At 41.9% G+C, this 72,089-nt stretch overlaps 1 protein-coding gene across 1 annotated transcript; it reads right to left on the bottom strand.

The window, feature by feature from the left end:
• Window positions 1-27,389: 27,389 nt before the first annotated feature.
• Window positions 27,390-48,488, bottom strand: LOC145858558 (SH3 and multiple ankyrin repeat domains protein 2). The gene is made up of 8 exons (XM_082956634.1): window positions 48,270-48,488; window positions 45,063-45,269; window positions 42,758-42,829; window positions 32,399-32,507; window positions 31,791-31,942; window positions 31,074-31,241; window positions 27,714-27,717; window positions 27,390-27,397 (listed from the first exon to the last, which is right to left on the bottom strand). The coding sequence occupies exons 1-8, from the start codon at window positions 48,486-48,488 to the stop codon at window positions 27,390-27,392; spliced, it is 939 nt and encodes a 312-aa protein (XP_082812760.1).
• Window positions 48,489-72,089: the final 23,601 nt, after the last annotated feature.

Here is a 72,089-nt window from a genome sequence, read left to right as displayed (position 1 = left end):
CCTGCTAACATGAAATTGTGTCACTTCTCTTGCGTTCATTGCACGCAGTCAAGGTATATGCAACAGTTTGGGCCGCCTGGCTCGTTGTGAACTAATTTGCCAGAATTTTACGTAATTATGACATAACATTGAAGGTTGTGCAATATAACAGGAATATTTAGACTTAGGGATGCCACCCGTTAGATAAAAGACGGAACAGTTCCGTATTTCACTGAAAGAAAAAATGAGATGATAGTTCCGGATTTGACCATATTAATGACCTAAGGCTCGTATTTCTGTGTGTTTATTATATTATAATTAGGTCTATGATTTGATAGAGCAGTCTGACTGAGCGGTGGTAGGCACCATCAGGCTTGTAAGCATTCATTCAAACAGCACTTTCGTGCGTTTTTCCAGCAGCTCTTCGCTGTGCTTCAAGCATTGCGCTGTTTATGACTTCAAGCCTATCAACTATAATTTAATATAATTTTTGGAACGTTCCAACAGGAATCTATTCCAAAAACCTCGTAAATAACAAGGTTGCCAAAAAACAACGCATACAAGTTGTATAGCGGCAGAATAAGATACCGGGTAGGGAGTGGTCTATTTCATTGCGTTTTTCACTCATCACGTTTATTCTGAAAAATGTCTGTCCTCACTCTGGTTGCCTATGGACAAACATTAAGAATAAGCTACGTGGTGAGTTGCTAGTTAGCTAGGTTTGTATGCTTTGCTACTTTGTATGCGTTGTTGGTTGGCAACCTTTTACTTTACGTTTTTTGGAACAGATTCCTGTTGGAACGTTCCACAAATTATACCCACCCCTTCAAGCCTATCAACTCCCAAGATTAGGCTGGTGTAACCGATGTGAAATGGCTAGCTAGTTAGCGGTGTGCGCGCTAATAGCGTTTCAAACGTCACTCGCTCTGAGACTTGGAGTAGTTGTTCCCCTTCCTCTACATGGGTAATGCTGCTTCGAGGGTGGCTGCTGTCGATGGGTTCCTGGTTCGAGCCCAGGTAGGAGCGAGGAGAGGGACGGAAGCTATACTGTTACACTGGCAATACTAAAGTGCCTATAAGAACATCCAATAGTCAAAGGTATATGAAATACAAATCGTATAGAGAGAAATAGTACTATAATAACTACAACCTAAAACTTCTTACCTGGGAATATTGAAGACTCATGTTAAAAGGAACCACCAGCTTTCATATGTTCCCATGTTCTGAGCAAGGCACTTAAACGTTAGCTTTCTTACATGGCACATATTGCACTTTTACTTTCTTCTCCAACACTTTGTTTTGCATTATTTAAACCAAATTGAACGTTTCATTATTTATTTGAGGCTAAATTGATTTTATTGATGTATTATATTAAGTGAAAATAAGTGTTAATTCAGTATTGTTGTAATTGTCATTATTACAAATAAATACATGTGTAAAAAAATCGGCCGATTAATCGGCAGCGGCTTTTGTGGTCCTCCAATAATCAGTATCGGCGGTGAAAAATCATAATCGGTCGACCTCTAGTATACAGTACAGTACAGTACAGTACAGGAGGCTCTTCTCTCATATGTTCTCTGGTATACAGTACAGTAGGCTCTACTCATATGTTTTTTGGAGTACAGTACAGTACAGTACAGTACAGTACAGTACAGTACAGTACAGTACAGTACAGTACAGTACAGTAGGCTCTACTCTCATATGTTCTCTGGTATACAGTACAGTACAGTACAGTACAGTAGGCTCTACTCTCATATTTTCTACAATGTGGGCCAAAATAGTTAACATTCTCTTGAGACTTTTTCAAGTGGTTATGAAAGCAGACATCAATATTTATAGAAACAAAAGGAGTTATGAAATGGTAACTAATACGGATTCAATCATTTACTTTTTAGTTCATTAGCAGTTGTTATTATACCAATAACAACAATCTCATAACCTGTAAGAAACAACAACACTATGATATCAGTGATTAACCTAAAGGTATAAACAATAGAACCCACTCTCTCAGTTTCTATACGCCACACAAAGTATAAGTAACCACTTAAAACACTGGAAGCCTTCAAAACCCATTAAAAAAAACCTCTAGCTCAAGTATCACTGCTTACCTTCTTTCTTCAAGGCATTCAGAAAAGACTTCATTTTCCCCCTTTTCCTTATTGCTTAATTGTTCATGGGAAATGTGGAGATATAAATAAATAGAAAAAGAGAGAATATGAAATGTATCCGAGTTTTGTAGTGGGAAAAAGCAGCAGCGAGTCGTTCCAGTGGTAAAGCGCGTGACAATGGGAGGGAAAGAGATTGGCTGGGAAGGCAGTCAGGCAGAGGGACAAGGAGGGAAGGAAGAAAGGAGGGAGACAGGCAGGCAGGGAGACAGGCAGGGAGGGAGGGAGACACACAGACAGGCAGGGAGGGAAACAGATAGACAGACAGGCAGGGAGACAGTGAGATAGACAGGCAACCAGGGAGACAGACAGGCAGGCAGGGAGACAGGCTGGCAGGGAGACAGGCTGGCAGGGAGTCAGGCAGGCAGGAAGACATTCAGGGAGAAAGGCAGGCAGAGAGACAGGCAGGGAGACAGGGGGACAGGCAGGCAGGGAGAAAGGCAGGAAGGCAGGGGAAAAGGCAGGCAGGGAGACAGGTAGGCAGGGAGACAAGCAGGAAGACAGGAAGGCAGGGTGAAATGCAGGGAGACAGGCAGGGGGGAAAGACAGGCAGGGAGCAGGCAGGGAGAGGGAGACTGGCAGCCAGGGAGAAAGGCGGGGAAAAAGGCAGACAGGCAGGGAGGCAGGGAGAAAGGCAGGCAGGCAGAGAGACAGGGAGACATGCAGGGAGACAGGGACAAAGACAGCCAGACAGGGGGAAAGGCAGGGGGACACACTGCTTGTCACTGACTATGAGAATGGGATCACAACGCACCAGTTCCACGCATCTCCATTTCCCTCTCGTCCTCTCACACTCAGTCTCTATTTCTCTCTCTCTCTCTCTCTCTATATATATATACGTATATATGTCTCCCTCTCTCACTCTCTCTCTCTTGCTCTCTCTCTCTCTCTCTCTCTCTCTATGTCTCTCTCTATATATATCTCTCACACACAAACACACTCTAACAGATAGATGCACTGAAGAAGAAAAAACTCCCTAGATATAGCGTTGCTTCACCCAGGTTCAACATTCCAGAGACAAGCAGCACATGATCTCAGCAAGAATGTGTCAATTATTATAATCATTATGGATTGGGAGAATTCAACTAAACCACAGCCACTTTGATTACTATCATTAACACTGATTATAATATAAACCAGATTGCTAAACACTGTATTATCTAAAACTACTTCAATAATAATCCAAATTATTGATATTGCCATTGATGACAGGGCAGGACACATTCTCAATACGTGGCTGTCAAACACATGGTGGAGAGAGGTGTTGCTTGCAATCACATAACACCCAAATTAAACATGCATAAATCAATGTTCAGTGCAAACAGGTTTGGCGAGAGATTGGATTTTAACCCGTGCTTTCGCAGGAACAGCTGTATCGAAAACAAACCCTTTGTGTTGCTAGGCAACCTTAGCGAGGAAGTCTAAATTCGTTATTAGCAAGTTGCTTGTTGGTTGTGAAATTATGTGGGCGATTCCACGGCAGCATAGGCCGAAAATATTTCTGGTATCTCAGATTGTTCTGGAAATTCTCATAGTAACTTCATTGGGAGGAAAGATGTTTGACATGCCTTTTACATTTGTATCACAAACCATTTTCAAGAAAAGCATGATGAAAGTTTGAGATATTCATATTCATATTTATATTTATTCATTCATATTTAAATTCATATTCATATTATGTTGAATAAATGAATGTGAAAATGTGTATTTCAGAATCTAGATATAGTCCATATTTGAGAAAATACTATAAGGCATTTAATGACACCATGATGTTGTCTGTATCATGTATGTTCACAGATCATAGGGTCTTACAGGAGACATGTTCACGTCTAAATTGGCCACTTTCATGATGATTTAAAAAAAGAGGTTAAAAAAAGTATACATTGTAAAAATACAAGTGTGTCAAACATTCAGTTCAGTTTTTATGTGAGAATTGCCAGAACAATGTGAGATACCAAAGATATTTTTCGGGCTATGCTGGCATGGAATGGTTCATGCGTAATGTTATTACCAAGCATTTGTAACCAAGCACTGACAGAACAACACATTCCTAATCCTATTGGAATTTGATGAGAATTAAGATATGTTCTGATATTATGAAATGTTATTCCCTCTTGGGAATAACTTTAGGACTTTCATTGGGAAAACAACATATTTAATTCATATTGAATTGGCATTTGGAATTACTCCTTCCATCAACATTCCCTTAATTGCTCAGAAATAATCTCAAACCATTGGTATGGTCGTTAGTAGTCTAAATATACAATAACCAGTCCATTGAAAGCAATATGATAATGACCCTATACTAGATCCTGTGTAATGTACTGTCTATGATGAATTACAAAGCATCATGACTTCAAACCAGCCTAACATCTAACATCTAAATGACTGTAGGCTACAGGGGAACTGTGGATGGGGGGAATCTCTACGGACCACCTCTTCTCTTCTTTGGCACACAGATTGTTAGATAGCAACCTGACAAGCACCAACCTCCTCTTTCCTCTCCAAGGAATAGCATTAACATTTTAAACCTGAACCTCCTCGTTATAACACCAGCCACTCAATCAATCAAACACAATGAAAAGAAAGAGCAGCTTGTGGTAGATCAATCTCAAAGAGGTAAAATAGTGACGAACCATCTTGTTTGAGCACCACAAACCCTGAGTGATGGATCCATAGAGATAGAATGATAGAACAACACTTCTGTCACATTGATCCGTGATGCAGTAGATTATACAACGATGCAACAGTGATAATTGATCACAGGACAAGGATACTGAAGAAACAGCACTGATGAGTCTACATTTTCAGTAACAATCATGAAAAAAACAACCACCAATGTATAGATATACGCCATATAAAGAGGCTACCTCCCTACCCATGGGTCTTCCATCGAGGAACCGACCAGATCTGAGATCCCTAAAGCCAATTATCACATGGATATGGGAACCATGGCAACCACGACTGGATTTATATGGGACAAGGATTTACATAGTTGACTGTAGAACAAGGCAGATGCTGTAGGTTTATGTGTCATGACTGCAGCCATGATGTTGAACTATATAATACAAATTCTGTTACACTCTTAGAAAAAAAGGGTTCCCAAAGGGTTCTTCGGCTGTCTCCATGGGAGAATCCTTTTTGGTTCCAGGTAGAACCGTTTCAGGTTCCATGTAGAAGCCTCTGTGGAAAGGGTTCTACCTGGAACCAAAAACGGTTCTTCAAAGGTTTCTCCTATACGGACAGCCGAAGAACCATTTTAGGTTCTAAATAGTACCTTTTTTTTCTAAGCGTGTATAAACCAATGTAATGAGGTTAGCTGTCACAAAAACCTTCACTCTCAGACTGAAGCTAATCAGGACGACTATGACTCAAGGGGCAAATGCAAAACGACAATTAAATAATGAAATAATTGGTTTGCAGCACCCTTTCTATTTACAGAACAATGTGGTCACAAAACAGGACGGAGAAAAGCGACTGTTGGGGGTTGTAAATGCATGACAAAGGAGTTATGTGTCAGTGTCTATTTGGAGAGGAAGAGACAGAAATCCCCTGACACTTGTACGGTAAGATTGCAAGATTGTAAGACTGCTGGCACTAGCATTAAGTTGACTGTATGCCAGAAGGAGAGTTCATAATGTCATAGTCTTGGACCCTTGGCCTCAGGACACGGGAAAAAACGGATTCCATCAGATACAAAGTGGCATCAAGAGAAAGATGACAGAGAAGATTGTAATCCACATCCCATGCACCTTAGAGTCTACTGTACTGTACAGTCGTGGCCAAAAGTTTTGAGAATGACACAAATATTAATTTTCACAAAGTCTACTGCCTCAGTTTGTATGATGGCAATTTGCATATACTCCAGAATGTTATGAAGAGTGATCAGATGAATTGCAATTAATTGCAAAGTCCCTCTTTGCCATGCAAATGAACTGAATCCCACCCAAAAATTCCACTGCATTTCAGCCCTGCCACAAAAGGACCAGATGACATCATGTCAGTGATTCTCTCGTTAACACAGGTGTGAGTGTCGACGAGGACAAGGCTGGAGATCAATCTGTCATGCTGATTGAGTTCGAATAACAGACTGGAAGCTTCAAAAGGAGGGTGGTGCTTGGAATCATTGTTCTTCGTCTATCAACCATGGTTACCTGCAAGGAAACACGTGCCGTCATCATTGCATTGCACAAAAAGGGCTTCACAGGCAAGGATATTGCTGCCAGTAAGATTGCACCTAAATCAACCATTTATCGGATCATCAAGAACTTCAAGGAGAGCGGTTCAATTGTTGTGAAGAAGGCTTCAGGGCGCCCAAGAAAGTCCAGCAAGCGCCAGGACCGTCTCCTAAAGTTGATTCAGCTGCGGGATCGGGGCACCACCAGTACAGAGCTTGCTCAGGAATGGCAGCAGGCAGGCGTGAGTGCATCTGCACGCACAGTGAGGGGAAGACTTTTGGAGGATGGCCTGGTGTCAAGAAGGGCAGTAAAGAAGCCACTTCTCTCCAGGAAAAACATCAGGGACAGACTGATATTCTGCAAAAGGAACAGGGATTGGACTGCTGGGGACTGGGGTAAAGTCATTTTCTCTGATGAAACCCCTTTCCGATTGTTTGGGGCATCCGGAAGAAAGCTTGAAGAACCACTTGAAAAAGTCTCAAGAGAATGTTAACTATTTTGGCCCACATTGTAGATATTTGTATCAGATAACATATGAGAGTAGAGCCTACTGTACTGTACTGTACTGTACTGTACTGTACTGTACTGTACTGTACTGTACTGTACTGTAAACCAGAGAACATATGAGAGTAGAGCCTACTGTACTGTACTGTACTGTACTGTACTGTACTGTATACCAGAGAACATATGAGAGTGACAGAGAACAGTGTAGCAGACAGACAGATGGCATAACACAGCTGATCAATCCATGCCTATTAAAATCATAGTGGTCACCAACCCGGCAACAGTATTGTAAAGTATTTAGAGGATAGAAGAGGATGTGCCCTTTGTGAAGAACAGAGGGAGATTGTCCCATACAAATCACAGATAACTACTTGAATGCTGTCTGTTCTTCTCAAAGGTTTGCTGCTATCTTACTGAATGCATTCTATATATATGCTGCTATCTTAGTGAATGCATTGTTTATATATGCTGCTATCTTAGTGAATGCATTGTTTATATATGCTGCTATCTTAGTGAATGCATTCTATATATATGCTGCTATCTTAGTGAATGCATTGTTTATATATGCTGCTATCTTACTGAATGCATATACAGCACTATAGAGAGTATTCTACTAATTGTATGGGGTGGAATTTCCACTCATAAACAGTAAGCAGTATGTGTGTGTGTGTGTGTGTGCGCGTGTGTGTGTGTGTGTGTGTGTGTGTGTGTGTGTGTGTGTGTGTGTGTGTGTGTGTGTGTGTGTGTGTGTGTGTGTGTGTGTGTGTGTGTGTGTGTGTGTGTGTGTGTGTGTGTGTGTGTGTGTGTGTGTGTGTGTGTGTGTGTGTGTGTGTTCTCATCCCAGTCCCACTGTGTAGGCCAGCTCCATTGTGAACTGTGGCTAAGTGTGGATTGGAGCAGAACTGACTGTCTTTAGATGAGAGAGGAAGCACAGAGCAGGTCCATACACCGGGAAAGCTCTATGGTCTACAACGTACATCATTCATAAAGCAAGTGAATTGCACATGAATTGCACATGACTTAACTCACATTCAATACAACACATTTGCCAGCAACCCTTCCTAGCTTGGTAACCTGCTATGCTCAATGGTTTACCAGTCTTACTGTTTCCTATAATGCAATAGTTTTTTTCTGGTAAATAAACACAGTTTATACTACACAGAAACAAAGAAATGTTGAGTTCAGTAACTTACCAATATCAGTCTCTTTATGGTTCTTGATTAATTCTGCCAATTCAAAGTTTCCTGCGATGATGGCCACCTGGAACAGAATGGTAGATTTATAGTGAGGTATTTATAATAGTCACATTTGTAAATCAATCAAAATGGCTTTTAAAATCTCACCAACTTCAATGGTGGATATGGTATTCATAGCAAATTCCTGACTACCAGCTCTGATGGCCACAACATGCGGTGGCTCAGTTAAATTTGTCAGAAAATAACTTAATTCCCATTGTAAAATGACTCACTTTCATGAAATGCAACTTGAAATCCTTATAGGTACTAATAATAACACAATAAACAGAAGCCTGGTAAGGGTTGTAGTGTAGTGGGTGGAGGGCAGCAGAGCCACAGTCACAGTGGATGAGTCAACACATATCCAGCCAGTAGACCCTGCCAACTGATGCCACCTTTAGCCACTTTTACATAAGACAGGTCAGTGCGGAGTCATATACTGTATATAGAGAGTTTGGCCAATGTGGTTTCTGTCTGAACGTTCCGATAGAGCCACTTCCTCCTCCATAGCCATTGCTAAGTGATAATTGAAGCTTCCGTGTTGTGCTGTTTATTTCTGATGTTTTTGTTTTTTTACTTATGAAGATGTACAATTTGTTGACACCACAAAACTGTAAAGACTTGAATACACATTATTCCAAATTATAATTAATAAAAACTTCTGTAAAATTCCCTGCTCTGTTTTTCTTGTTTACAGTGGGTCATTTCAGAGGGAACTGTCGGAGGCACTCTTGTATTGTTACATCGCTCTGTTAACATGGTTTCCGTTTTAAAATCTGACCGAAACGCTCTCTATATACGGCTCTGGGTCAGTGGAATAGGAGAAGTAATGTGAGGCTCAGGCTGCATCAAAGAAAGGTAGAGTCATAGAGACAGAACAAGTTTTATCTCTATGAGTACGGTATAGCCACTGAAAACTGTATGACTAGACTACCTCTCTCATGGAAATCCTGAATAAACTCAACCCTCCATCTCTATCCCAAATATGAAATTGGTTTCATGTGGAAAAACAAATACATTACCTGAAAATATGGAGCAATTTTCAATTACACTACTAAAATGAGTTAAATGAATTAACCTATTATTGTAATACAGTAATAACCCTACATAAGCTATTGGAATGGAGTAGTAGTGTTGCAGTATAATGCCTGCTAGAGTGGAGAATGAGGCTGTGCAATAAAAACATGAAAACATAACTCTTACTTCCCATCATCGTCTCCTCCCAGAAACAACATTCTGCTACACTGAAAAGCTGAAACGCTCTGCTCTGCTGTCTGTTTACCTTATTACACACCATATGGGGAGGTAGGCTAAGTTATGATGTTACAGTATAGCCATGTGGGTAACCTCTCTTAACCCTGCACAGTTCAACACAGCACACGCTCTGTTCCTCTGCTGTCTGCTCACCTAGTTCCATACCATATGTAGGTAAGTTATGATGGCTAGGCAGAGAGAGGGGGAGAGAGAAAGAGACGGACAGCAAAACTAGGGGACTGAGAAACAAAGAGTAGAGAGATAGTGAGAGAGAGAGAGAGAGAGAGAGAGAGAGAGAGAGAGAGAGATAGAGAGAGCGAGAAAGTCTTCTCATGATTTGTTGACTTCAAAAAAGCTTTTTACTCAATTTGGCATGAGGGTTTGCAATACAAATTGATGGAAAGTGGTGTTGGGGGAAAAGCAGACAACATTATACAATCCATGCTCACAAACAACAAGTGTGTGGTTAAAATTGGCAAAAAACACACATATGTTTTCCACAGGGCCGTGGGATGAGACAGGGATGCAGCTTAAGCCCCACACTCTTCAACATATATATCAACGGATTGGCGAGGGCACTAGAACAGTCTGCAGCACCCGGCTTCACCCTACTAGAATCTGAAGTCAAATATCTACTGTTCGCTGATGATCTGATGCTTCTGTCCCCCCAACCAAGGACGGCCTACAGCAGCACCTAGATCTTCTGCACAGATTCTGCCAGACCTGGGCCCTGACAGTAAATTTCAGTAAGACCAAATAATGGTGTTCCAAAAAAGGTCCAGTTGCCATGACCACACATACAAATTCCATCTAGACACCATTAAAAAATATATATATATATTTCACCTGTCACGTCCTGACCCTAGTAAGTTGTCATTCTCTATTGTAGAGTAGGTCAGGGCGTGACAGGGGGTGTTTTGGGTTTTTCCTATGTTTTCTATTTCTATGTTTAAGTTCTAGTTTTTCTATTTCTATGTTGGGATTGTTTGGGTTGATCTCTAATTGGAGGCAGCTGATCCTCGTTGCCTCTGTTTAGAGTTCATATTTAAGTAGGGGTTTTTCTCTTCCTGTTTGTGGGTTATTATCTTTTGAGTAGTTGTTTTCCTCTCTGCGTCACGGTTTGTTGTTTTTGTATATTCAAGTATTTAAGTGTATTGCATTCAGTTTCACGTTTAATAAATATTTGGAACTACGAACATGCTGCATTTTGGTCCGATCCTTCAAACAGCCGTGATATCACCTTTATTTAACCAGGTAGGCTAGTTGAGAACAAGTTCTCATTTACAACTGCGACCTGGCCAAGATAAAGCAAAGCAGTGCGCAAAAAACAACAGTTACACATGGGATGAACAAACGTACAGTCAATAATACAATAGAAAAAAATCTATATACAGTGTGTGCAAATGTAGTAAGATTAGCGAGGTAAGGCAATAAATAGGTGTGACGCCCTGGCCATAGAAAGGGTTTTTTTGTTCGTTATTTTGGTTAGGCCAGGGTGTTACATTGGGTGGGCGTTCTATGTTCTTTTTTCTAGGTTGGTATGTTTAGTTGATTTTGGCCGTGTGGCTTCCAATCAGGCACAGCTGTAGTTTGTTGTTGCTGATTGGGAGTCACACATAAGTAGCCTGTTTTTTCCTTTGGGGTTTGTGGGTGATTGTTTTCTGTTTCGTTCATTTTTGACCAGACAGGACTGTTTGCTGTCGTTGCTGTTTAGTGTTTTGTTTATAGTGGTTCATTTTATTAAATATTCAAAATGAATACACATCCTCCGCTGCACCTTGGTTTTATTACGACGACAGCCCTTACAATAGGCCATAGTGGCAAAATAATTACAATTTAGCATTAACACTGGAGTGATAGATGTGCAGATGTTGATGTGCAATTAGAGATACTGGGGTGCAAAAAAGCAAAAATAAAAACAGTATGGGGATGAGTGTCACGCCCTGACCATAGAGAGCCCTTGTTTCTCTATGGTGTAGTAGGTCAGGGCGTGACTGGGGGGTATTCTAGTTTATTATTTCTATGTGGGGTTCCAGTTTATTTTTATGTTGGTGATTTGTATGATCCCAATTAGAGGCAGCTGGGAATCGTTGTCAATTATAGTGGATTTATCACTAGTAACAGTGTTTCCTAGCCTCAGTGCAGTGGGCAATTGGGAGGTGCTCTTATTCTCCATGGACTTTACAGTGTCCCAGAACTTTTTTGAGTTTGTGCTACAGGATGCAAATTTCTGCTTGAAAAAGCTAGCCTTGGCTTTCCTAACTGCCTGTGTATATTGGTTCCTAACTTCCCTGAAAAGTTGCATATCACGGGGGCTATTCGATGCTAATACAGAACGCCACAGGATGTTTTTGCGCTGGTCAAGGGCAGTCAGGTCTGGAGAGAACCAAGGGCTATATCTATTCCTGGTTCTACATTATTTGAATGGGGCATGCTTATTTAAGATGGTGAGGAAGGCACTTTTAAAGAATAACCAGGCATGCTCTACTGACGGGATGAGGTCAATATCCTTCCAGGATACCCGGGCCAGGTTGATTAGAAAAGCCTGCTCGCAGAAGTGTTTTAGGGGGCATTTGACAGTGATGAAGGGTGGTCGTTTGACCGCAGACCCATTACGGATGCAGGCAATGAGGCAGTGATCGCTGAGATCTTGGTTGAAAACAGCAGAGGTGTATTTGGAGGGCAAGTTGGTTAGGATGATATTTGTGAGGGTGCCCGTGTTTACGGATTTGGGGTTGTACCTGGTGGATTCATTGATAATTTGTGTGAGATTGAGGTCATCAAGCTTAGATTGTAGGATGGCCGGGGTGTTAAGCATGTCACAGTTTAGGTCACCTAGCAGCACGAGCTCAGAAGATAGATGGGGGGCAATCAATTCACATATGGTGTCCAGGGCACATCTGGGGGCAGAGGGTGGTCTATTGCATGTGGCAATGGTGAGAGACTTGTTTCTGGATAGGTGTATTTTTAAAAGTAGAAGCTCGAATTGTTTGGGTACAGACCTGGATAGTAAGACAAAACTCTGCAGGCTATCTCTGCAGTAGATTGCAACACCGCCCCCTTTGGCAGTTCTATCTTGACGGAAAATTTTATAGTTAGGGATGGATATTTCAGGGCTTTTGGTGGTCTTCCTAAGCCAGGATTCAGACACGGCTAAGACATCCAGGTTGGCAGAGTGTGCTAAAGCAGTGAATAAAACAAACTTAGGGAGGAGGCTTCTAACATGCATGAAAACAAGGCTTTTACGATTACAGAAGTCAACAAATGAGAGCACCTGGGGAGTAGGAGTGGAGCTAGGCACTGCAGGGCCTGGATTAACCTCTACATCACCAAAGGAACAGAGGAGGAGTAGGATAAGGGTACGGATAAATGCTATCAGGACTGGTCGTCTAGTGCGTTCGGAGCAGAGAGTAAAAGGAGCAGGTTTCTGGGCGCGATAGAATAGATTCAATGTACAGTCAGATGTATGGTAGGATGTGAGTACATTGGAGGTAAACCTAGGCATTGAGTATGATGAGCGAGATATTGTCTCTAGAGACGTTTAAACCATGTGATGTAACTGCATTTGTGGGTGGTGGAACAAAATGGTAGGTTAAGGCATATTGAGCAGGGCTAGAGACTCTACAGTGAAATAAGACAGTAATCAATAACCAGGACAGTAATGGACAAGGCATATTGATATTAGGGAGATCAATAGGGGTCCAGTGAGTGGTTGGGCTGGCTGGGGACACAGCGATTCAGGCAGCTAACAGGGCGGGGATAGCAAGCTAGCAGAAGGGCCTTAGAGGGACGTCTCAATGGAGGAAAGTCTGTTTTAGCTTCCGCGTGTGGTGACGTCGATAGACCAGTCGTGATGGATTAGTAGGGTTCCGAGTAGCAGAGGGGTCCAAGTCTAATTGGCAAAATATGTATAGTGGCCCAAGAAATTGGCCGATGGATCTATACAGCTAACAGTCCAATATGCTCTAGACAGCTAGCGGGCTGCAGCAAGCAGCTAGCGGGCCGCGGCTAGCAGATGGGCATTCAGGGGATGTCGCGATGTAGAGGGCAGTTGAGTACCCCCTCGAGCAGATTACGTCGTAGTCCAGTCGTGAAGGATCGGCGGGGTTCCGTGCCCCGTACCGGCAGTAGAAGGGGTCCGGGTATTGTAGCCCAGGAGTGGCTGATGGGCCTCTTTAGCTAGCCGGGAGAATGGGCCTAGCATGGGCTAGCCCCATATACTACCCACCACTGCGACCTGTACGCTCTCGTTGGCTGGCCCTCGCTTCGTAATCATCACCAAACCCACTGGCTCCAGGTCATCTACAAGTCTCTGCTAGGTAAAGCCCCGCCTTATCTCAGCTCATTGATCACAATAGCAGCACCCACCCGTAGCACGCGCTCCAGCAGGTATATCTCACTGGTCACCCCCAAAGCCAATTCTTCCTTTGGCCGCCTCTCCGTCCAGTTCTCTGCTGCCAATGACTGGAACGAACTGCAAAAATCACTAAAGCTGGAGACTTATATCTCCCTCACTAGCTTTAAGCACCAGCTGTCAGAGCAGCTCACAGATCACTGCACCTGTACATAGCCCATCTGTAAATAGCCCATCTGTAAATAGCCCATCCAACTACCTCATCCCCATACTGTATTTATTTATTTATCTTGCTCCTTTGCACCCCAGTGTCTCTACTTGCACATTCATCTGCTGCACATGCTACCATTCCAGTGTTTAATTGCTATATTGTAATTACTTCGCCACCATGGCCTATTTATTGCCTTAACTCCCTTATCCTACCTCATTTGCACATGCTGTATTTAGACTTTTTCTACTGTATTATTGATTGTATGTTTGTTTATTCCATGTGTAACTCTGTGTTGTTGTATGTGTCGAACTGCTTTACTTTATCTTGGCCAGGTCGCTGTTGCAAATGAGAACTTGTTCTCAACTAGCCTACCTGGTTAAATAAAGGTGGAAAAGAAAAGAAAAAATCCACAAAGCCATGAATGACCTAAGAGACAAGGCAAGAAGGGCCTTCTATGCCATTAAAGGGAACATACAATTTGACATACCAATTAGGATCTGGCTAAAAATACTTGAATCTGTTATAGAACCCATTGCCCTTTATGGTTGTGAGGTCTGCGGTCCGATCACCAACCAAAATGGGACAAACACCAAATCATGAGAAAACAAAATGATAATTACTTGACACATTGGAAAGAGTAAACAAAAAAACTGAGCAAACTAGAATTATATTTGGCCCTAAACAGAGAATACACAGTAGCAGAATACCTGACCACTGTGACTGACCCAAAATTAACATAAGCTTTGACAGTGAGCATAGCCTTGCTATTGAGAAAGGTCACCTTAGGCAGACCTGGCTCTCAAGAGAAGACAGGCTATTTGCACAATGCCCACAAAATGAGATGGAAACTGAGCTGCACTTCCTAACCTCATGCTAACCATATTGGAGACACATATTTCCCTCAGATTACACAGACCCACAAAGAATTTGAAAACAAATACAAATCCGATTTTGATAAACTCACATATCTATTGGGTGAAATACCACAGTGTGCAATCACAGCAGCAATATTTGTGACCTGTTGCCACAAGAAAAGGGCAACCAGTGAAGAACAAACACCATTGTAAATACAACCCATATTTATGTTAATGTAAGAATATTCAAAGATAAATACCCAACGCGGGGAATTAACGATCAATGGAAATAGTTGTTTTATGAGTAATGGGGAACTGAAGATTAATGGGTCAGGGACATGGGTTGTTTTTCAGTTCAACATCTGTTTAGAATCTGTGTAGTTCCAGTCCTGGACTCACAGCTACATGTGGCAAGTTCTCATTGGACCAAATTGTCTATACACTGAGCCTGAAACAGGATACTTGGTATTCAACCATTGGCCTAATTTTGCTGCAAGGAATTCTAATTGGTCAACCACAGGCTAAGCTTGGGTATAAACTACATCCTTTCTCTTTGTTCAGCACAGAAAACACTGAGAACAGGGAAGAATAAACATCTACCATCTGCTTTCCAGCTCAACAACTATGATTTGTTTTCTATGAATTAATATATTTTTCTCCCCCTAATTTGCTTTGGGGTCTGTGTTATTGAAGAATAACATCAACTGCTTACATTTTATTTATTTTCCCTTTTTTACTTTACAACACTGTATATAGACATAATATGACATTTGAAATGTCTTTATTCTTTTTATTGTTTATTTCATTTTTGTTTATCCATTTCACTTGCTTTGGCAATGTAAACATATGTGACCCGTTTCAGGAAACTAGGCGTATGTCGCAAGTCACGACCTCACAGGAGAGCCATTTTAAAGTTTTTAAAGTTTTTAAAGTTTTTTAAATTATTTATTTTTTAAATTGTTTTTTGGCAGAAATGCCTTCTGGAACATGTGAACTTTCATGTGCCTTAATAACAAACTTGTATGCAATAAAATTGTTAAATTACAAGCCTTGTTCATTAAGCCACAGAAAAAGTCAGCAACCTTCCCACTGGCCATGATTGGCTGAGATAATGAGTGGGTTGGACATGCCGAGAGAGGAGTTCAGATTGATCTGCCATATAGAAGGCTTCTGTCTATTTCAGCTGGTCAATCCGTGTTGGTAATCCTGTCGAACGCGACTTTAAAAAAAATGCATTGTGTAGTGGAGCAGCATTAGTGTTACTCTCCACTTTCTGGAAGATCGAGTTTGGAAATCAGTGTAATTAGAGTATGATAGCTGAAGAGATGGAGAAAACTCCTGTCTCTGGATTACATCGTCAAACTAAGGGCAATCGTGGCAAGGCATCCATGACAGGGTGACGCGTCCATCATGCATGATGATGTATAAGGGTAAGATAGTCTAGCGTAAGCTAGCTACATTTTCAGATATTACACATTTCTAATTTTGACAGAAAGTGGATTTGATTTCAAGCTAAAATGTACTGTTAGCTAGCTAGCTAACGTTATGTGTATGAAGTTATTATTCGTATCCCAGAACCATTTGCTTTGCTAGTTAGAGCCTAATGTTAACTAACTAACATTGAACCTGGTTGGTTAGCGCGCAGCAGATTCATGCAGGGTAGTAATGACATGATTTGGTAATATGTTCATTGTTGTTTAACAAGCTAATGGTAGCTGGCTGGCTCATTAGCTAACGTTACATGACATGTGTGATCTTACACGTTGTTTACCTAGCTAGGTTCACTGTTTACCTAGCTAGCTAGCTACGTGTTTTAAGCTAAAGTGTACAACACCCGTTGAATATGGCTGGTGTCAATAAACGTTGGCAAAAAAGCGTAATGAAATTGTTGCCAGCAGAGCTGGTTAGGCTGTTTTCATGTTATCCAGAGGTAAACAAATCATTGGCCAGAGTGTCAAGTGTACCCTCTAAACGCTCAGAGAGCGAAACGAGATTGGTGGGGCTAAGGCTTAAGAGGGTGTGAACAATGCTGAATGGGTATAGACAAAGAAAAGCTCTTCACTAGATACCAACACATTCAAAGGCCTTTTTCTCAAAAGTGAGTTTACAAGTTTATCAACTTTCAAAGCAGAATTACTTTCCCATTGTTCCTCAAAAATGCAGTGTATACAATATCATTTTGCAGCTCTGAGTCTCTACTTTTATCCAACGTAAAAAACACAATTTCAAATTTTGCTACTTAAGACCGAATCCAGGTGGTGAGTCACAAATGTTTCCCATGCCAATAAAGCCCCTTGAATTGAAATTGAATTGAAAGAGAGGGAGAGAGCGAGAGAGAGAGGTAGAGAGTGGTATGAGGAAGGAAGGATTTGAGCGAGGGAAGGTTTACCTGGTCCCTAACCATACTGAGGTAAGGTGAAGTATGATGTCTGGGTGTACTAGAAGTGAGACAGGATGTGATGTTGGGATGAAAGTGGGTCAGGAAAGAGGAGCACGAAGTGAAGTGCTCCAATTTCCTCTGAATCAGTGTGTATATCCCAAATGGCACTCTATTCCCTCTATAGTGCACTACTTGTGACCAGGGCCCATAGTGCACTATATAGGGAATAGGGTGACATTTAGGGCGCAGTCTGAGTCTCAGCACTTAATTTTGCCACCATCAGTCAGCAGATGCCTGCCTAACTGGGAAAACTTAATCAGAATTTGATTGGACGAGGTGAATGCGGTTTATGGCCCACTTCAAATGAGCTGTAATTAAGGAGTCATTGAGGCAGGAAACATCATTTTATTTTAAGTATTTTAAGTGTGAAGGGATGGATGAATAATAGAGAGAATTAGAGGATGCATCAGCACTCAGCGGAAGTGTACATTATATAAACAGCATCACTCCACTGACTCCTACATAATGCAAGAGAAGACAGTTGGCTCAGCTGGGGATCAGACTAAAGCAAAGGAGTTTAGAGTAACTGAGGAGTTCAGACTAAAGCAGAGGAGTTTAGAGTAACTGAGGAGTTCAGACTAAAGCAGAGGAGTTTAGAGTAACTGAGGAGTTCAGACTAAAGCAGAGGAGTTTAGAGTAACTGAGGAGTTCAGACTAAAGCAGAGGAGTTTAGAGTAACTAAGGAGTTCAGACTAAAGCAGAGGAGTTTAGAGTAACTGAGGAGTTCAGACTAAAGCAGAGGAGTTTAGAGTAACTGAGGAGTTCAGACTAAAGCAGATGTGTTTAGAGTAACTGAGGAGTTAGACTAAAGCAGTGGAGTTTAGAGTAACTGAGGAGTTCAGACTAAAGCAGAGGAGTTTAGAGTAACTGAGGAGTTAGACTAAAGCAGAGGAGTTTAGAGTAACTGAGGAGTTCAGACTAAAGCAGAGGAGTTTAGAGTAACTGAGGAGTTCAGATTAAAGCAGAGGAGTTTAGAGTTCACACTGCTAAGGGAGCATGAGGAGGTAAAGAGGAGATTTGTTGGAAGATGTTCAACTTTGAACCATAAACATGTCACAAAGGGAGACTCTTTCACAGAATAAAAATGATTTATGTGCTTGATAATAATGAACCTCGTGCAGTAGTTGTTATTTTGCCATGTTATTTAAATGGCAGCTGTGTAGGCCTGCTGCCAATAAAAAATGGGTCAAAACAATTTGTGTGTGAATTCACAGTTTAATTATTTGTGGGATATGGAATTGTCTGCATTAAAAGATGATGGTAAACAGGGTAGGGATGATGAATAGGAAAAGGAGAAAATATAGTCAACAACAGCTAGGAAGCTATTCAGTATCCATATCCCTTTTTGACTTCAACCCCCTAAATGCATCACACCTACATTATGACTAATTGGTAGTTGGAGTTCAGAACACTGTGGAATGCTGACACATGCATATAAACAACAATTAAAACATGAACATTTCTCCCAGAACCATTGACTGTTTGTTCAGAGAGAGGGATGTCTTACATAAAAGACTGCCAAATAAGGAACCACTGACTCTTAAACAGCTTTGTTTAACAATCTAAAAATATGCTCATTATGTTAGTACCATCTTGCTTTTCCCTTTTAAAACCACACGTGAACAAAACTTGACTGAAAACACACAGATGGAGACTGATCTGCTTGCCAAAATACTACTGCAAAGAAACAAAAGGAAGGGTTGCAATGGTATGAAGCTTCACCACTACAAGCATCTAAAGGTATCACATACTACACTCCAGATGTAGGATCTCTTTTGTTGCTGAGAAATGCAAACTTGTAGTGTATTCAAGGTTTAAAAAGGCTTGTAAAGTTGGTCATTTCCACTTTAAAATGTCAGACTTGATTTGCCCCTAAAGAAAAATGTATCAACCCCTACAAAGAAAATGTCCATTAATTATAATCCACATAATAATTCACATTTCCTGTTGTTGCAGGATTATTTTCCTGCTGTAGAAAACTGGCTCAAATTAAAATCCTACACATGTAGCTCTCTACTGATGTAATTCATCTGAGAAGGTTAATGAATGATCATTATATACCATACCACTTTGAAGAACAAGGCAATGGATTGGGTATGCATTGCAAGTGGCATGCTAGTATGGAGAATGGAATGTAGTGATCTACGTTTTACAGCAAGCCTGTACTGTGAGCAGTAAATGTTAGAGGTGTGAGTCAGTCCATACCTGGAATGGTGTCTGGCTTCTGTAGTTCTTCACTTCCTTGTTGGCACCACGAACAAGCAGTACTCTGGCACAGTGTTCCTTAGGGAGGACCAAAGGAAAAGAGAAGGGAGAACAGAGTAAGACCAGGACCTAATCTATTTCAACTCCATTGCTCTCTCTGTCTCCCTCCCTCTCTGTCAATTCAATTCAATTCAATTCAAGGGGCTTTATTGGCATGGGAAACATATGTTAACATTGCCAAAGCAAGTGAGGTAGATAATATACAAAAGTGAAATAAACAATCTCTGTCTCCCTCTCTCTCTCCCTTTCTCTCTCCCTCTCTGTCTCCCTCTCTCTCTCCCTCTCTGTCTCCTTTCTCTCTCTCTCTCTCTCTCTCTCTCTCTGCTGCCAGCTACTGTTTATTATTACTCTGTAATTATCTGAACCCCTTTAACGAGAGAGAAAACCATCTTGATCAAGCATTCCATTCCATCAACTGATCTAGCACCGATTCTAGAACATTCCAGAACTGAACAATCCATCAACTAATCTAGCACCGATTCTAGAGCATTCCAGAACTAAACATTCCATCAACAAATCCAGAACATTCTAGAACTTAAGTGATTCCAGAACATTCCAGAAAGTATCATTGCTGGAGCTAGAGCTCACCCTGTCCTGTGTGTCTGATGATGCCTTGTCTATGTTCCAGGTAAAGTTTGATGATGCCTTGTCTATGTTCAAGGTAAAGTCTGATGATGTCTTGTCTATGTTCCAGGTAAAGTTTGATGATGCCTTGTCTATGTTCCAGGTCAAGTTTGATGATGCCTTGTCTATGTTCCAGGTAAAGTCTGATGATGCCTTGTCTATGTTCCAGGTAAAGTCTGATGATGTCTTGTCTATGTTCCAGGTAAAGTCTGATGATGTCTTGTCTATGTTCCAGGTAAAGTCTGATGATGTCTTGTCTATGTTCCAGGTAAAGTCTGATGATGTCTTGTCTATGTTGCAGGTAAAGTCTGATGATGCCTTGTCTATGTTCCAGGTAAAGGCTGATGATGTCTTGTCTATGTTCCAGGTAGAGTCTGATGATGTCTTGTCTATGTTCCAGGTAAGCAAGGCCTCTCCCTCAGCTCTCCAGAAAGGATCTTAGTGCAGTGAAAACATATAGTGTGAAGCTCGGTGAGAAAATCAAGAGAGAATCAGCCTCTGGTAACTGTCTGTGGCACTGCAGCCCGCCTCAGCCTGCTGTTAGCTGGATTCAGCAGCCCACCCACGGAAACACCACTACAAACACACACACATTCACGTGCATGTGAACACACACATACAGGCGTGCGGGCCCACACACACACATACAGTCAGGCACACACGCATGCACGCGCCCATGCACAATCAGTGCTTGCTCATACACACATCAATACACACAGTGCCTGCACACACACGCACACACACACACACACACACACACACACACACACACACACACACACACACACACACACACACACACACACACACACACACACACACACACACACCAATGTTCGAGCTCATTCTCCTCCTACTTGCTCTTATTAAATTATACTGCCACTAGTCATCAGATAAATAAAATATGGCAGATATCTACAATAATAATATTACGTGTACAAGCCCCAACCCACACAAATCAGACTGATATTCAAAAAGGTTAAATCAGTGAACTTCTTCCCTCCTAGTGGCTGTCATTATAGTCATTAGATCACACTAAAGCTGTCATGCAAAAGGGCATCTAATCAGAAAGCCAGGGAAATAAACCCAGCCTCTAGGAGCAGAGCAGTTGAGGGAAGAGATTACACAACAGCAAACCCAGAGAGAGGAAGTTATCAGTATCGCTCTCTCTCACACACACTCTCTCTCTGTCTCTCTCTCTTTTTCTCTCGCTCTCTCACACTCTGTCTCTCTCTCTCTTTTTCCCTCTCTCTCATCATCTCTCTCCCCCTTGCTCTCACACACTCTCTCTGTCTCTCTCTCTTTTTCTCTCTCTCTCATCATCTCCCTCTCCCTCTCACTCTCTCTCACACTCTCTCTGTCTCTCTCTCTTTTTCCCTCTCTCATCATCTCTCTCTCCCTCGCTCTCACACACTCTCTCTGTCTCTCTCTCTTTTACTCTCTCTTTCATCATCTATTTCTCTAACTATTTATCTCTCTCTTTTTCTCTCTCTCCATCTCCCTCTCCCTCTCTCTCTCACACACTCTCTCTGTCTCTCTCTCTTTTTCTCTCTCTCATCATCTCCCTCTCGCTCTCACTCTCTCTCTCATTATCCCTCTCTATCTATCTATCTCTTTCGCTCTCTATGAATAATGGCAGCAGAGAGAGCACAGCGTGTAGAAAGGCTTAATGATCTATGCCATAGCTAATGGGAGCAGTGACCCCTACAGACAACAGGAGAGATATCTCACACACACATCCCATGTTCAAACCACCATCTTAAAAAAGTGTGTGTGTATAATTATTATTATTATTTGGTGAGTGCTTGTATTTGTCCTGTTTCAAACATGTAGTGTGTATTACACCCATGTGTAGTCCAAGATGGCGTAGCAGTCAGACGTCTTTGTCATGTCGTGTCCCTTGTATATATCTTTTTACATATTTTTACATCTTTTACTTCGCATATCTTTTAAAAATATTTTCCTAAACCTCAATTTCGAAATACTCTCCTGCAACCCGCCTCACCCAATGTGGCGTGGATCTGTTTTTTTTTCTAAAGTATTTCTATTTACTTCGGATCTGGAATCCCTCAACTGAAGCTAGCCAGCTAACTACCTACCAGCTATTAGTCAGCAAACCATTGCTAGAGGTCATCAGCTAGCCTTTTGCTCAGAAAGCTCTCGCCAGTTCGAACAACATGACTCAAACCAGAGCATAACGGACCTATATATATTATATATAATATATATACAAAAATTCTCCATATCCCCGGATTCCTACCGCAAACTCTGTACATTTTCATCTGGATCTTCGCAACTAGCTAACCGCAATCCCGGGTGACTACACCTGGCTAGCGTTTCCATCCCGGAGCAAGCACCAATTAGCCTGAAGCTAGCCCGGCCAGGGCTCCTGTGCTACCACCGAAGCCCACTCCTGGGCTACAATATCCGGACCCCTTCTACTGCCGGTACGGGGCACGGAACCCCGCCGATCCTCTACGACTGGAATACCGACATAATCTGCCCGAGGATTCCAAAAGGCCCCTCAGGCCTCCGCTGAAGGCCCATTCTGCTAACCACGGCCTGCTAGCTACCTAGAGCTACTTGGAACCCTACTAATTCCACGACTGGTCTATCGACGTCACCGCACGAAGAGGCAAAAACAGACTTACCCCCATCGCGAAGTCCTCCAAAGGATAATTTGCAAGCCCGGGTCTGCTAACTGCTAGCTTGTTTAGCCCCGGCCTACTATCTGTTAGCATCGGCCTGCAAACTGTCTGAATCTCCGTGTCCCCAGTCAGCCCAACCACTCACTGGAACCATATGTTCACTTGGCTACACATGCCTCTCTCTAATATCAATATGCCTCATCCATTACTGTCCTGGTTAGTGATTACTGTCTTATTTCACTGTAGAGCCTCTAGCCCTGCTCAGTATGCCTTATCCAACCATGTTGTCCCACCTCCTACATATGCGATGACATCCTTTTTCATACTGGTCCCCCATGGTCCCCCATACTGCTCCCCCATCCTTTAGCCGTACCCTTATCCTACTTCTCCTCTGTTCCTCTGGTGATGTAGAGGTTAATCCAGGTCCTGCAGTGCCTAGCTCCACTCCCATTCCCCAGGTGCTCTCATTTGTTGACTTCTGTAACCGTAATAGCCTTGGTTTCATGCATGTTAACATTAGAAGCCTACTCCCTAAGTTTGTTTTACTCACTGCTTTAGCACACTCTGCCAACTCAGATGTCTTAGCCGTGTCTGAATCCTGGCTTAGGAAAACCACCAAAAACCCTGAAATCTCCATCGCTAACTACAACATTTTCCGCCAAGATAGAACTGCCAAAATGGGCGGTGTTGCAATCTACCGCAAAGATAGCCTGCAGAGTTCTGTATTACTATCCAAGTCTGTAGCCAAACAATTCGAGCTTCTACTTTTAAAAATGAACCTTTCCAGAAACAAGTCTCTCAATGTTGCCACTTGCTATAGACCTCCCTCTGCCCCCAGCTGTGCCCTCGATACCATATGTGAATTGATTGCCCCCCAACTATCTTCTGAGCTCGTGCTACTAGGTGACCTAAACTGGGACATGCTTAACACCCCGGCCATCCTACAATCTAAGCTTGATGCCCTCAATCTCACACAAATTATCAATGAACCTACCAGGTACAACCCCAAATCCGTAAACACGGGCACCTTCATAGATGTCATCCTAACTAACTCGCCCTCCAAATACACCTCTGCTGATTTCAATCAAGATCTCAGCGATCACTGCCTCATTGCCTGCATCCGTAATGGGTCTGCGACCAAACGACCACCCCTCATCACTGTCAAACGCTCCCTAAAACACTTCTGCGAGCAGGCCTTTCTAATCGACCTGGCCGAGGTATCCTGGAATGACATTGACCTCATCCCGTCAGTAGATGATGCCTGGCTATTCTTTAAAAGTGCCTTCCTCACCATCTTAAATAAGCATGCCCCATTCAAAAAATGTAGAACTAGGAATAGATATAGTCCTTGGTTCACTCCAGACCTGTCTGCCCTTGACCAGCACAAAAACATCCTGTGGTGTTCTGCATTAGTATCGAATAGCCCCTGTGATATGCAACTTTTCAGGGAAGTTAGGGACAAATATACGCAGGCTGTTTGGAAAGCTAAGGCTAACTTTTTCAAACAGAAATTTGCATCCTGTAGTACCAACTCAAAAACATTCTGGAACACTGTAAAGGCCATGGAGAATAAGAGCACCTCCTCCCAGCTGCCCACTGCTCTGAGGCTAGGAAACACTGTTACCACCGATAAATCCACTATAATTGAGAATTTTAATAAGCATTTCTCTACGGCTGGCCATGCTTTCCACCTGGCTACCCCTACCCCAGTCAACTGCCCGGTACCCTCCACAGCAACCCGCCAAAGCCCCCACCATTTCTCCTTCACCCAAATCCAGATAGCTGATGTTCTGAAAGAGCTGCAAAATCTGGACCCCTACAAATCAGCCGGGCTAGACAATTTGGACCCTCTCTGTCTAAAATGGTCTGCCGAAATTGTTGCAACCCCTATTACTAGCCTGTTCAACCTCTCTTTCGTATCGTCTGAGATTCCCAAAGATAGGAAAGCTGCCGTGGTCATCCCCCTCTTCAAAGGGGGTGACACTCTAGACCCAAACTGCTACAGAACTATATCTATCCTACCCTGTCTTTCTAAGGTCTTCGAAAGCCAAGTTAACAAACAGATTACCGACCATTTCGAATCCCACCATACCTTCTCCGCTATGTTTCAGAGCTGGTCATGGGTGCACCTCAGCCACGCTCAAGGTCCTAAATGACATCATAACCGCCATCGATAAGAGACATTACTGTGCAGCCGTATTCATCGACCTGGCCAAGGCTTTCGACTCTGTCAATCACCACATTCTTATTGGCAGACTCGACAGCCTTGGTTTCTCAAATGATTGCCTCGCCTGGTTTACCAACTACTTCTCTGATAGAGTTCAGTGTGTCAAATCGGAGGGCCTGTTGTCCGGACCTCTGGCAGTCTCTATGGGGGTGCCACAGGGTTAAATTCTCGGGCCGACTCTCTTCTCTGTATACATCAATGATGTTGCTCTTGCTGCTAGTGATTCTCTGAACCACCTCTACGCAGACGACACCATTCTGTATACCTCTGGCCCTTCTTTGGACACTGTGTTAACTAACCTCCAGACGAGATTCAATGCCATACAACTCTCCTTCAGTGGCCTTCAACTGCTCTTAAATGCAAGTAAAACTAAATGCATGCTATTCAATCGATCACTGCCCGCACCTGCTCGCCCGTCCAGCATCCCTATTCTGTACGGCTCTGACTTAGAATACGTGGACAACTACAAATATCTAGGTGTCTGGTTAGACTGTAAACTCTCCTTCCAGACTCACATTAAGCATCTCCAATCCAAAATTAAATCTAGAATCGGCTTCCTATATCGCAACAAAGCATCCTTCACTCATGCTGCCAAACATACCCTCTGGGGTTCATATGACAGTGGATAGATTAACATTTAAACTACATAGAGCCGTCTAAATATTGATCACTGTGGTTTTAAACTAGATACCATAGCCATTGATGTTAAGACCATATTGTCTTGTGTTCCCCCAGGATGTGTTCCCTCGGGATGTGTTCCCTCGGGATATATTCCCTCGGGATGTGTTCCCCCGGGATGTGTTCCCCCGGGATGTGTTCCCTCGGGATGTGTTCCCCCGGGATGTGTTCCCTCGGGATATGTTCCCTCGGGATATGTTCCCTCGGGATGTGTTCCCCCAGGATGTGTTCCCTCGGGATGTATTCCCCCGGGATGTGTTCCCTCGGGATGTGTTCCCTCGGGATGTATTCCCCCGGGATGTGTTCCCCCGGGATGTGTTCCCCCAGGATGTATTCCCCCAGGATGTGTTCCCTCGGGATGTGTTCCCTCGGGATGTATTCCCCCGGGATGTGTTCCCCCAGGATGTGTTCCCTCAGGATGTGTTCCCTCGGGATGGATTCCCCCGGGATGTATTCCCCCGGGATGTGTTCCCCCAGGATGTGTTCCCTCAGGATGTGTTCCCCCAGGATGTGTTCCCCAAGGAAGTGTTCCCTCAGGATGTGTCCATCTCAGATCGGTTCTCATCAGTGTATCCAGTCAATCTTTACCCATGTGAAGAATCAACAGGATATTTATTCATCCTAATTGCCCCCTTGCTAATAACATAATCAAGATTGGGGTCAATTACATTTCAATTCAGTCAATCGGTTTACTTCCTGAATTGACCAAATTGAAACGGAATTGACCCCAGCCCTGTTTACTATGGGCCTAATGTACTAGTATACCAATATAATGTACTAGTACACCAATACAATGTACTAGTATACCAATACAATGTACTAGTACACCAATACAATGTACTCACTACCATTATAATGTACTAGTGGTATAATAAAAGCAATGTACAGTAGATGGTACAATATAAGCCCCTCTGTACAGTAGATGGTGCAATATAAAGCCCCTCTGTACAGTAGATGTTGCAATATAAAGCCTCTCTGTACAGTAGATGGTACAATATAAAGCCCCTCTGTGCAGTAGATGGTAGAATATAAGCCCCTCTGTACAGTAGATGTTGCAATATAATGCCTCTCTGTGCAGTAGATGTTGCAATATAAAGCCCCTCTGTACAGTAGATGGTACAATATAAAGCCCCTCTGTACAGTAGATGTTGCAATATAAAGCCTCTCTGTGCAGTAGATGTTGCAATATAAAGCCTCTCTGTGCAGTAGATGTTGCAATATAAAGCCCCTCTGCACAGTAGATGGTACAATATAAGCCCCTCTGTACAGTAGATGTTGCAATATAAAGCCTCTGTGCAGTAGATGTTGCAATATAAAGCCCCTCTGTATAGTAGATGGTACAATATAAAGCCCCTCTGGACAGTAGATGGACTGCTGATTATATTACATACACCAGATATATGCAGTGAAATTAGTTGTTTTACAGGGTCAGGCATAGCAGTATGGCGCGCCCTGGAGCAAATTAGAGTTAAGTGCCTTGCTCGAGGGCACATCGACAGATGTTTCACCTTGGGTAGTCGAACCAGCAACCTTTCGGGTTACTGGCCCAAGGCTACATGCCGCCCTAGTGGTTTGTGCTCTGGTGCTCTGATGATTTGAACTCTGGTCTCTTACCTCTTTGTATAGAGCACAGACGTGTAGAGCCGTGTTTCCAGAGGCGTTCATGACACCCATATCTGCTCCATAGAACAACAGCTGCTCCAGGTGGTGGACATGTCCATATCTACACGCCTGACACACAAACACAGAGACCAAGTCAAATAATGTCCATATCTACACGCCTGACACACAAACACAGAGACCAAGTCAAATAATGTCCATATCTACACGCCTGACACACAAACACCAAGTCAAATAATGTCCATATCTACACGCCTGACACACAAACACCAAGTCAAATAATGTCCATATCTACACGCCTGACACACAAACACCAAGTCAAATAATGTCCATATCTACACGCCTGACACACAAACACCAAGTCAAATAATGTCCATATCTACACGCCTGACACACAAACACCAAGTCAAATAATGTCCATATCTACACGCCTGACACACAAACACAGAGACCAAGTCAAATAATGTCCATATCTACACGCCTGACACACAAACACAGAAGACATCACAAAGACCAGGTCAAAACAAAAGAAAATGAAACAATCCATACAGTAACTTACATAAGGCAAACCGGGACTATCATAGGAAAATATGACCAACCAAACATTTAGAAAGTCATTGATTGGCAAGAGAAGTCTATTCTGGTTTGTGTTCACGTGGATGATATATAGACCAGGTATTCTCAAACTGGGGTACGCGTTCCCCCAGGGGTAAGCACAATGCCGTCGGGGGTACGCCAAATCAAAATGCTATTCAAATAAAAATGTCATTATAATAATAATAATTTCTTTACTTTTTCAAACAGTACATTTATATTTTCCAACAAGGCTATACATTTGGTTGAGGTTTTATTCTCGCCTGAGTAGCCTTGTTTCACTGCCAAAAATAAAATTAAACCATCTAGTGTTCAGCGAAATTAACAACACAATGTCAAATACAGGTAGCCTAGTCAAATAATTAACAGCCAATCACATTAACCATTACTCTCTCGCAGGAAACCTTCAGTATTGCGCAGACATTTAGAAACGAAAAATGACCATTTGAAAAATAAGCCACAGGAGTTTTTGAGCAAGAATAAAGACTACTTTTGAGTAGTAAGACATTAAAAGCAACAGATACCATTAATAAGAAGGGGCTAGAAGCATCTTATATGGTGAGCTACCAAGTGGCTAGGACAGGCAAGCCCCATACTATTGTGGAGGTCTTAATTCTTCCTGCTGCCACAGATATGACTGGGACAATTCTGGGGGAAAAGGGCAAAAAAAACTATACAGACAATTTCTTCATCAAACAACACTGTTTCACGATGCATCAGTTTTTTTATTTTACCGTTATTTAACTAGGCAAGTCAGTTAAGAACAAATTCTTATTTACAATGACGGCCTAGGAACAGTGGGTTAACTGCCTTGTTCAGGGGCAGAACGACAGATGTTTTACCTTGTCAGCTCAGGGATTCAATCTTGCAACCTTCCCGTTACTAGTCCAACGCTCTAACCACTAAGCTACCTGCCGCCCAGTGACACGGTAGGAGATGTTTTGAAACAATTACTGCTTCGCATACAAGCCAGTGAATTCTATGCGTTACAGCTGGATGAGTCAACAGACGTGGCGGGCCTGGCCCAGCTCCTGGTATATGTCCGTTACGTTAATGGGGGGTCAACTAAGGAAGACATCCTCTTCTGCAAACCACTGGAAACCAGGACAACATGAGAGGATATTTTTTAAGTACTGGACAGCTTTGTGACATCAAATGGACTTTGGTGGTCAAGATGTGTTGGTATCTGAACTGATGGCGCAAAAGCCATGACAGGGAGACATAGTGGAGTGGTAAGGCGTGTGCAAGCAGTTGCTCCTGACGCCACTTTGGTACACTGCATCATCCACCGAGAGGCTCTTGCTGCCAAGTGAATGCCTGACAGCTTGAAAGACGTTTTGGACACTACAGTGAAAATGGTTAATTTTGTTAAAGCAAGGCCTCTGAACTCTTGTGTATTTTCTGCATTATGCAATGATATGGGCAGCGACCATGTAACGCTTTACAACATACAGAAGTGCGCTGGTTATCAAGGGGCAAAGTATTGACACTTTAAAAAAAAATTGATATACGAGCTTAAAGTTTTATTTACTGAGCATAATTTTCACTTGTCTGACCGCTGGCATGATGATGAGTTTCTCACACGACTGGCCTATCTGGGTGATGTTTTTTCTCGCCTGAATGATCTGAATCTATGATTACAGGGACTCTACGCAACTATATTCAATGTGCGGGACAAAATTGAGGCTATGATTAAGAAGTTGGAGCTCTTCTCTGTCTGCATTAACAAGGACAACACACAGGTCTTTCCATCATTGTATGATTTTTTGTGTACCAATGAACTCAAGCTTACAGACAATGTCAAATGTGATATAGCGAAGCACCTGAGTGAGCTGGGTGCGCAATTACACAGGCACTTCCCGAAACGGACGATACAAACAACTGGATTCGTTATCCCTTTCATGCCCTGCCTCCAGTCCACTTACCGATATCTGAACAAGAGAGCCTCATCGAAATAGCAACAAGCGGTTCTGTGAAAATTGAATTTAATCAGAAGACACTGGCAGATTTCTGGATAGGGCTGCGCTCGCGCTGTTAAGACACTGATGCCCTTTGCAACCACGTACCTATATGAGAGTGGATTCTCGGCTCTCACTAGCATGAAAAATAAATAAAGGCACAAACTGTGTGTGTAAAATTATTTAAGACTGAGACTCTCTCCAACACAACCCAACAGCGCAGAGTTATGTGCATCCTTTCAAGCACACCCTTCTCATTAACCTGTGGTGAGTTATTCACATTTTTTATGAACAAATAAGGTTTTATATGTAAGATGGCTAAATAAAGAGCAAAATTATTGAGTATTATTATTATTTGTGCCCTGGTCCTATAAGAGCTCTTTGTGACTTCCCACGAGCCAGGTTGTGACAAAAACTCCCACTCATTCCTATGTTTAAAAAATGTATCGTATAGTGTGTGTGGCAGGCTTACAATGATGTCAAAAAACATTTGAGAGTGTGCTGACCCTGGTGCTAGAGGGGGTACGCAGCTGGAGGTTGAATGTTTGAAGGGGTACGGGAATATAAAAAGTTTGGGAACTACTGAATAGACTACCCACTCAGGAGTCATACACATATTCCATGCAGTGTCTTGATCTGCACACTAGATGTCAGTCAGAGTACCATCTGTGCTGAGCTTTAAAATATACTGCATCTTACTGTTGTTATGCCCCTGATGATCTAGGAAAGCTTGTTTCTCCAAGGTCTATCAAAAGGCTAACATCTATAATCAACTAGAAGATAGCTTATTCAAGAGAGTCCATATAGCGATGGCTTGGGTTAAAATGTGGTTTTATAAAGTGTGATGGCTACTTAAACGTGGGTCTCCTCTAAACCACTGAGAAGACCACATTGGTGGCAGATGAACTGACGCTCTTCGCTTTAATTAAGCAAGAAGGCACAAGGAGTGTGGTATATGGCCAATATACCACGGCTAAGGACTGTTCTTATGCACAAAGCATCGCGGAGTGCTTGGATACTGCCCTTAACCATGGTATATTGGCCATATACCACAAACCCCCGAGGTGCCTTATTGCTATTATAAACTGGTTACCAACGTAATTAAAATAAATATTTTGTCATACCCGTGGTACACGGTCTGATATACCACGGCTGTCAGCCAATCAGCATTCAGGGCTCGAACCACCCAGCTTATAATACCATATATAACATTGAGCCTTTGGAAAAGCCCTATATACATCCAATCAATCATTAGTATTATAATTATTAGACACAACAGCAACACCTGGTGTATCTCATGCCAGCCATTCTCATCGTGGCAGGAGACGGTGGCGCGGGCCCTCAGCAGGAGCTCACAGCAACCTGAGTCTCCTCCCACCAGGACTGTGTGGTAGAGGGGGGTCAGACTTTGGCTGTCCTTGTAGTCTGGGGAGGCGCCTAGTTCCAGTAGAGCCTGAGGAGAGACAGCGAGGGTAGGTGAGAAAGAAGTTGCCACTAGATGCTGACCTTAGGTAAGTTTAGCATTTCCCCCACTGATAGATAAGGTTAGGATTGGGGAAGGGGAAGCTGATCCTTCATATGTACGTAGGGGAAACTTCACCCGGAGAAACACTTTACTTAAAGCCTGCAGGTATAATGGTTTATAACTTGTTGTAAACATGTATGAACCTATATATTGCTTTACAATATGTTATGTCTGTCTATGTAGGGCGTTTTCAACTATCACACCTAACTGTGGGGTGTTATGGGATAGATTGTTCATAACATCTAAGAGTATCAGTCGATCACAATTCTTTCTCTATCTCATCCCTTGGCCCTAACACGTCCATGTTTGCAGACCTGAAGGGTGCAGATGAAGCGGTATTGGTGGAGCTTCCACTATATTGCTTCCACCTTACAGATCTGCACACATCAAAGGGTAAGCCCGAGGGGAAGGAGTGGAGAGTGAATTGGGGCCAACTTATTATATAAGCTATAAAAAATAATAGAGGTGCTGGATAACCTTCAGTGTGACCTGATTCTTGGCCCTGACTGCTTTGTGGAGAGCGGTCATCCCATCTTGTGATCTGAAGTCAAGATGTGCTCCACCGTGTTTCAGTACAACGACGACCTGCGCCACATTGTCCAGGTGGGCTGCGAAGGTCAGTGGAGTTTCTACAATACAAACACACAACATGCTGTTTACTGTTATAGACCTTTTTTTTAAACAGAAACTTTTGTTTATTGTATTAACATCAACTATGGGTACTTTTCCTGGACATAGTTTAATCCTTGTCTGGACTACACGGCATGTTCAATGAAGAATGGCCATCAAAATATATTTTTAGTGCAGGACTAGGCTTTGTCTGTGAAACCCGCCCTATATACGTCCAACAGAATGAGGTGCACAAAAACACAAGAAATTGTACTGTAGCCATAAACTTTCATCTGAGGAGAGCTGATCTCTAATTTCTCTCGTCAGTAAACTAAGACATTCATAATTGACCTGACATTGTTTACTCCTTAGCAGCAGATGCTGTATAAAACAAAACACATCACATTGAATCATTGTCTGTGTGTGTGTGTGTGTGTGTGTGTGTGTGTGTGTGTGTGTGTGTGTGTGTAGCGTACCACCAGTGTCTGGGTCGTGGTAGTTGGGATCGAGGCCTTTCTCCAGCATTTTTGCTAGTTTATCCAGCTGGTGATGCTGAATGTGATCCATTAATTTCCTGTAGTTGGCCTAGGGGTAGGAGGGAGCATGTAGAGAGAGGGATGGAGAGAGAGACGGACAGGTGAACACCAGAGTCATATTCATTGGTGTACAACGTAGCAAAACAAGAAAAACTAAAATGAGCATTTCTTATTGGACAAGTTCAGGTTCAGGTTCCCTTCCTCAATTTTCTTTTGTGACTAATGAACATTACCCAGTGGACTGAGAATCAGATGAGAGAGAGAGAGAGACAGAGAGAGAGAGAGAGAGAGAGAAGAGAGAGAGAGAGAGAGAGAGAGAGAAAGAAAATTAGAATGAGAAAGAGAGAAAGAAAGAGAGATATAGAGAGAGAGAGAGAAAATGAGAACGAGAAAGAGAGAAAGAAAGAGAGAGAGAGGAAAAAACAGAAAAAACATATACATGATCAATTACAAATCTTAGAGTCAGCTATTAAAAACTACCAGAACCCACTGGATTCTCCAATTATATTGAATGAACTACAGGACAAAATACAAAAAGGCCTGTGGTATTTATGTATCCTAAAAGTCCACAGAAGTGGAGAAAAATTTTACACAAATAACTATCGTGGGATATGTGTCAACACCAACCTTGGGAAAATCAGCAAACTCGTACATTTCCTCAGTGAAAACAATGTACTGAGCAAATGTCAAATTGTCTTTTTGACAAATTACCGTACAACAGACCACATATTCACCCTGCACACCCTAATTGACAAACAAACCAAAACGAAGCCAAAGACTTCTCATTATTTGCTGATTTCAAAAAAGCTTTTGACTCAATTTGGCATGAGGGTCAGCAATACAAATTGATGGAAAGCAGCTTTGGGGGAAAAACTTACGACAATAGAAAATCCATGTACACAAACAACAAGTGTGTGGTTAAAATTGGCAAAAACACACATTTCTTTCCACAGGGCCGTGGGGTGAGACAGGGATTCAGCTTAAGCTCGACCCTCTTCAACATATATATCAACAAATTGGCGAGGGCACTAGAACAGTCTGCAGCACCTGGCCTCACCCTACTAGAATCTGAAGTCAAATGTCTACTGTTTGCTGATGATCTTGTGCTTCTGTCCCCAACCAAGGAGGGCCTACAGCAGCACCTAGATCTTCTGCACAGATTCTGTCAGACCTGGGCCCTGACAGTAAATCTCAGTAAGACAAAAATAATAGTGTTCCAAAAAATGTCCAGTTGCAAGGACCATAAATACAAATTCCACCTAGACACTGTTGCCCTAGAGCACACAAAAAACTACACCTACCTTGGTCTAAATATCAGCACCACAGGTATCTTCCACAAAGCTGTGAACGATCTTAGTCAAGGCAAGAAGGGCCTTCTATGCCATAAAAAGGAACATAACTTTTGACATCCCAATTAGGATCTGGCAAAAAATACTTCAATCAGTTATAGAACCCATTGCCCTCTATGGTTGTGAGGTCTAGCGTCTACTCACCAACCAAGAATTCACAAAATGGGACAAACATCAAATTGAGAGTGCATGCAGAATTCTACAAAAACATCCTTTGTGTACAAAGTAAAACACCAAAACAATGCATGCAGATCAGAATAAGGATGAATCCTGATAATTATAAAAATCCAGAAAATAGCAATTCAATTCTACAACCACCTAAAAAGAAGCGATTCTCAAACATTCCAACCTTCTCTCCCTAGCCCAGGCCTCTATACCCACCTGCTTCAATATGTCCACCATCATCCTTGTACCCAGGAAAGGCAAAGTAACTGAACTCACTTCCGTCATAATGAAGTGCTTCGAGAGGCTAGTCAAAGACCATGTCACCTCCTCCCTCCCAACACCCTTGACCCTCTACAATTCGCCTACCGCCCTGACAGATCCTCAGATGATGCAATCGCCATTGCACTGCACACTGCCCTTACCCACTTGGACAAAAGGAATGTATATGTGAGGATGCTTTTCATCGACTACAGCTCGGCCTTCAATACCATAGTGTCCTATCAGCTCATTACAAAGCTCACTGCCCTGGGTCGGAACTCCTCCCTATGCAACTGGGTCCTGGACTTCCTGACGGGCCGCCCCACAGGTGGTGAAGTTAGGCAACATTACCTCCTCGGCACTGATCCTCAACACGGGGACCCCACAAGGATGCGTCCTCAGTCCCCTCCTGTATTCCCTGTATACCCACGACTGCGTGCCCTCACACAGTTCCAACTCCATCATCAAGTTCGCTGATGACACAACAGTAGAAGGCCTGATCACCAACAATGACGAGACAGCCTACAGGGAGGAGGTAGGCACTCTGACAGTGTGGTACCAGGTAAACAACCTCTCTCACAATGTTAGCAAATCAAAGGAGCTGATTGTGGACTTCAGGAGGAACCAGGCTGGACACATCCCCATCCTCGTCAACGGGGCTGCCATTGAGACAGTCAATAATTTCAAATTCCTCGGCGTACACGTCTCAGAGAAGCTGAAATGGTCTAGCCACAAGGACACCGTAGTGAAGAAGGTACGACAGCGACTCTTCAACCTCAGGATGCTGAAGAAATTTGGCCTGTCCTAGAGGGCCCATCACAGTGTTCTAAAGGAGCACCATCGAGAGCATACTGTCAGGCTGTATCAAGCCGTGGACCGCAAGGCTCTTCAGAGGGGGATACGTGCAGCCAAACGCACCATTGGGTGCACACTTCCTACACTACAGGACACCTACAACAACAGGTGTCACAGGAAGTCCAAGAAGATCATCAGGGATCCCAGCCACCCAAGCCATGCCCTGTTCTCCCCGCTTCAGTCACTCAGATACAGGCAGTACAGGAGCATCATGGCAAAAACTGAAAGACTGGCCAATAGTTTCTACTTTCAGACCATCAGGCTGCTGAACAGCCAGCACTAGTCAGGTACCTGCTCCCCTCTCCCCCTATGGACCCCCCCCCCCCCCCCATGTATTTATTCATCACTGCTACAGTTGTTGTTATTATATAGTGCTATTGTTGTTTTTTATTACCATTTTCATTATTTTATTTCACTTGGTCCTGCATGTTGGAGCTCAGAGTCTAAGAGTTTCACTGTACCCTGCAATCACACCTGAGACCCTGTTCATATGACTATTAAACAATCTGAATCTGAATAATAACTAAGCCCTCAACTACAGAGAGGTGAACCTGGAGAAAATGATCCTCAGCCAGCTGGTACAGGGACTCTGTTCACAAACACAAACAGACAACACAGAGACCCAAGACAGCAACACAATTAGACCCAACCAAATCATGAGAAAACAAAAACATAATTACTTGAAGCATTGTAAAGAATCAACAAAAAAACAGAGCAAACTGGAATGTTATTTGGCCCTAAGCAGAGAGTACACAGAGGCAGAATACCAGACCACTGTGACTGACCCAAAATTAAGGAAAGCTTTGACTATGTACAGACTCAGTGAGCATGGCCTTGATATTGATAGAGGACGCCATTGGCAGATCTGGCTCTCAAGAGAAGACAAGCTATGAGAGAGAGAGATTAAATCAGATCAGAGACAGAGACAGAGAGAGATCAGATCAGATCAGATCAGAGAGAGAGAGAGAGAGAGAGCGATCTCCTGCCAAATGTATGTGTCACGTGATGACGCTGGAGAGACAAAGCAGGTATGGGGTGTCAAACATTTAATAAGGAACGGACATGGAACGAGACAGGAACACCGTCAGCATACAAGAAAACAAAGACAAAAAACAATCAATGCATCAGCAGGGAACAGAGCAGGGAAACTGACAAATACAAGGGAGGTAATAAACAGATGATAAGTCCAGGTGAGTCCAATATCGTTGAAGCGCGTGATGAGGGAAGGCAGGTGTGCGTAATTGATGGCAGTAGTGCGTGATGCAGGGCAGCCTGGCGCCCTCAAGCGCCAGGGGAGGGAAGAGCGGGAGCAGACATGACAGTACCCCCCCTCTAGGGGCGCCACCTGGCGTCCCACCTGGGCGAACCGACCGAGATATGGGCGCGAGGAAAGCCGGTTGGGGCGTGGGAGCACAACGAACCGGCAGGCATGTGAGAACCTGGCGAGCCGGCTGTGGCATGGAAGCCAGACAATCCGACTGAGGCAAGACGCCTGTCGATCCTGCTGCAGCGAGGGAGCCCGATGATCCGATGGAGAGTGACATGGGATGGGAAGCCGCCGAGCCAACCGAGGCAAGGAAACCTCTCGAGCCAGCCAGGGCGTGAAAGCCCGACTGTCTGGCTTAGGCATCCCCGGTTCCATCGGTGGTGACCCAGAGCCGATGCCACCACACTACCCGGAACGCCAGCCGTCCCCGATGCTTCGTGTGATGGCTGATGCATTCTGTCACGTGATAACGCTGGAGAGACGAAGCAGGTACGGGGAGTCAAACATTTAATAAGGAACGGACATGGAACGAAACAGGAACAGCATCAACATACAAGAAAACAAAGACAAAAAACAATCAATGCATCAGCAGGGAACAGAGCAGGGAAACTGACAAATATAGGGGAGGTAATAAACAGACGATAAGTGAGTCCAGGTGAGTCCAATATCGTTGAAGCGCGTGACGAGGGATGGCAGGTGTGCGTAATTGATGGCAGGAATGTGTGATGCAGGGCAGCCTGGCGCCCTCAAGCGCCAGGGGAGGGAAGAGTGGGAGCAGACATGACAGTATGACCATATTAGACACATATTTCCCTCAGATTACACAGATCCACAAAGAATTTGAAAACAAACCCGATTTTGATAAACTCCCATATCTACTGGGTGAAATACCACAGTGTGCCATCACAGCAGCAATATTTGTGACCTGTTGCACAAGAAAAGGGCAACCAGTGAAGAAGGAACACCATTGTAAATACAACCCATATTTATGTTTATTTATTTTCCCTTTTGTTCTTTAACCATTTGCACATCGTTACAACACTTTATATATACATAATATGACATTTGTAATGTCTTTATTCATATGGAACTTCTGTGAGTGTAATGTTTACTGTTCATTTATATAGTTTATTTCACTTTTGTATAATATCTACTTCACTTGCTTTGGCAATGTTAGCGTATGTTTCCCATGCCAATAAAGCCCCATGAATTGAATTGAATTGAGAGAGAAAGCAGAGAGAGGGAGGGAGGAAGGGAGGGATGTGTAAGTGACAGATGACTGCTGAGGCAAATGGTACCGAAGCATCTGCTCTCGGACCAACAGGCTCCGTGACAGCTTCTGCTCCCAAGCCATAAGTCTGCTAAATAGCCAAACTGCTAAATAGTCAACTAATAGTACCCAAACTATCTGCACTGACTCTATCTTGCACTGACCCTACATACACTCACTAGACTATATATCTAAACCATATACACACTCACTCACATACAGTACATTGACACTCCCACAGAAACCCCACACATTTTTACATACATGTATACTACATACGCACACAAACACACATAACACACACATGCAGATCGACACAACACAAACACAGATACATACACATTTACACACGCACACATTTACACTCATCATATGTGCTGCTACATGGTCTTTATTTTACAACTATTATTAATTATCCTGATGTCAAGTCACTTTACCCTGCCTTCATGTACATATCTCCCTCAAATACCGTATTATTATCTACCCTGATGCCTAGTCACTTTACCCTGCCTTCACATACATATCTACCTCAAATACCTAATTATTATCTATCCTGATGCCTAGTCACTTTACCCTGCCTTCATGTACATATCTCCCTCAAATACCTTATTATTATCTACCCTGATGCCTAGTCACTTTACCCTGCCTTCATGTACATATCTACCATAAATACCTTATTATCTATCCTGATGCCTAGTCACTTTACCCTGCCTTCATGTACATATCTACCTCAAATACCTTATTATCTATCCTGATGCCTAGTCACTTTACCCTGCCTTCATGTACATATCTACCTCAAATACCTTATTATTATCTATCCTGATGCCTAGTCACTTTACCCTGCCTTCATGTACATATCTACCTCAAATACCGTATTATTATCTATCCTGATGCCTAGTCACTTTACCCTGCCTTCATGTACATACAGTGCCTTGCAAAAGGAGCTCTACAAACAGGTCAGGGACAAAGTTGTGGAGAAGTACAGATCAGGGTTGGGTTAAAAAAAATCATCCCTATCATTGAACATCCCACGGAGCACCATTAAATCCAATATTAAAAAATGGAAAGAATATGACACCACAACAAACCTGCCAATAGAGTGCTGCTCACCAAAACTCACAGACCAGGCAAGGAGGGCATTAATCAGAGAGGCAACAAAGAGACCAAAAATAGCCCTGAAGGAGCTGCAAAGCTCCACAGAGGAGATTGGAGTATCTGTCCATAAGACCACTTTAAGCCGTACACTCTACAGAGCTGGGCTTTACTGAAGTGTGGCCAGAAAAAAGCCATTGTTTAAAGAAAAAAATAAGCCAACACGCTTGGTGTTCGCCAAAAGGCACTTGGGAGACTCCCCAAACATATAGAAGAAGGTAATCTGGTCAGATGAGACTAAAATTTAGCTTTTTGGCCATCAAGGAAAACGCTATGTCTGGCGCAAACCAAACACCTCTCATCACCCTGAGAACACCATCCCCACAGTGAAGCATGGTGGTGGCAGCATCATGCTGTGGGGATGTTTTTTATCGGCAGGGACTGGGAAACTGGTCAGAATTTAAGGAATGATGGATGGCGCTAAATACAGGGAAATTCTTGAGGGAAACCTGTTTCAGTCTTCCAGAGATTTGAGACTGGGACGGAGGTCCACCTTCCAGCAGGACAATGACCCTAAGTATACTGCTAAAGCCATACTTGAGTGGTTTAAGGGGAAACATTTGAATGTCTTGGAATGGCCTAGTCAAAGCCCAGACCTCAATCCAATTGAGAATCTGTGGTATGACTTAAAGATTGCTGTACACCTGCGGAACCCATCCAACTTGAAGGAGATGGAGCAGTTTTGCCTTGAAGAATGGGCAAAAATCCCAGTGGCTAGATGTGCCAACCTTATAGAGACATACCCCAAGAGACTTGCAGCTGTAATTGCTGCAAAAGGGGGCTCTACAAAGTATTGCATTTGGGGGGGTGAATACTTATGTACGCTCAAGTTTTCTGTTTTTTTTGTCTTATTTCTTGTTTGTTTCACAATAAACAATATTTTGCATCATCAAAGTTGTAGGCATGTGATGGAAATCAAATGATACAACCCCCCAAAAAATCTATTTTAATTCCAGGTTGTAAGGCAACAAAATAGGAAAAATGCCAAGGGGGTGAATACTTTCGCAAAGCCACTGTATCTACCTCAAATACCTAATTATTATCTAACCTCATGCCTAGTCACTTTACCCTGCCTTCATGTACATATCTCCCTCAAATACCTTATTATTATCTATCCTGATGCCTAGTCACTTTAAACCTGCCTTCATGTACATATCTACCTCAAATAACTTATTATTATCTATCCTGATGCCTAGTCACTTTACCCTGCCTTCATGTACATATCTACCTCTAATACCTTATTATTATCTATCCTGATGTCTAGTCACTTTACCCTGCCTTCATGTACATATCTACCTCAAATACCTTATTATTATCTATCCTGATGCCTAGTCACTTTACCCTGCCTTCATGTACATATCTACCTCAAATAACTTATTATCTATCCTGATGCCTAGTCACTTTACCCTGCCTTCATGTACATATCTCCCTCAATCACCTTATTATTATCTATCCTGATGCCTAGTCACTTTAAACCTGCCTTCATGTACATATCTACCTCAAATAACTTATTATTATCTATCCTGATGCCTAGTCACTTTACCCTGCCTTCATGTACATATCTCCCTCAATCACCTTATTATTATCTATCCTGATGCCTAGTCACTTTACCCTGCCTTCATGTACATATCTCCCTCAAATACCTTATTATTATCTATCCTGATGTCTAGTCACTTTACGCTGCCTTCACGTACATATCTACCTCAAATACCTTATAATTATCTATCCTGATGCCAAGTCACTTTACCCTGCCTTCACATACATATCTACCTCAAATACATTATTATTAACTATCCTGATGCCTAGTCACTTTACCCTGCCTTCACATACATATCTACCTCAAATACCTCATTATCTATGCTGATGCTTAGTCACTTTACCCTGCCTTCATCTACATATCTACCTCAAATACCTCGTACCTCTGCACACTGATCTGATACTGATACTCTCTGTATATAGCTCCACATTGATCTGGTACTGGTACTCCCTGTATATAGCTCCACATTGATCTGGTACTGGTACTCCCTGTATATAGCTCCACATTGATCTGGTACTGTTACTCCCTGTATATAGCTCCACATTGATCTGGTACTGGTACTCCCTGTATATAGCTCCACATTGATCTGGTACTGGTACTCCCTGTATATAGCTCCACATTGATATGGTACTGGTACTCCCTGTATATAGCTCCACATTGATCTGGTACTCCCTGTATATAGCTCCACATTGATCTGGTACTGGTACTCCCTGTATATAGCTCCACATTGATCTGGTACTGGTACTGCCTGTATATAGCTCCACATTGATCTGGTACTTCCTGTGAATAGCTCCACATTGATCTGGTACTCCCTGTATATAGCTCCACATTGATCTGGTACTCCCTGTATATAGCTCCACATTGATCTGGTACTCCCTGTATATAGCTCCACATTGATCTGGTACTCCCTGTATATAGCTCCACAGTGATCTGGTACTCCCTGTATATAGCTCCACATTGATCTGGTACTCCCTGTATATAGCTCCACATTGATCTGGTACTCCCTGTATATAGCTCCACATTGATCTGGTACTGGTACTCCCTGTATATAGCTCCACATTGATCTGGTACTGGTACTCCCTGTATATAGCTCCACATTGATCTGGTACTCCCTGTATATAGCTCCACATTGATCTGGTACTCCCTGTATATAGCTCCACATTGATCTGGTACTGGTACTCCCTGTATATAGCTCCACATTGATCTGGTACTGTTACTCCCTGTATATAGCTCCACATTGATCTGGTACTGTTACTCCCTGTATATAGCTCCACATTGATCTGGTACTGGTACTCCCTGTATATAGCTCCACATTGATCTGGTACTGGTACTCCCTGTATATAGCTCCACATTGATCTGGTACTGGTACTCCCTGTATATAGCTCCACATTGATCTGGTACTGGTACTCCCTGTATTTAGCTCCACATTGATATTGTACTCCCTGTGTATAGCTCCATTCTTGTGTATTTGATTTTGTTCCTCTTCTGTTACTATTTTATTTATATGTTTTAACTCTGCATTGTTGGTTATGGGCTCGTATGCAAGTATTTCATGGTAAAGTCTACACCAGTTGTATTCGGCAGATGGACAAAAAACATTTGATTTGATTTGAGGTATGGGTGTCACGTGATGGTTCCTCAGGTCTCTCCACTGCTGTTCCTCTCATGGTGCTTTCCCAAGGACTGATCCAGGGACACATGCTGCTTTTGAGGCCACTTATAAATAGTTAAGAGAGCAGGTCCCAGAGCTGAGCTGAACAGCAGCAGGCAGTGAGGGAGAAAGGCTTGTCTGCAGCCTTCAGGCAGGACAGAGACACTGCAGGGGGACTTACGCCAGCCAGTGCACATACTGTATAAGCAGTTCACACACACACAGTGAACTTGAAAGACCAGGGAAAACAGTGTGAAGGGAATTCGATGGGTAAATGATTTAGTATGGCATTCCTGTTTGATCCAGAAGGAGGACATTGATGGGAATTGTCCTGGACTCAGCTGTCTGTCTGTCTCAATCAAATACTGAATCATGTTAAATACATACCTGCTGAATAGTGAGCCCATGGAAATTCTACACTTCAATAATTCACACTTTATATTCAGCTTGTAGATTAATAGGGCATTAATTCTATCAGCATTACAGGGAGAGGACCTGAAATGTTCTTTCACTCATAATATAATGAATATATCAAAGACAAGCTCCCTTAATAATATCTTTTTCCACACGACTGTAATAACTCTACTGGCCTTGACATTTCCTTTTCACATTGACCTTTTCAACATGGTTACAGAAATGTTGGATACAGGGTATAACTGTCCAAGGTATAGCTTTCACCCGTTCCAATACAAGAACTTACACCAGCCATTGATATTCACATTCATTTAAATGAATATAATGAATCTATTGTACATCCTGAAAGAAGCGAAAATAAATAGAATGTATTTTTCTCACCTGCGTGTGGATTTTGGCGATCTGCTTCTCATTCACATTGGGCTGTTGATAGACCCGGCTCTTGTAACGGAACTGCAAATGGAAGAAGAAACGTTCCTTCAACACTTTACTTAAAGCCAAAAAAGTATAATACATTATGATGTAGTGTAAGACTTGTCAAGACTTCTGTCACGACGTAGCCCTTTTGGGTGTATATCGTGTCTCCACCCCCTCTCACTTATTCTCCCACATCAGGTTTTACAACGGTCATAAATTCCTGGTAGAAACTCTCAGTATGGCGGGAGAGAGCCTATGGAGAACAAAGGCATTCTCCTTGCCAAAACACCTAATCCCCAAAATGGGAGAATTAAACAATATTTATATTTTTGAGAATGTGGGAATGGTCCGTGGACACTAAAGGGACAGTCATGTCGAGTGTGTTTCATTTGGTGATCTCATGAAGGACAGGAAACACACATTACTGTGTCTTTGGTTGTGTGCACTTCTCAATTATGAGGTTTACATCTAAATAGTGTGAAATGTACGTACAACTCTACCAAAGGACAAGACCAGAGAACGTGGAGATCATTCCCACGTTGAAATGGCAAAGACATCTACAAACTAAAGAACAATTATTCAGACTGCAGCTGTTTAAATACTTTACTCTGGTAAACGCATCCAATCTAAGAACATTTCCATCCAGCAGACAGACCGGCAATCACTGAGAGGGAAAACAAAGGCAGACACTCGTAAATATGTCAATTGCAATTTCTTTTCGAATGAGCGGTTGTTCATGTTCAAAGTATTAGCAATTTCTATGAGTGTAGTAATCCTCTATGAGTTTCCCGCACTTGGTCCCCATTCCTTTTCCTTTGTCTACCAAGCCATCATATCGGTTTCGTCCGCTAGGGACTTTTTCTTTGTATCATGTAGTAACCAATATATTAACTATTTGTGTGTGTTTATGTAATTTTGTGATTGATTAAGTTAGTTAGTAAATAAATAATTAAGCCAATTTATATATCGCTGATTCATGATTCTATGCTAGGGTTCGTGTAGATATCCAAGGGTTTGCGACGTTCAGTAATGAGACTGATGAGGTAAAATTCATTAAGAAGCAACTGTTTTGAGTTATATTCGGAAAATTGAAAGTCTATAAACAACATGTTCCCGTGGTGCCCCGACTTCCTAGTTAATTAAAGTTACATGATTAGTTTAATCACGTAATTGAATTACACACAGAGAATTGATTTGATAATATACAGTCTTCACATTTAATGATAGTCAACGACACAACACTTCTAATCATCTCCCAATGACCCTGATTAAACAACCAGTCACTATCATACCCATCTGGCAGCACTGCTGATGATGATCTATATATTTAATACTACCAGAGAAGATCGCGCAGGCAGCCAGTAATTAAAACTTCAGTCAAGTACTAGCGATACCAGGGGACCCCCCTGACTGAGGAGATATAGAACAAAGAACAGAGCCAGGGAGAGCCATGAGGGAGTTTCCAGCTATGCTGCCTCATCACAATTCAGCTGAGCTGTTTGGAAAACAAAGACTTGTTATAGTGATGCAGTCCCTTGATCATTCATTAAGTGGCTGAATTCTTCCAGATGAGATTCTTTTATAATGATCAAACAGGAGAAGTGCTTCTGTAGGATGGGGTGGGCTACAGCAGCCCAGGGTGGGCTACAGCAGCCCAGGGTGGGCTACAGCAGCCCTGGGTGGTATACAGCACCCCTGGGTGGGCTACAGCAGCCCTGGGTGGTATACATCAGCATGTCCAGTGCTGTGTTAGGACTGGATCCCAGGGATTGAACAGTGCTTAAGAAATGAAGTAGACAGGGCCTGCACACACAATCCACAGCAACGTTGTGCTAGCCTAATAAGGTATATTTTTGAACAATCAGTAACGTATGTTTGACAATACAGCAGGACTGGTCCTGCGTGATGGAGCAGTACTGGAGAAATTAAGTAGGGCATGCGATGCACAAACGATTTCTCCACCACATACTTTATGGGCTAGTATAACATTTTGAGCCAAGAATACCTCTCTGTGACGTGACGAAGATCCACTCTTGGATCAAAATGTGCTAGTCTGACGAAGGTACTGTGTGTTGTGGAGAAATCAGTGATTTGACCATACAGACTTATGGAGCAGAACTGTTACTGCACCACCAGGGATCACTTTGCTGGTGGTGGGTGGGGTAGTCTCAGGGTTAGGGTTAGGGTACGGTGGGTTAGGTCTAGGGTTCGGACTAAGGTTAGGGTTAGTGCTGGACCTGGGGGATGGAGAACTGAATGGTTCCTGTACCTCCAGAGTGGGGACCCCCTTAGTGTTGGTGGGAGTGGGGTAGTCTTTAAGGGGACACTCCTCATCCAGGAAGCCGGACTCTCGGCCCTCCACAGCGGGCTGGAAGAGGCCGTAGTTCAGCACATCCCTCAAAGTCTGGGTCAGTGTACACAGGATCTGCTGCTTAGCAACCCACACCGTGGCCTCGGGCTTAAACCTCATACGTTTCTGCTCCAAAACACACACACACAATCAGGGATACATACAGATAGAAAATACCATAAAGATCAGTGTATCAAAATAATCTTGTATTCTGTAAAGTATTTAATTAAAATACATGCATTTAGTATTTCAAATAAAAAATTACTCCTGCAAGTAGACAGCCTGAATAGCAACAACGTTCTCAGTACCGGTTACAAAAATGACTGTAATATGGTGTTGTTTATCTACTTTAGTTGAGCAAGTCACTCTGGATAAGAGTGTCTGCTAAATGATCAAAATGTAAATGTATATGTGAAAATGAACAAACCCAAATTAACTGCAAAGCACAATGGGTATTATTATTGGCCTTGTTTCGGGCAGAGCTCATTAGAATAATACTCAGCATGCTTTGCAATTGTTCATTTTTACATTTACATTTTACTTATTTAGCAGACATTCTTATCCAGAGCGACTTACAATTAGTGCATTCATATCACAACCAAATCAAGTACATTATTTATCAACATTTTCACATATATATTTATATTTTGTTCATTTAGCAGACACTCTATCACACCATAGTGCTATTAGACTTCTGATACTAATGCAGGGTGAAAGGGGGGCACAAAATCTGAACTGCTATAAAACATTGAATGGAAAAGTATTTTGAAAACACAAATGACAGTATTTTGAAAATACAAAATACATTGGACTATAGTTCAACCCAGTGTAATTCAAATGACAAAATACTCAGAAGTAATTAAAATATGTATTTCAAATACATGTAAAATAAATACTGCCCATCTCTGCACACAGTGGTGTCAGTTTTAAACCTTCTGTTGCAACACAAATACAAAACATTCAGAGATTATACAAACCTGGAGTTTGATATGTTTTGCTCCAAAACATTAGACGACACATTTAGCTTTGGGTTTAAAACATACATTTCTGCTCCAAAACAAACAAACACAAAACACACATGCAGATTTAACATTCTGGCAGCAGGTGCTAACAGATGGAGAAACAATAGCTCACGTCTCCTTGCCAAGCTACCAGTGTCTGTGAATAAATAGGCTTTTATTTACAGTAGAAAAGATTAGGAATCACAGTATAAAACAGCATGGAAATGTCTCCTAGCAGTATTCTGTTTCAGTAATTAGCTATGCCTTTCCTCTACAGAAGCAGGACATTTCATATTCATAAAGTTGTTTGGCAGAGGTGCCCGTTACACAGTATTGGTGGTGGAAAAACAATAACTGGAATTAGTTCAATCAATTAGTAAGGATTATAGCAGAGCGTTACGCCTGTTATCCAGAAAATCATTTTTCTTATTGGTTTATTTGAGGGTGCATGTTCTTTTGTGATAAGGCATTTGAAAACAGCAGCACTCAACTTGCAAGTGTGTATTTCTGTGGCAGAATAACCTCGCCACCGATTTCCAATAGCTGTTTTTTCTCCCTCATTCATGTCTATCAAACTGCTTGGCTGAGAACAGTGTGACATTTAGCTTATACAACATACAGTGCATAGCTATTGTAGCTCACTCTTTCACATTGACTTTATGCTGCTAGGCTGGGGCAAACATCCCACATATTCCACAATTGCTATGATCTCTTTTTTTTTTTTTTTTTACAGCTTTTTGCTTTACAGTCTTTCACATCAGCAACATGCAGTGACAAACTGCAGTAACCATGTTGTAATTCCAACCAGCGCGCAGCACCCCAATTATTTTCAGTGCAGTAGAACTACTGGTTTTGGAGCCTAGAGCAAAGCAGTGGGTAAACTATGTTGTAGCCCAGACTATTGTACTTGTCTTTTCATCTACTCTCACTAGCATTGATTCTGCAGATAGCAGCTATTTTAGCCGAATTCACTGAGTGTATGTCGTTCTAGATAAGAGCTTCTGCTAAATGACTAATATGTTTTAAAAAAGGTTCAGGAATGACCACACAGTTGAAAAGTGAAAGGTAGTTATGGTTTGACTTTACAGTGGATTTAGATGCAAGGTAAAAAATGTTTTATAAACTTTGAGTTATTTCAACTAATTATTATTAAGTAACTGGTTCAACAGCCTTATTTTAGTTAATCAACATAGGCAAAAATTCAGTCAACTTAAAATGATGTGTTTGCTCAAATTGTCTCATAAATTAATCCACCTAAAAGGTTGTTGAACTAGTTAGAGTGCTTTATACATACAATGTTTTCAGCATACATATTTGGCACACATTGCACATGATCATTTACACAGTAATTCATATGTCTTCACCTGGGATTTGAACTCACAGTTTCTTGGTTCACAGCATTCCAATCTTGCTGCTACCCCACCATGTCTGTGTCAATGTATGATTTCACCTGTATTTCTACACTTTGGACTTGAAAGTAAATCTCAGCTGTTAAAAATACACTCAAGAAAAATGATGTTTTTTATCATAGTGATCAAGAAGTAACATTAAAACAGAGTTAGATGCCCCACCAACAGACAACAATACAGATTTTTTTTTTTCTGAAATAAGTGAATCATATCAATTATGAGAGAATAGTAAGATTAACTGATAATTGAGACAGACATAGTGGCATAGCAGGAACATTGGAATGCCATGAGACCAGGAGGTTGTGAGGACACGTTGAAAATGAATTACTGTGTAAATGCTCAACGTGTGTTAAATACGTATGTTGGAAACATTGTATGTTAAAAGCTGTGTGTGCGTAACTAGTTCCACAGCTTTTTTTTAGGTAAGATGACCAAATAATAATTATGGTTGAATAAACATATGAGTTAAGCAAACACATCATTTAAAATTGACTGAATTTATGCCTAAGTTTCTCAAGTTTTATCTAAGTTTGGCCAACTATATTTTTTGGGTTCAGGTAATACTTGGATCGAAAAGTTGAGTAACCCCCAAAAAAAGGCTATGGAACCAATTACTTAATAATAATTAGTTGAAACAATACATAATTTTTTACAGTGTAGCATACTCCTGCAGTATGATAAGAAAACAGTGTACAACGAGATAAGTGTGTACTCACAGACTGCTGCAGGTCAGGGATGACCACACAGAATTCCAGTGACTCCCTACGGGCAGCCCTGTCCCTCTCTGCCCTCCTGTCTGTCCTCCTGCTAGCCCTTTCCCCTCCAGGTCCTCCATGGCCAGGCTCCTCCTTTGAGCTGTCTGTCTCAAAACCTCCAGAGCCGTCAGAGAAACTTTGGGCCATCTCCTCCTCACTGGATGTAGGACTCCGAGGCATGATACTCTACTGGAGAGAGAGAGGAGACAGCGTTATACATACCGTGTACAACTAACACACACAAGTTCTGGAGGCATGCTGGACTCTACTGTGGCCTGACCACGGGGAGAGGACACAGTGTTATCAGGCTTCATCATACAGTTAAGGTGTCCTCAGAACTCTGCTAGGCAAAGCGACTGTCTGTGCTCTCATACCCCCTAAAGATGTTCGTTGAAAAACGTGAAAAAAAGCATACATTTTACTGCTGTTTGTCCCGCTTGGCTACCCTAGCAACAACACAGACAGAAACACTTCCTCAAAATAGTCAAATAAATCAATAAGTCAGTCATACATTTTGACCTTTTTGCCGAGGAAGTCTTAGTTGTGCAATTTTACATCTAGCTTAGATTATTGGTGCAGTATTTCTCGAGTGAAACAATTTGCATGAAAACTAGTCATCTCTCGTTGAATGACAACAAACACTTCATGTTCTCACTCGTACTAGGAGCACTGGTGTAGCACACAACCCCACAGCCCCTGCAGGGTGTGGCTTGGGGTCACCCGGAGCTCGGGCCCCATAGATAGCATATGAAGATGTTATAAGTCATGAAAAACATGTTTAGAATTACAGGAAATTAGCTTTAAAACTGCAACATTTTCTCTCAGCCTCATGTCAAAATGTGTAGAATTGCAGGAAATTAACTCAGGTATTCTTGAAAGTTGGGACAATCCTTGTCCCACAGAGAAACGTTATTTTTATAGTTGAAGAAGATTTTGTTGCATTATTTGAACTTAAACTTTACATTGAGGGGAATTTTATAAGTATACTTTCAATATTATTCATCTCTGCCATAAAAAAGCCAGACTACGGTTTGCAACTGCACATGGGGACAAAGATCGTACTTTTTGGAGAAATGTCCTCTGGTCTGATGAAACAAAAATAGAACTGTTTGGCCATAATGACCATCGTTATGTTTGGAGGAAAAAGGGGGAGGCTTGCAAGCCGAAGAACACCATCCCAACCGTAAAGCACGGGGGTGGCAGCATTATGTTGTGCTTTGCTGCAGGAGGGACTGGTGCACTTCACAAAATAGATGGCATCATGTGGAAGGAAAATGATGTGGATATATTGAAGTAACATCTCAAGACATCAGTCAGGTAGTTAAATCTTGGTCGCAAATGGGCAATGACCCCAAGCATACTTGCAAAGTTGTGGCAAAATGGCTTAAGGACAACAAAGTCAAGGTATTGGAGTGGCCATCACAAAGCCCTGACCTCAATCCTATAGAAAATGTGTGGGCAGAACTGAAAAAGTGTGTGCGAGCAAGGAGGCCTATAAACCTGACTCAGTTACACCAGCTCTGTCAGGCGGAATGGGTCAAAATTCACCCAACTTATTGTGGGAAGCTTGTGGAAGGCTACCCGAAACGTTGACCCAAGTTAAACAATTTAAAGGCAATGCTAACGAATACTAATTGAGTGTATGTAAACTTCTGACCCACTGAGAATGTAATGAAAGAAATAAAATCTGAAATAAATAATTCTCTCTACTATTATTCTGACATTTCACATTCTTAAAATAAAGTGGTGATCCTAACTAACCTAAGACAGGGAATTTGTACTAGGATTAAATGTCAGGAATTGTGAAAAACTGAGTTTAAATGTATTTGGCTAATGTGTATGTAAACTTCCGACTTCAACTGTATTAAGAACCCTTTTACAGGGTTCTTTGATCAGAACCCTGCAAGTTTGGACTCCCACATGGTGCAGCGGTCTTAGACATTGCTTCTCAGTGCTAGAGGCGTCACTACAGACACCCTGGTTCGAATACAGGCTGTGTTGCAACTGGCCGTGATTGGGAGTCCCATAGGGTGGTGCACAATTGGCCAAGCATCGTCCGGGTTTGGCTGGTGTAGGCAGTCATTGTGAACAAAAGGGGGGGTGCATGGTGCCATGTATTAGTTGTGGCTACTACTATTAAATAGTAATATTTTTGAGCTAAGAATATTATTTAATCAATAATTAAATAATGACCAAACGAATTCCAGCATAGTTTTGAGAATTTATTTTCATTACATGCAAACATAGTTTGGAAAGATGCACTGGTGGCCAGGGAGGCATCTCTTTGCTTGAATGATGACCCACATCAACTCTGGCTGACTTCTTTACAATACAATACAATACAATACAATACAATACAATACAATATCCATTAGTTACAGTGAACCACAAAAATGTGTCTTCTGCTCCGTTCTCAACCACCCCAAACAGCAGACCTCACACATACAGTTGATACAAGCACAGGTTTAAGCAGCAGCCTTGGATGAAGAGCATGTTGTGGGTTAAGGGCCTTGCTCAACGATGTGAACCCAGCAGCCCTACAGGTGTCAGGTCAATTCCGCCCATTTTTTGCCAGGATTCTGAACCGGCCACCTTTCGGCCACAGGCCCAACCCCTGCCACAGGTCAAACTCTTTAGCTGCTGGGCTACCTGCTTGACATGTTTCAGAGAAGAAGAGGAAAAGGAGTGTTGTGGAAAAGTTCTTACACAGGGACGGCTATACACAGACAATACAAAGACAAGTTATATTTGCATGATTTAGCATAATTAATTAATCATTACCGTTTTGTTTCATTCATGTGACCGACAAATACTGTTTCATAACATGTGACAGACCAACACCTCACGAGGCTTCTCCTCCATAAGCTGAGACCTTGAAACTGAGATATCGTTCGTTCGTTCTCAAAACAACGTCTGGGTGTACTGCCACGGAACTTTGCTTATAGAACAGCACATAAATAGAACACAGAAATGAGTTATAAGAAAAGCACAATCATTAAAATTCGCATTCCATTCCATCTTCTTAACACTATGTGTGATACTAATAATCACACGTTATAACAGTGAAGACAAAATGCTATGTAGACACATAATTATTATGATGTAGAAGAACAACTTACATGCAGTTGTTGTCAGCAGAAGCCAGAAGAGAGATCCTATGCCTCTGATAGTGCTACTTGCAAGTTGGTTCAAACACCATCCCATTGATTAGTCATGCTGGAATGGATTGGAAGTTGGTTTTTGAATCGGAATGGCAGTTCAATTTTGAAATGACCAAAAGGTTCTATATTGAACCCCATTTTTATCTAAGACTGTATGATTTTATTAAACACAGTATTTCCTCTTGCTTCTAGCTAGCATTTAGTTTGCAACAACACAGGTTTGTATGAACCTTGCTGTTTGCCACTCAGACCTTGGCAACAATGTTACAAAATATAAATGTGATCTTCCCCTTGCCTATAGAGCGAACGATGTGGACGTCAGCTAACCATTTTTCTGACCAGGCGAAATTATGCAGCAGCATCATTAATATGGATAAAAATGTCAAAAGAAAATGCCTAAAACAAATTAAAAGGGAACGTTAGCTGTCATTTCAGATTTCGAGGTGACTGAGTTAGCTTTGTTATCTGATGATTTCTAAAATCCTCCATTACACTCTGGGGTAGGGCTAGAACCCTCAAGGCTCTTTACCTTCACTGGGTATAGAGTGTATATAGAACCTTTTTTTAGTAAAGGGTTCTATAATCTCTTCCAAAGAACCTAAAGGTTCTATATACAGTCACCCCAAATAACCCTTTTTTTCTAAGAGTGCAGTATAAACCAATAGACAAATTCTACAGCACAAAGGCGGAGTCATGTCTTAAGTGTAAAACAAACAATGACTCAATAATTCATGCCTTCTGGGAGTGGTATAAAGTCCAAAAGTTATGGCTGGAGTTAGAAAAGCTGACTATCAGAAGTTTGCCATGTAAACGTACTTTTAATTCGTCTATCTGCATATTTCAAGACATGGCGTGTGAGGATGCGGTGAGATACCCAATGGGTTGGACCATTATTTTCTTGGACCATTCTTTTACTTATGAACTGGAAATCAAATGATGCTCCATCGTCAAGACAGTGGATGAATTAAATGCATAATCATTTAAATGTTGAAAAAATGCCGGCTACAGATAGAAAAAAAACAGAACAATTTGAAGCCATATGGCATAAAGTATTACAAGTTCTAGAAATGTCCAAAGGATGTAACATTTGAAAAAATGTGAGAACAAACAGGATGGGTATGGATACTGTGGGAACATGTAGGTTTGAGCAAGTATGATAAAATAGCAACATTTTCTCTTAGCCTCATGGTAAAAGGTGTAAAATAGCATGAGATTAGCTATAAAAATGAAAATGTTTCTCTCTGTCCCATGGCAAAAAATGTTTTGCAGAAAAACAAATGCGGGGCGAAACTGTGCTATGCCACTGACTATGAGTAGTACAGTTGCTGACTGACAAAAGAGCTGAAAAACAAAACCTGCTGAAGACCAAAACGAACAAAAACGTCAAAAATAAATGTCATAATATATGCACAAACTGTTTAGACTGGGAAGCATACAGTAAGCTTTACCCACCCCAGATACACACACACACACACACACACACACACACACACACACACACACACACACACACACACACACACACACACACACACACACACACACACACGGTGTGTACTTCCCACATATAAGACACACACACACCATGCAGCCTTTTCTATATCATTGCCCTAGTTTAGAGCTCTGGATGACACAGACAACGACCAGTACCCTTAATTCAAACAGGCACTGCTTTAAATTTTGATATTGATGGTGCTTCAAACGAAATGTAACAATAATACTTTGTCAAACCCTCGATTCTGTCCAACAGGGATGTTTTTCAAATAGAAAACCCTGTATATAGGCTAGACTTTATACTGGTTATATGTGACTGATACCAGGTGTGTGCACAGTCCTGTAACTGAGACCCAACCCATTATACGTTTAAAATGGTTCTACTGTTCTTCCTTTCATTCATTTCCAGCCCATTTTTCTCATAGTGTGATGTCTGGTTCTCATTGTTCTAAGCATCCCTTTTATAGATCTGTGCTGAGAGTTTCTCAATCACTGCTCACCAATGTAATTTAAGACTGACCTGTGAAGTAAAGGAAGCAGACCAGAGGCTCACCTTTTCTACATGTTGTTTTTCAGACAGTCAAGAAACTGACGGAGCGCATGAAATCAACTGCCATGGATAGTGTCAGTTAGAGAATCCCTCCAGACGACCTTGACAGTACCAAGTGGAGTGATCCATCCTGTAACCAGAGAATAGCGGTGTGAGAATCTTAAACCACAAAATCCACCACGTATAACATTACATTTTACCACTGCCATGACGCCACAGAAATCTGAACCTGTATGGCTGATTTTATTTTGTAATAAAATTGAAACACCCCGAGAGGTCCCTAATCTCAGGGTCCCTCCTTCCCCTAATAACCGTCCAGAAAAACAACAGTATGATAGAGAGCATTTGACTTCATCCAGTAAACACGCTACATTGTGTCTCTCCCTCGGTCCAATCTCAGATGAGGCCACAGACACAGTCATAAATGACTAGCTCCATAAAAAGTGCTCCAGCAGCACATAACCTCCCCAGAGCCACTTCTCCAGACAACCACATCCTTCATCATGGCTGTCTGTCACCTCCACTTCCTCCTTCCTCCAGCCAGACCCCTCCAATCACCACTGAGACACACTAGACCCAAAAGGCAGTTAGTATCATATCAGCTTGTTTAACACTTGTTTAGCCTATAGGGTTCAGGAGGCAATTAAAAAAATGCTTGGCTGGCATAGGTCTGATATGCCTCTGATATTACATGGGTGTTACAGCATACAGTAAAAGCATGCTGGGCCCAGAAATAATCTCTGCAGTCAGCCAGACAGAACAATTATCAAAATGTAAAACCCAAGGTAGCTAAATGTATGACAAACCCAAGGTAGATTAATGTATGACAAACCCAAGTTAGCGTGATGTATGACAAACCCAAAGTAGATTAATGTATGACAAACCCAATGTAGCTTGATGTATGACATATCCAAGGTAACTTAATGTATGACAAACCCAAGGTAGATTAATGTATGACAAACCCAAGGTAGCTTGATGTATGACAAACCCAAGGTAGCTTAATGTATGACAAGCCCAAGGCAGATAAATGTATGACAAACCCAAGGTACCTAAATGTATGACCTACCCAAGGTAGCTTGATGTATGACAAACCCAAGGTAGATTAATGTATGACAAACCCAAGGTAGATAAATGTATGACAAGGCAAGGTAGGATTGAGTATGACAAACCCAAGGTAACTTAATGTATAACAAACCCAAGGTAGGTTACTGTATGACACACCCAAGGTAGGGTGGAGTATGACAAACCCAAGGTAACTTGATGTATGACAAACCCAAGGTAGATTAATGTATGACAAACCCAAGGTAGTTAAATGTATGACAAACCCAAGGTAACTTAATGTATGACAAACCCAAGGTAGATTAATGTATGACAAACCCAAGGTAGATAAATGTATGACAAAGCCAAGGTAGGGTGGAGTATGACAAACCGAAGGTAACTTAATGTATAACAAACCCAAGGTAGCTTACTGTATGACAAACCCAAGGTAGTTAAATGAATGACAAACCCAAGGTAGATTAATTTCTGACAAACTCAAGGTAGCTTAATGTATGACAAACCCAAGGTAACTGAATGTATGACAAAGCGAATGTAGCTTAATGTATGACAAACCCAAGGTAACTTAATGTATGACAAACCCAAGATAGCTTAATGTATGAAAAACTCATGGTAGCTTAATGTATGACAAACCCAAGGTAGCTTAATGTATTACAAAGCCAAGGTAGATTCATGTATGACAAACCCAAGGTAGTTCAATGTATGACAAACCCAAGGTAGATTAATGTATGGAAACCCAAGGTAGCTAAATATATGACAAGTGTGAGGTAAGAGGATTTCAGCTTTGAAGTGGATTTGGACAGCACCGTAGGCAGACCCTTTATTCTAAATCTCTAACATTCTATTCATGCAGTATGATATGATCACAATGTTCTGTTCTGTAAGACACGTGGACACTATAACCAAACCCTGTACTGTACTGTAAGACACGTGGACACTATAACCAAACCCTGTCCTGTACTGTAAGACACGTGGGCACTATAACCAAACCCTGTACTGTTCTGTTCTGTAAGACACGTGGACACTATAACCAAACCCTGTACTGTACTGTACGAGACACGTGGACACTATAACCAAACCCTGTCCTGTTCTGTAAGACACGTGGACACTATAACCAAACCCTGTACTGTTCTGTAAGACACGTAGACACTATAACCAAACCCTGTACTGTTCTGTAAGACACGTGGACACTATAACTAAACCCTGTACTGTACTGTAAGACACGTGGACACTATAACCAAACCCTGTACTGTACTGTTCTGTAAGACACGTGGGCACTATAACCAAACCCTGTTCTGTTCTGTAAGACACGTGGACACTATAACCAAACCCTGTCCTGTACTGTTCTGTAAGACACGTGGACACTATAACCAAACCCTGTACTGTTCTGTACTATAAGACACGTGGACACTATAACCAAACCCTGTACTGTTCTGTAAGACACGTGGACACTATAACCAAACCCTGTACTGTTCTGTAAGACACGTGGACACTATAACCAAACCCTGTACTGTACTGTACTGTAAGACACGTGGACACTATAACCAAACCCTGTATTGTTCTGTAAGACACTATAACCAAACCCTGTTCTGTTCTGTTCTGTAAGACACGTGGGCACTATAACCAAACCCTGTTCTGTTCTGTAAGACACGTGGACACTATAACCAAACCCTGTACTGTTCTGTAAGACACGTGGACACTATAACCAAACCCTGTACTGTTCTGTAAGACACGTGGACACTATAACCAAACCCTGTACTGTACTGTTCTGTAAGACACGTGGACACTATAACCAAACCCTGTACTGTTCTGTAAGACACGTGGGCACTATAACCAAACCCTGTACTGTTCTGTACGACACGTGGACACTATAACCAAACCCTGTACTGTACTGTAAGACACGTGGGCACTATAACCAATCCCTGTACTGTTCTGTAAGACACGTGGACACTATAACCAAACCCTGTACTGTTCTGTACTGTAAGACACGTGGAGCACTATAACCAAACCCTGTACTGTACTGTTCTGTAAGACACGTGGACACTATAACCAAACCCTGTACTGTTCTGTAAGACACGTGGACACTATAACCAAACCCTGTCACTGTACTGTTCTGTAAGACACGTGGACACTATAACCAAACCCTGTACTGTTCTGTAAGACACGTGGACACTATAACCAAACCCTGTACTGTACTGTACTGTAAGTCACGTGGACACTATAACCAAACCCTGTACTGTTCTGTAAGACACGTGGACACTATAACCAAACCCTGTACTGTTCTGTAAGACACGTGGACACTATAACCAAACCCTGTACTGTACTGTAAGACACTATAACCAAACCCTGTACTGTACTGTTCTGTAAGACACGTGGGCACTATAACCAAACCCTGTACTGTACTGTAAGACTCGTGGGCACTATAACCAAACCCTGTACTGTTCTGTAAGACACGTGGACACTATAACCAAACCCTGTACTGTTCTGTAAGACACGTGGACACTATAACCAAACCCTGTACTGTACTGTACTGTAAGACACGTGGGCACTATAACCAAACCCTGTACTGTTCTGTAAGACACGTGGACACTATAACCAAACCCTGTACTGTACTGTTCTGTAAGACACGTGGGCACTATAACCAAACCCTGTACTGTTCTGTAAGACACGTGGACACTATAACCAAACCCTGTTCTGTTCTGTTCTGTAAGACACGTGGACACTATAACCAAACCCTGTTCTGTTCTGTACTGTAAGACACGTGGGCACTATAACCAAACCCTGTCCTGTACTATAAGACACGTGGACACTATAACCAAACCCTGCACTGTACTGTTCTGTAAGACACGTGGGCACTATAACCAAACCCTGTACTGTAAGACACGTGGGCACTATAACCAAACCCTGTACTGTTCTGTAAGACACGTGGACACTATAACCAAACCCTGTCCTGTACTATAAGACACGTGGACACTATAACCAAACCCTGTTGTCGTGTCTTTGGCATCATTAAAATTGAGGACTGTTATTTTATCAAATCAATTCTCTGTAATTATTATTACTTGATTAAACTAATCATGTAAATGTAATTAACTAGGAAGTCGGGGCACCAAGGAAAATCTTCAGATTACAAAGTTATAATTTTCCTAATATAACTCTTCAGATATTTTAATATCTGATCAATTAGTCTTCTTATTAATGAATTATTATTTACCTCACATCAGTCTCATTCCAAACATCTATCTAACTAAACAATCACAGAAATGCATAAACAAACAAACAGTAGATATGGTTACAAGGAAATGATAAGGGAGGTTCCCTAGTGGGCTAAGCCGATATGACGGCTTGGTGGACAAAGGGAAGTGGGTGTGGACTGAGAACATGCGGGAAAGACAAAAGGGATCACTACACAGTTGATAATTATATTAATTGAAATGCTAATCCTTTGCACATGAATGCTCACTCATTCGGGAATAATTGCAATCAATATATATTTACGCCCAGTGTGTCATTGTGATCTCTGTTGGAATTGTCAGTCCGTCTGTTGGAGAGTTCATCCAAGTCCCTTTCTCTCTCTCTGCTTCCCTGAAGATCAAAGTCTTTCGTGGTTAGAATGGATACTTCAGAATACCATTCAGAAATGTTCTCATAGTACAAATGTTTTGGTGGTTGTCGGTAATAGCATCCCAGGTTTACATCATTTCTAGCTGCAGACTAGTAATTAGTATCTAAGATTTGCTCTTGTTCTGTCGGGATCGATAGTCTCAGAGTTTAACCATTTCCAGTCGTGTAGCTAATGTTCCACGTGGTATGGTTAGGAATTCAACAACCATTGCAACCTTAGCTTACACTGAGGTTTTTGTGGTCTGAAGAGGATTTCCCTAGGAGGGGGTTTTATTAACAATAGAGAAGGCGGGTCTATGATGCCAGATCATGTCTGTACTCACGGGGGCAGGCCAATGACTTAGTTAAACTTTAAAGGGAATACAATTCTCTCACATTAAAGGTTTAACATCACATTACATCATTTCACAAATAGTTTCATCTTTACTAATTCATTTTATACAAGAATCAGATGCAAACCCCATAACTGAGAAATGTACACATTCAGAGATATAGTAATGTGTGTTTCCTGTCCTCTCTGAGGTCACCAAATGAAACACACTCGTCATGCCCGTCCCTTAAGTGTCCGTGGACCATTCCCACCTTCTCACAAGTGGACATTTTGTTTCAAATTCCCATTTTGGGGATTTAGGAGTTTGCCATGTGAAATCCTTTGTTCTCTCTTAGTCTTTCTTTCTGCATGGCCAGGGGGAGAGTCTCCTCCAGGAATTTACAACCTGAGATAACAGAACCTGGGTGTAGGAGAGAGTGAGAGAGAGGGGGAAGCCACTATATATACCCAGAAAGGGCCACGTCATGACACTGTACTGTACTGTAAGTCACGTGGACACTATAACCAAACCCTGTACTGTTCTGTAAGACACGTGGACACTATAACCAAACCCTGTACTGTACTGTAAGTCACGTGGACACTATAACCAAACCCTGTACTGTACTGTACTGTAAGACACGTGGACACTATAACCAAACCCTGTCCTGTTCTGTAAGACACGTGGGCACTATAACCAAACCCTGTCCTGTTCTGTAAGACATGTGGACACTATAACCAAACCCTGTACTGTTCTGTAAGACACGTGGACACTATAACCAAACCCTGTACTGTACTGTACTGTAAGACACGTGGACACTATAACCAAACCCTGTACTGTTCTGTAAGACACTATAACCAAACCCTGTACTGTTCTGTAAGACACGTGGGCACTATAACCAAACCCTGTACTGTACTGTTCTGTAAGACACGTGGGCACTATAACCAAACCCTGTACTGTTCTGTAAGACACGTGGACACTATAACCAAACCCTGTACTGTTCTGTAAGACACTATAACCAAACCCTGTACTGTTCTGTAAGACACGTGGACACTATAACCAAACCCTGTACTGTTCTGTAAGACACGTGGACACTATAACCAAACCCTGTTCTGTTCTGTAAGACACGTGGACACTATAACCAAACCCTGTACTGTTCTGTAAGACACGTGGACACTATAACCAAACCCTGTACTGTACTGTACTGTAAGACACGTGGACACTATAACCAAACCCTGTACTGTACTGTAAGACACGTGGGCACTATAACCAAACCCTGTACTGTTCTGTAAGACACGTGGGCACTATAACCAAACCTTGTTCTGTTCTGTTCTGTAAGACACGTGGACACTATAACCAAACCCTGTACTGTACTGTACTGTAAGACACGTGGACACTATAACCAAACCCTGTACTGTTCTGTAAGACACTATAACCAAACCCTGTACTGTTCTGTAAGACACGTGGGCACTATAACCAAACCCTGTACTGTACTGTTCTGTAAGACACGTGGGCACTATAACCAAACCCTGTACTGTTCTGTAAGACACGTGGACACTATAACCACACCCTGTACTGTTCTGTAAGACACTATAACCAAACCCTGTACTGTTCTGTAAGACACGTGGACACTATAACCAAACCCTGTACTGTTCTGTAAGACACGTGGACACTATAACCAAACCCTGTTCTGTTCTGTAAGACACGTGGACACTATAACCAAACCCTGTACTGTTCTGTAAGACACGTGGACACTATAACCAAACCCTGTACTGTACTGTACTGTAAGACACGTGGACACTATAACCAAACCCTGTACTGTACTGTAAGACACGTGGGCACTATAACCAAACCCTGTACTGTTCTGTAAGACACGTGGGCACTATAACCAAACCCTGTTCTGTTCTGTTCTGTAAGACACGTGGACACTATAACCAAACCCTGTACTGTTCTGTAAGACACGTGGACACTATAACCAAACCCTGTACTGTTCTGTTCTGTAAGACACGTGGACACTATAACCAAACCCTGTCCTTTTCTGTAAGACAGGTGGGCACTATAACCAAACCCTGTACTGTTCTGTAAGACAAGTGGACACTATAACCAAACCCTGTACTGTACTATAAGACACGTGGGCACTATAACCAAACCCTGTACTGTTCTGTAAGTCTATCCCATTTACTATGTCCTGAGCTCTAATGAGAACCCCAGTGGACGGGACAGGGATCAGCTGGCACTCAGTAATTAACTTTGTCATGGTAGAGAGGACTTAACACTACAGAAGAGCAATCTGACATGGTCAGGGACCATAGCTGGCCATCCCTGGGTCAGGATTCAGGGACAAGTTTCACCTCTCAGTGATTTTACACCCTTAGAAAAAAGGGGTTCCAAAAGTTTTTTGGGGCTGTCCTCAGAGGAGAACCCTTTTTGGTTCCAGGTAGAATGCTTTTAGCTTCCAGGTAGAACCCTTTCTGGTTCCATGTAGAACCCGTTTGGGTTCCATGAAGAAACCTCTGTGGAAAGGGTTCTACATGGAACCCAAAAGGGTTCTACCTGGAACCAAAAAGGGTTCTTCAAAGGGTTCTGCTATTGCCGAAGAACCCCTTCAGGTTCAAGACAGCACCTTTTTTTCTAAGAGTGTACGACACACCATGCCTGTTGAATAGCACTGTAACTGTTCTACAACAGTGTACTGTTGTTTCTGCTGTGTCCCTGTTGGTGTCATTAACCTGGACTCTGGTCGACATTGAGGGACCTCACTGACACACGGGGGTCACATTGTGGCCATGAATGCTCTCTAGGGGCAGGGCCAGGGGCAGGGCCAGAGGGAGAAAATAAATCAAATTAGGGTGAACCAACCTCCAGCAGAAGAACACAATCCAGGGTGGAATTGGGAAGAAACCCATGGGAGTTCCCAATGTGAAATTATTTTGCCATGTCAAAATTTGTAGTTGCTTTTTTTTTAAGGAGAATTCTACCATTTTGCATTCCCAGAGTGACATGTTGTTCAATCAACAACTGAACACAACACCTTGACTCTAGATGATGTGCCATATTGCCTTAGCGTCCAGCATCCGTCTGCCTGAATCAGGGCAGAGATGACAAGGACCTACTGTAAACGATTCAGTAATTCATATAGGTGGGCGGTATAAAATACATTTTATATCACGGTATATTCCAGATTTCTTCACTATTTCACTGAAGAAAGAAATTAAGAAAATTGCAGACATGTGTGACGCTATCGAGGTGCAAATCACCCACCCTTAGGGGATACATGGCCATACAGTAGCACCACGACTAGGACAGCAATGGGTCCAGCCACTGAAACAGTCAAATCAGAGAGGAAAATGCTTTCTCACCATGGACCATTAGCAATAGAGACTGCTGTGATACCAGCACCACGGATTGGACAGCGACATTTGGAGATCCATCTCTCTTTAACAGCAATACTGCGCCACAGCGTTAGGCCAGAGTTTTGGGGGATTTTGTTATAGAAATCTGTTCCCAAGTATTCCCACACATAAATAAACAGGCATATGTGATCGTATCCCAAAGAAAATCGAGGTTAGAAATGATTCCGTTTTTCAGAAATATGTCTGGGATTCTTCGGTCAATTTGAAGTGTACAAATTATTTATAACTATGTTCCGGCCTCCCGACCACCCACTCAAGGAAAATGTCATTGGGGACCGCCGGCTGAATGTAATTGAGGACCACTGGTGAAGACATATATCCTGGGCTAATTTTCCAACACGCATCCCTAAAAACTACTGTACAAATATATGTTTTCTTAAACTCAATATTAGCATGGAACAGACATAAATAACAAAGAGGAAATGGTCCTTCAAGGAGTACAACCCCAAATACTGCACCACTTCTCCATGCTCCATGGTGGCAGGTACAGTAGCCTAGTGGTTAGAGTGTTGGGCCAGTAGCCAAAAGGTTGCTGGATTGAATCCCCGAGCTGACAAGGTAAAAATCTGTGGTTCTGCCCCTGAGCAAGGCTAGGTATCCCCCTTTCCCTGTACAACTGACTAGGTATCCTCCTTTCCCTATACCACTGACTAGGTATTTCCATAACAATATTGAGTGGATTTGATCTAGGCCAATTCTGGATGAAGCAGACAGACATAGTCAGTCCACACACTGTAACATATGAGGTATTATCAAGAGTAAAAAAAACGTTGAAATGTGTAACATGGTGTACTGTGGGAAAATTGCTGTATTTCGATTGGTACTCACAATACCGTACTGTATCTTTGTTGCGCCAAAAACCTTTTGACCACTAGTGGGTGCACGGTATTGGCTCGTTAACATATTTTGAGAAGTGCCTTGTAAGAGGCCGTATTTGTTGAACCCGTGAGTGAGAATTCTGTACCAATTGAACTCATATGTGGTTATAGTGCCCCATGAAATGCTTCACTTTAGCTAACCAGTCACCACCAGCCTTCTAGTTAGCTATCATTTGCATGGTTAAGAAACACAAGCTGCTTTACAAAATTAAAAACAATAGCAGAATTGAGTTTAATAGTAAAACAAACAGTCTAGCTATATTTTTCTCTCACTTGAGCAGGCTCCAGAAAAATAGGCTGTCTTTGAATTTCCTGCTTGCTCAATCCTACCACTTTTCCCACTGCATTTCATATAAAGGTGCTGTAGACAACGTGGTCAAGTTTCCCTCTTTTCCTCTGAGAAAACAGCTTTTTTTTCTCCTATCGTACATAGGCAGGCCGCTTTTTACGTTCACAAAGCATATCGATGGCCGTTCTAAAACTACGCTAGTTGAGCACTTGGACCAGGACTCGAGCACTGGGACTCGGACTTCAGCAATAGGGACTGGGGACTTGGACTCGAACTCAAGCACAGGGGACTTGGGACTCGATTCGGACTCGAGGTTTAGTGACTCGACTACATCACTGGGTGAAACAGTCATTAGCTCCCGTTCAACTTGTGGACATTAATGTGTCTGTGGCGTCTGTGGAACTTTGATAACAATGGCAATGATGCGACCGAGTGACAGAGGTGCAACCCATACTACTTTGCCAGTACTTTGAAGCACCATCTGGTGATTGTGCTTCTCTTTCTTTTCTTCTTTCTTTCTTTCTTTCTTTCTTTCTTTCTTTCTTTCTTTCTTTCTTTCTTTCTTTCTTTCTTTCTTTCTCTCTCTGTCTTTCTCTCTGCTTGTGCCTGTTCGTTCTGTATGTAATGTGCAGTATCTATGTAGGCTGAATTAGGAATTTACATGGCCAGATAATTCTTATACAATATAATATTTTTCTCATATGTTTGTCATATTTCTGCTGTTGGGAAGAGAATAGGATGTTAGGCAAAACAAATTATGATTTCAGTAAAATGAAGGTGTATTTAGTTGACTAAAATGGTCCACTGTTTTTGTCATTTTGACAATAACTAGACTAAATCATTATTCAAATTACAAAAAATTTAGATATTTTTGTCAAAATGACTAAGACTAGACTAAATAAAAAAATGAGAGCCAAAATCAACACTGCATTTGGGTTCTCAGTGGATGGATGCCCACTGATCTAGCTTAGTCCAGTTCGTCTCCTCTGGGTGAGTTGAAAGCATCGTTAGCTACAACACAGTAAATAGGGCAACAGACATATGACAGGCAGTTAAGCAGGCCAAAAGGTCTTGGTCTCAGATGTGTGTGTAAAATGGAAATACTGTAGGTTTAACAGTTCAACGCATCACTGGCGGAACAAATCAATTATCTCGTGGGCTGGAAAAGGATGTCCATCCATCAAGTGTAACACCTAGGGCTTATACTGCACAGTGGGCTGCGACACTCAGTAGAGCTGAAACAACACCTTCCACAACATAGGGTGATGTCCAGATCAACACAGAACAACATCTACATCTGAACACTCTGAGACCTTCTAGCCTGGTCCCAAATCTGCTTGTGCTGTCTTGCCATGGCAATGACCATTGGAGTTGGCAAGACAGCACAAACAGATAATGGTACCAGGCTGGTGATGTTCCACTCTCCTGAGTAAATCCCTGGTGTCCAGAGAAACACATTTGATCTCATCTCCATTCCTGTCAATCTCAGTATCAGATCCAACAGCCTCTTATCTTACTAAAGTTAACTGAAATGCGACCCATGTCCATGAGTCAATATTTAGACACACGGGTCAGAGACAGTCAATATTTAGACACACGGGTCAGAAACAGTCAATATTTAGACACACGGGTCAGAGACAGTCTATATTTAGACACACGGGTCAGAGACAGTCAATATTTAGACACACGGGTCAGAAACAGTCAATATTTAGACACACGGGTCAGAGACAGTCTATATTTAGACACACGGGTCAGAGACAGTCAATATTTAGACACACGGGTCAGAAACAGTCAATATTTAGACACACGGGTCAGAGAGTCAATATTTAGACACATGGGTCAGAGACAGTCAATATTTAGACACACGGGTCAGAGACAGTCAATATTTAGACACACGGGTCAGAGACAGTCAATATTTAGACACACGGGTCAGAGACAGTCAATATTTAGACACACGGGTCAGAGACAGTCAATATTTAGACACACGGGTCAGAAACAGTCAATATTTAGACACACGGGTCAGAAACAGTCAATATTTAGACACACGGGTCAGAGACTGTCAATATCTAGACACACGGGTCAGAGACTGTCAATATTTAGACACACGGGTCAGAGACAGTCAATATTTAGACACACGGGTCAGAAACGGTCAATATTTAGACACACGGGTCAGAAACAGTCAATATTTAGACACACGGGTCAGAGACTGTCAATATCTAGACACACGGGTCAGAGACAGTTAATATTTAGACACACGGGTCAGAGACAGTCAATATTTAGACACACGGGTCAGAAACGGTCAATATTTAGACACACGGGTCAGAAACAGTCAATATTTAGACACACGGGTCAGAGACTGTCAATATCTAGACACACGGGTCAGAGACAGTTAATATTTAGACACACGGGTCAGAGACAGTCAATATTTAGACACACGGGTCAGAGACAGTCAATATTTAGACACACGGGTCAGAAACAGTCAATATTTAGACACACGGGTCAGAGACAGTCAATATTTAGACACACGGGTCAGAGACACCGAGACACTAAAAATACAAATTAACTTTCCTATGGATACAAAAGGGTAATGAATTCTTTATAAACCTCTCTCAGTGTAAGGGAATTGCCAGAGCCAGGAAGCCAGTGTCTCTCGAGGAGATGAGAGAAATTTCAAACACAGAGTTTCTTGTGCCTCACTGGTTATGCTTCATATTATATACCCTCTATTTATCTGCCTTTACATTACACTCTCTTCACTAACTTTCAAACTCTGTTATATGCTCTTATCTGGAGCCCAAAACAGATGACAGACTGCTCCCTGTGAACACGGCTTTTATATTTACCACTTTGGAGAAAGCCTGGGTCCAAACACTGTTTGAAACCTTTCAGCGTTTGCATTAGCCTGCCTGGAGTGCCGGATAGGTTGACAGTTACTGCGACTCTTCTATTTGCCCAGATTCCGTTTTTGAAATGATTTCCAATCATATTTGAACTCAGGTCTGCTATGGCGCATGATGAGCAACCTACCCTGCCAGGCCTAGAATCCAGCTGAAAGAGCCAAACCAAGCCTGTACCGCTATGGCCTGGTTCCACATTCTCTGTAGTTGCTGGAACTGTGCTAGAAAGGGCAACATGAAAATAAAACTTCACAGCCAGCCCTGCCCATGGGAGGCACAGTTCTATCCAGATGATATATGTATCTGTGAATCTGCCCTGCTATCTTGCATTATTGATAAGGAGTGTGGTGAATGTGATCATTAATAGATTTAAATATTGATTTAGCTCTTTCCTTCATTAGTAACATTACAGTACCCTTCTGTGTCAAAGGAAGCCTTGTAGGATGGAAATTATAGTTTAACTGACAGCTACATTGCATGACTATATTGTTTATATTAAAAGCCTGTCGTCTGTGTGGTGGGTCTGGGTAGGGTACTGAACTGTGACAGCAAAAATAACAACAATTCCATTGTCTCTGTATAATGAAGCAACAAAGATGTATTGTATTTGTATGACAGAAAGGAGATATCCAGTTGAGTGCAGGTAAAAACGTATGCTCTCTGAGAACATCTAGGTGAGCTGTGGAGGACCTACAGTAGGTCTATGCGGAAGATGAACTAGATTGTTCGACTGTATAGTAGAAAGCATCCAGTGAGTGAAAAACTCTTAGATGCTCCGTTATTGTGTAATACATTTTTTTTTTACATATCTTTATTTATGAAGTTCAAAAAGTAAAAAGAAAAGAAGTTATAGAACACCATGTGAACCTCGACGTCATGCTCTGTTTTTAGAGGACAAAGGAAAGAGCGCCAGAAAAACAAACAAAATAAACATGAAATTAAGTCATTTCTTTAAAAAGAAAACATCCCTAAAAGGACCAAGATAAGAAATAATACTAAGAATTACAGGATTCATAAAATGAAGGGATTTATTCCACACACCCCCACGTACGTCCCTCTTTTTGTCTATACAGTTATTGGGCAAGGTACAATCTGATGGGAGTCCATTTGGACAAAAAAGTAGCCATCTTTAGTTGCAACCTGGTTGTCATATTTTCCATTGCATACACATTTTTCAGTCGTTGAGTCCATTGACTTACGGCTGTGGTTTGAGCCAATTGACCGTAATAATTTTTTGTGCAATTATTAACAGTACCCGTAACATGCACATTTGGTTTGTATCTTCCAGGTTGCAAGTTATGTGTAATACATTGTAAGTGAGCTGTGAGGAGTATAGGAGTGGACTAACTTGCCAACTGACCTGCAGAGGTCACTGGGTGGTGTGACATCCAGCCATTTGTCACAGTGATGCAGAGCCACCAGGATCTCTTCCAGATTAAAGGTGCCACCGCAAAAACCCTCTCATCTCTGTCTCCGTTGCTATGGAGGCCCTGCTTGGAAACCCCATGGGACCCTCAGCCACCGGTATAACAATGAAGAGGGGAGAGAACAAACTGCTTGCCTGCATAATATTGCATGCTTGAACAATGCTGCTGTCCTAAAAGCTCACTGAAGAAACAAATCAATTAGAGCCGTACTGTAAACTCCTGGTAGGCTGCATAGTCTGCTGGGGATATTGACTGAAGATATTCACTGAAGAAACAAATCAATTAGAGCCGTACTGTAAACTCCTGGTAGGCTGCATAGTCTGCTGGGGATATTGACTGAAGATATTCACTGAAGAAACAAATCAAGTAGAGCGGTACTGTAAACTCCTGGTAGGCTGCATAGTCTGCTGGGGATATTGACTGAAGATATTCACTGAAGAAACAAATCAAGTAGAGCGGTACTGTAAACTCCTGGTAGGCTGCATAGTCTGCTGGGGATATTGGACTTAGTAAAACCATTTTTTTTTAAATCAACCAGATCTCAAAGGAGAAACACACCTTGAGGGAACGTGTCTAACAGAGGAGGAATGTTCATAGAACACCAGGTACTGCTCTGCTGCCTGCCAGCGCTTTTACTGCACTGCACCCTACCTTAACTGCAGGTCATGATCAAATGTGACAACATTAACGATGTACAGGATATGTACAGGGTTAAGTTTCTGAAGTTAAGGGTGGTGTTGGTATACAGTTGTCCCTTCTGTACTTAAATAATGAAATGTGGTATTGCATTTCTCAATGATGGTCCTCAGATCCCTTCAGTAGATCTGTACCTGACTGGTGCCTGATAATTCAAACAGATGTCACCATCTACTACTGTAGGTCTACAATGGAACTATTATTATTGGGAAATATACCATTGGGAAATGAACCATCGGGAAATGAACTTCACATCTGCTAATCATTGTAGTCTTGTGAAAATGGGCATAAAATAAATGAAAGTGTTCTATTTAACTCTATGGCTCTGGCAAACAAACAGCTTCCAGCCTTGAAGCTAGCCCAGTGACTTTGAAAGGACACAGATAAATGTGTCAGAAAGCTTTAAGTCGTGAGTTCCTCATTACCCTGCCTGCTTGCCAGCCAGCTAGCCACGCCATCTCTCTCTCTCTCTCTCTCTCTCTCTCTCTCTCTCTCTCTCTCTCTCTCTCTCTCTCTCTCTCTCCACACACTCTCCCCCACCCCAACTCCCCCCTCTCTTGTAGCCAAGATCGATTATTCATCATCCAGACAGAGTAACAAAACACCTCTCTGTCCTCCTCACCTTCATGTAAGAGTAGCAACGAGTGAGTGAATGAATCGCCAAAATAAAGTTGTTAAAGGGAGGAGAAATGGCCAGCTGTTTTGACCAAAGGTCAAAAAAACAATGTACACAGTGCCTTAGTCTCAAATGGCACCCCATCCCCTATATAGTGCACTTCTTCTGACAATGGCCCATAGTGTCCAGGTCAAATATGGGGTGCCAGGTAGCCTAGCGGTTAAGAGTGTTGGTCCAATAACTGAAAGATCGCTGTTTCAAATCCTTGAGCTGACAAGGTCAAAAATCTCTTGATGTGGCCTTCAGTGAGGCATTTACTGCAACTCTAGTTTCTCTGGATCAGAGCATCTGCTAAATGACAAAAATGTAAATGGTGCCATTTGGAATGCAAAACAGTATCTCAGGGTGAGCAAGTTTTCTGTCAAGAGAGATTATGTTCAAGAAGTTTCAGCAGCATTGACTGGATGGTAGGTGGTAACTGATTTCATATTTCTGACAATAATCATTTTTAAGTAGGCTAATATTTGACTTATTTATATCTGAGGACAAAAGTATTGCACTTGCCAGACTCCACTAATTTCATTGTACTATTGTGAAGTATAGTCTTGTTAGGAACAGCACAGTCTGGCGTTCCTAGCTTGCCAAGAGACATAAACATTTTTCCGGCTACATTGATCAATTGATTACTCTAAAATGTTAACCATTAAGACTGATCTCCTTTTTGAATGCAGACCTTTGAAATTGTGCCAAGCAACGGCATTGAAAACAGAGAACATGGAATTGTCTTATAGCAGCTCCCCAACTGGCAATCCACAGCCGAATTTGGTCTGTGGGTGATTAGGCCCGCCAAGTTTTCTGAAATACCTATTTACATATATATATATATATATATATATATATATATATACACGGTACCAGTCAAAAGTTTGGACACACCTACTCATTCAATGGTTTTTCTTTATTTTAACTTTTTTCTTCATTGTAAAAGAATAGTGAGGACATCAAAACTAGTAAACAACACATATGGAATCATGTAGTAACCAAAAAAGTGTTAAACAAATCAAATATAGATTTTAGATTTTAGATTCTTCAAAGTAGCCACCCTTTGCCTTGATAACAGCTTTGCACACTCTTATCATTCTCTCAACCAGCTTCACCTGGAATGGTTTTCCAACAGTCTTGAAGGAGTTCCCACATATGCTGAGCACTTGTTGGCTGCCTTTCCTTCACTCTGCAGTCCAACTTCTCCCAAACAATATGAGGTCAGGTGACTGTGGAGGCCAGGTCATCTCATGCAGCAGTCCATCACTCTCCTTCTTGGTCAAATAGCCCTTACAAAGACTGGAGGTGTGTTGGGTCATTATCCTGTCGAAAAACAAATGATAGTCCCACTAAGCGCAAACCAGATGGGATGGAGTATCGCTGCAGAACGCTGTGGTAGCTGTGGATGTGTCTGTTACTTGAACTCTATGAAGCATTTATTTGTGCTGCAATCTCCGGTGCAGTTAACTCTAATGAACTTATCCTCTGCAGCAGAGGTAACTCTGGGTCTTCCTTTCCTGTGGCGGTCCTCATGACAGCCAGTTTCATCATAGTGCTTGATGGTTTTTGCGACTGCACAGTTCTTGAAATTTTCCGGATTGACTGACCTTCATGTATGATGGACTGTCGTTTCTCTTTGCTTATTTGAGCTGTTCTTGCCATAATATGGATTTGGTCTTTTACCAAATAGGGCTATCTTCTGTATACCACCCCCACCTTGTCACAACACAACTGATTGGCTCAAACACATTAAGAAGGAAAGAAATTCCACAAATTAACTTTTAACAAGGTACACCTGTTAATTGAAATGCATTCCAGGTGACTACCTCATGAAGCTGGTTAAGATAAGGATAAGAGTGTGCAAAGCTGTCAACAAGACAAAGGGTGGCTACTTTGAAGAATCTGAAATATAAAATATATTTTGATTTGTTTAACACTTTTTTGGTTACTACATGATTCCATATGTGTTATTTCATATTGTTGATGTCCTCACTATTATTCTACAATGTAGTAAGTAGTAAAAATAATGAAAAGGCCTGGAATGAGTAGGTGTGTCCAAACTTTTGACTGGCACTATATATATATATATATATATATATATATGTGTGTGTGATGTGTGGAAATACTTTGATGGAAATCTGTATATATATATAAACAACATATATCTGTATATATATACAGATTTCCATCAAAGTATTTCCACACATATATATATATATATATATATATATATATATATATATATATATATATATATATATATTATATATATATATATATATATATATATATACAGATTTCCATCAAAGTATTTCCACACATAATAGGGAGATACTGTATATGTGATCGTATACAAATGTAAACAAGGTTTGAAATGATTATGTTTTAGTCAAATGCTATACCCATCTGTCTGGGTTCTTGCAGTCAATTTGCATTCTTCAAATTATTTGAAATGATGTTCTGGTCCCCTGACCATCCACTTAAGAAGAAATCGTCCCGAGGCTGAATCTAGTTGATGATCCCTGTCTTATTGCCCAAATGAAACCACACATTTTATACATATCACTGTAGTTTTTCAAGTGACCATGATTTTGAAGTGAGACAGGGAAAACGGTATATTATTCAAATCAGTAATAGGCTAGTCTATAGGCTATACAAAATGTAAATTTAAATGTACTTATTCTGTACTTGAACTTCGATTCCATATACCAGATCCGTATTCTTTAGTTGTTGTTGTTGTTTTAACATATAGCGATGAGAGAATAAAACAATAGTCTACCACTTACCTTGAGAAATTGGAGCAGTGGGTACGCGACTTCTCCTTTTCTCCTCCTCTAGCCTACGTCTTCACCTTCGTTTGGAGTGAAACCAAAACTGCCAAAACTTTGAAGGCTTCGTGGACTGGGTAAAACGATTGTAATGTTATTTTTCTCTCTGTTTTAAGTATCGTTTTCTGAAATGGAACGTGGTGTGTGCGCTACATCTGCTGAGCTCGCGCGCCCGGGGTATCGCAGGGAATGATGGGAGTTAGAAACAGGCGGCTGATAAACCGAGCAGAGTAGAGTGGAGGAGAGGGGAGCAGAGAGAGAGAGAGAGGGCTTCACGATGGAGGAGGGGTCGTTATTGCAACTGTCTTAACACCACAGCTAAGCTACAGTATGGACCCCAGGGGGAAATATTTCCCCCCTAATAATTCTGTTTTGTAATAGTTATATTCCCACATATTTTGTTTTACACACATAGACAAATAAAACAACATCATTAGATATTTACCAGGAACCTGCTGGGAATAGTATTAATTAAGTATAATAAATGGTAATGAATATTACC

The sequence above is a fragment of the Salmo salar genome, chromosome 10 (genome assembly GCF_965601325.2).
Source record: "Salmo salar chromosome 10, fSalSal1, whole genome shotgun sequence".
NCBI lineage: Eukaryota > Metazoa > Chordata > Actinopteri > Salmoniformes > Salmonidae > Salmo > Salmo salar.
The sequence above is the reverse complement of the archived record's forward strand: the minus strand, read 5'-3'. Positions and strand labels throughout refer to the sequence as shown.

Bases quoted from the DNA above. Each gene is read 5' to 3' on its own strand.
- LOC145858558 (XM_082956634.1), bottom strand. From the start codon at position 48,488: ATGCCTCGGAGTCCTACATCCAGTGAGGAGGAGATGGCCCAAAGTTTC. The intron at 45,270-48,269 runs GTGAGTACACAC...GTTTTGGAGCAG, and splicing joins TCCCTGACCTGCAGCAGTCT to AAACGTATGAGGTTTAAGCC. The intron at 42,830-45,062 runs GTACAGGAACCA...TTCCATTTGCAG, and splicing joins AGGGGGTCCCCACTCTGGAG to TTCCGTTACAAGAGCCGGGT.